Genomic DNA, 72,089 nt, shown 5'->3' with positions numbered 1-72,089 from the left:
GGGCACTCTAGGGCATGTTTTATTAGTTCATTAAATCTTGCCTCAGGTGTGTTCTACCACTCGAGGCAAGTATTAATGGACCAATAAAAAAGACCCTGGGGTGTTTTAATGCTATAATACTATGGCTGTCTACATTTAAATTAATTTTTTAAATAGCTTTTAAAAATAATTTTCCTTGGTATTTAATATATCCTTCCACTATTTAAAAGTTTGTATAGAAAGATGAAATGGCTAGAAAACAAAGACAGAAAAGTCTATTGTTTAATAAAAATAGAAGTACTTTCTGAATGGTAAAAATATTAACCTCTTCCACCTCAAACACCTCCCTCACTCTTCAGACTTGCACTTCCCCTTGTTCTCTCATTCACTCCTGTGTCATAAAAACCATATGAAAGACAGCTATGTAGACCTGATATTTTTGTGTTACTTGTATCCATCAGAACCAAGCTGTTCTTCAGAGCCGCTTGATTTCAACAAACTTAAAACTTCGGCTTACTTCCCTAGACTCCTGGCTAAGTGAAACTTGAATCCTGTCAGTTTTACAAGAGAAGGACAAGTTGATAGTCTGTAGTAAAAACTGCAAGAGAAGTTTCAGCCAGCAACAGATACAAAACAGGAAAGTACAGATGTTGGAGATAGACTGTTTTGGGGAGGAAGAAAAGAAGGATCAATACCCAGCTTAAATTACAAATACCCTGTTTCACAGCTTCTGCAAGAGAGAGCATCTCCCCACCCTCCAGATCAACAAAACAATTGAAATCTCAAGAAATTTCTTTCAGGTGCACTGGGGCTTTTGTCAACACACTGGTATCAGTCAGTAGGCACAGACATGCCACAGAAGACAAGCTGAGTAGGAATGGCTAACATAAGGATAATAGACTAAAAATATAAGGCATGAAGACAAGCATCAGTTTTGACATCTATAAGCCTGTCTGACTAGAGCAAAGGAACATCATTGAGAAGTCTCTTGTGACACTTCTTTCCCCTAAACAGCATTTTGTATAAACCAATGAGACTCCAGTTCACTACTTTTTTTTTTTTTTTTTTCAGTAATCATTATAATTTCCAGTGCTGTAAATGAGTTTGCAGAGCTGACAGTACAGACTGTTTACAGAAGACTAGTGGTGAAGTCTTTGTTGAGAACAAGAAAAAAATTCCATGGATTCATCTGAACCTGGAGTAAAACTTCCTGGGATGCCAGTCGCATACTGTCTGACAAATTCTGCTCACACTGGAAGTTTCATACGTCTTTCCTTAAACTGACTATAAAGGCCTGAAAGCTGTTGAAGGGACATGCATATGCCCTACTCAAGAGCACTACCCTGTATCCTGAGACATCACTTATGTGTACAATGATTGCTGATGGGGTACGCTGTTCCCAAAATCAGCCTGACAGCATTTAAGAAACACTTAATGTGCATATATCCAGCTATAAAAAAATGCTAGTCACTGCTTCAGTTATCTCCTTAATTAAACAACACCAAGTGCATATTCTTTCATGTACTAGACAACAAGAATTTTACCATGATTTTGGGAGCAGAACATGTCCCCATCTCACATGTTGAATACAACCCTCCTAGAACTTCCATTGAAACTCATGGCACCGTGCATGCTAATCAATATGAACAGGCCTCAAGGACGTCCCTTAAACTGCAATGAGACTGGGTCCTACAGGAAACCCTTATTTAACCCCCCAAATCAGGTACTGGTCCTGCTATGTAGGTTATTTAAGTGGATTAGCCAAGAGAAGACCTGATGACACGCTATGAACCTTCATTCTAATGACAACAGCTTTAGTATGTAATGACTCTTTCTCTCCTTGTATGCAAACTGCGTTCTAACAGTACAGACAAACATAAACAACAGAACCCAAAGTATCCCAGGATTCCCCCGAGTCAGACACCAAGCAATGGTTGTCTCCAGCCTGGCTCCAAAGCAGATATACTGGTTTTCTCGCAATGAGAAAAAAGTCCTTCTAAATTATCAGTAGGCACAGTTCCAGGACTGGATGCAGCTCCAAGTTTATTCCAACATCCAGAGGCATAAATATTTTCCAAATAATGATGAAGATGCTTTTTTTTCAATCCATATGTAAATACCCAGGCATTACAGATACACAGGTATTACTACACTCTGTAAGACACCAGCATTGCTTATAGTACATGAAGTGTTTTTGAAAGGAAATGCAGTACAACTGCCTTTTTCTTTAATTCTGCTAGCTAAATCCACCAAGAGATCCCACCTAGAGCTGTATTTCTAGTGCAACCACTTGAATTCACATTAGATTTATCTCACCCTATAAAAGCACAATTCATTAAACAGACTGATAAAACTGGTCTGTTTAAACTAAGGCAATTTTATCACAGTCATTTCAATTATTTAACACTGCTTTCTTGAATCAGTACTTAAAGCTTTCCTTTGACAAGTATTCTTTTAAATAAATGAGCTGTAATTTAAACAATGAGAAAATAATGACCCAGAACAATATATACAATTAGGGAGATATTTTCCAAATATAAATGCTCAGTATTTTTTAAAAGTGATACACAATGTCTCAGGCAATGAACACTTACACACTGAAGTAGCTTTCACAGTTGCTAGTGGGATCATCCAAAGAACTTCTAACCCAAAGGGTAACACCTAAACTGAAATTTTCACAAGGTTTTACCACAGGGATGCTGTTGGACAATTTAAGACTGTCCAACCCAATCCGTCCAATTCTCAGCAGAGTACAAAAATTATGGCAACATTGCACTGTTGCAGAGAAGCCAATTATGTATTTTAACAGAGCTCTGCATTGAGCTGTAGTGGACTATATAAATTAGAACCAGGGTAACAGTCATAAACCAAGTTTGAAAGAAGGCAAGAAAACCTGATATGAGCTCTTCAAACACTCTTGTTTACTTCCGGTAAATTTTTTGTTTGTTTGTTTGTTTTCTTCCAGTTAGAAAAGATTCTTAAAAAAAGACCTGCCCAAGCACTGCATCATTCTGTTTTTTGTATTGTGCAGCTTTACTGAAATCACTTAAAGAACATAATTGTTATTCTTTTCAATTCAATCTCCATCCTAAATAAGCTTACAGACTTGTAAAATGAAATAAGTAAAGTTTCCTATCAGATATCTCCTTTGAGTTAGTCACGTACAGCTAAGCATTCAGCATACTATAACAATTCAAGTTTGATTTTTTCTTGTTCAAAAACAGAGTAATTAGCCTTCAGGTTATTTCAAAGGGAACAGCCGCCCTTCAACCAGCCCTGAAGAAGGGAGATGGTTCTGCAATGCTGCCTCTGTGGACCAAGTATTGAAATTTTCCTACCTTGTCATCCTTATCAGCAGCACTCCTGTACCTGGGAAACACTGCAAACCCTGAAAAATAATATACATTATATGTACACAGGTACCACACTAATCACTTTCACCCTACCACACTCATTCACAGATTCCCATACTTGGGTTCAAGTTGATCATAATGCTGCAACTTTGTGTATTCTAACATTACGCCTAATTCTGAAAGATAGCGAGCAATATTCAGCCCCCAGGACATAATGTAGATAATACTCAAACTTCATAACACATAAACATCTGGATGCATCAAGTTCAGATTTTAAACCCGAGTCAAAATTGCATCTTAACACAAAAACAGAAGCCTGCTTTCATGGCAGCAAATTACCAAAATAATCTCCATGCTTGGTCGTGTCATAGTATTATATAGACACCCACTGCAACCACTACTAAATCATACCAACATTTTACTACCCCAGGAGCCTGACTGAAGTTATTGAAGCTGCTCCTGCAGTAATATACTGCTCAGCCTCAGCAAGGCTTGCAGAATCTGATCCTCACTGACATTTGGATTCTCACTGTCATTGTCAGTGTTGGATATCAAAGTGGACCATTTGTACCATTGATTGCCTTCGTAAGCTTATGAGAAGTAAGAACCATTTGGTATAAATGCGTTCCAAGATATTCAGACTTTTCAGCTCCAATAATTCTGAACACAAATTTGCAATTCCTTTTCAAACCACAAACTTTCTAATATTGATAAGAAATGGACAAATAGTGCTGAGATTAAAAAGAAAGAATACTAGTGTGTCTTAGCTTATACATACCATTCCTACACCATCAGTTGCTGACGTATAGCCTTTGAAAAATAAACAGATTTAAGCAGTTGCTACACGGACCTCCTGTGCAGTTTAAATACATATTCTGCTAAATACAAAAACAGTGTGCACGCACAAAAATATACATGCACTAAGGATTAGTTATAAAGGAGCTAACAGAAAGACAATGCCTCCTGGGTTTACTGAGCAAATGTAATTTCTATAATGAACCTTTTTTTTTAAATCCCCGATAGTTTTAGACCCAGGCAATAATGCAGAAGTTTTCGTAACAGAAAGTAGTACAGTGGCAATACCATGAAAGTGAGAATTGATCCCAAACAAATGAATATTAAAGAGTCAGACATCACAAGAAAGTGCACAATTGTTGCTTTAGAAAGGGGGGGGGAAAGCCACACCATTTTCAGTAGTCATCAATAGCCAAAACACAACACAAAACCATCATTAGTGTTTACTGATGATAACTAGATATGCTCCTGTTAGTATTCCAGAGCCAGCCCTGCCGTAGTAATGTTTATTATTACTCTTTGTAGCTGTAGGCAGATAGAGGCTCACTGTGTCTATCTCTTTCTCATCATTTTAAAAAGATTAATCTTTAGACAATGATCTGCTGATACCATTAATCTTAGTCTTCAACTTCTTTGTTGTTCTTGCCCAGTAATGAACCGTACCACAAAATATTCCTTGTCTTCAAAAGCAACAGGGACCTGATTTGTTGGGATTCTGCACTTTGAGAAATTTTTCAGTGCAGCACAACACAGATGTAAAATGGCCACCTAGGTGAGACAGCCGCCTTCTCTACATCACTGCCCCATTTTGATAGCAACCCAACTCCATTTATGTTAATACAGTTACAGATGCTGCCAGAGTAGAAAACTCCACTGTCAGGATTTCAACATGCACTCCATGACACAGATGGCTGTGCAGGTCAATAGCGTATCAAAAATATATTCATCATCTTTATATTGCAAAAGAGAGAGAATCTCTGACAAGGGGTAGTAAGTTTTTTTTATAATCACTACTCAAATGCTCAGCTGCTCATATATTTCCCCTTCAACAGAAACTCCAGAACTCACCTCTCTGTGAAATGTCTGTCACTCCTACCCTTTCATTTCCCTTGTTTCAAAACAATCTTTGCTAAAAATAAGAAATTAAAAAAAAAATCCTCACTCCACAAAACACTGACAATTAATTTTTGTCTGTATCTTCCAGGGGGTGGGAAAAAAAAATGGCAGAGATTGAAATTACCAAAAATGGAAAAGTTTAATTTTCAAGCATTTTTTTTTATTCATATAGAGCATTTCTCACTAAAATAAAAATTCAGTGGAAAATACAGTTCTCCAGACAGCAATACTGCTCTGCCCTGGTTTGCCCAGGTCCTGCAGGGGACTATTCACTCAGATAAAAACTATATTGTTTCCAAATCCAAGCTTTTTCCATGAGCTGGTATAGTGCTCTTCCTCAGAACCGCTGGTGATGCAGTGTTAATACATTGAAGCTGGGCATGGCAGTACTATTAACTGTGGTTTTCTTCTATTCAGTCTATCTCAGCTCCTCAAGAGTTCCAAGCAATGGAGGACTTAATATAATAACCTGTATGTCAGATAGGCACAGATCATCTTCAGTGCATCCAATACAACACAGATTAAAAAAAAAAAGTTACAAAGGTAATGAAACTTCAATGGCAGCAAACAAAACTATGAAAACTTATGGTCGAGAGAACTACTACCATTTTCACTGTTCAATTTCAGAACACCCTTCACAACCCCTCTCCCCAAACAGTGTGAAATTCCCTCTATAACTTCCTCGTTGGATCCACTCCTTCACAGGTAAGTGCTCACACTGTGCCATCCACGCAGATATTACATGCTTTTTCCTATGAATAAAAACAATCCAATTCAAACATACATATGCAGATGATTAATACTTTTTTTTCTCTCTCTCTTGCCTAGCAATCTCATACCTGCTGGGGAAAAGTGAAAAGGAAACATCAATATGTTCAGGATAGAACATTTAGAGGAGTCAAACTTGACTTTTCCTAAATATTTTAAATTAAGACTCCTCCTTCCAGTTTAGAAAGACTGCATAAAATCTTGGACCAAAGTCTTCTCTTTATCACTCTTATTGCCCGTTTAATCAGTAGAACATTGAAGAGTTGCCCAGTTACCCAAAAGCAGAATGTACACCAAATTTGCTCCACATCTCCACCCTGTAGAAAGTTAATTCTGTACTGTATGTGTAGCTCCAAGACAAGCCAGCAATCTACCATATGTCCAGTTGTCTGCTCTAATGAACACACAAAACATTCTCCCGTGCTAGCCAGTTCACCTGTCTTTTGGGGTAGAAGTTTTCATGCTAAGCCTTTACCGAAACCTGAAATATTTTACCATTTGACCAAATTCCCTTTGGGTATTTTTTATTTGTGGGAAAGTGAGATAAAAAGCTTTCCAAACTGGTGAGAGAAAAATCTAACCATATTTTTAACCACAGCTAAAATGACTGAAGCTGAGAATGTTTAAGTTAACTGCATGAAGGTAGAATTTAGATGTGCATAGGTATTTCCACCTCAATTACAACAATTTGAAAGGAACACAAAGATTCCAAGCCATAAGGAAGAGTGCAAAAGAAAAACAAACAAAACAAACCTGCTCTAGTTCCTTACTTAAATAATTACACACAATTTTTGCATAGACACAAAGGACAATAACAGGATCTTATTCTACTCTCATTAAATTTTATGGCAAAATTCACATTCACTTTAACATGGAATAGCATTAAGGAAGAAAAAGAAGATGGACCCACGAAAACAGAATTGAATAAATGCAGATTCCACTGCTGGCTCTGCAACAAATTTTCTGTCCAATCTCTGAGTAAAACATTCCCAGTCTGATTCAGCCTGCTGCTGTACAGTCTGGAGTGGAGGTTTGTAAGGCATTCCCTCTTTACTTACGTACAAGAGGCAGGAGGAAGAAGCTAAATAGTGGAAGAAACAGACACCCATATCTCTCTGCAAAGTGCAAAAGTGGTTTCTCCCGTGTTCCCCCCATCTCCATTCATTTGGAGATTGGCTGGGCATGCTTCGCTACAAAGTACTTCCCAGTGCTCTCTGGGTTATCTGAAAGAAGTCAAGGTAATTCTTGTGGCAGAATGGGCATGGGACCACGCAGCTAAGTTCCCTGTCCTTGTTTCCCTGAATTACCTTTCGATTGTACTGCAATGGAGAATTCACAAAATTCAACTTAAATACAGAAAAATAAAGCAATGTTCAAATTTTGAAAACTTCACATTGAAAACATAATAGGCTCCAGAAGCAACAATAATTCAGCTGTTTTCCTCTTGCCCCAGCACGCTTGTTTCTCCTCTGTAAAATACAAAGCTACCTTATCATGTGTTACAATGGCATAATACATGATACTTAGTTCTTTCCTTTTTTTTCCCACCCTTTCTTGACATAGTCATTTTAACAAAGTATTTATGTTGCATTTAATAAATACATTACATATTGTATGAAAATAAAATCTCTTGAGAAGGTATTTTCAAGGTTTTTAATCTACAGAATTCAAACTTGAGAAACCTCAAGCAAATATATTTAAGTTCCTATCAGTGGAGTTTCTTGAATGAATATAATCAGGCTTGCATGTGATTCTTTACAGTTTAGTGGTCTAGAAGAACTGAGATAAAAAACAGGAAGAAAGAAAAAGTTAGAGCATTAAAAAAGTGCAACTAAAGTAGAAGAAACAACAGAGATGACAACTGAGGGAACATCAGAAAAAACAACCCACTCCACTGCAGCAAAGGAGCTATCCAGCAAAATCTGACCAAAGACCTTGTTTCCAAGTTTTGTTTTTATTTTTAGACCCTGTTAAAACATTTCTAAAACATGCAAGCAATGACTTTGAAAAGCAGTAATTGTGATAATAAATTTTATTGAAATTTCCTGGGCACTGATTTGTGTACAGGGTCTTATACCAAGTTCCCACGAAGCCGTAAAAACGTTTAAAATACTGTCTGTGCAAATGCAAAATTTATGAATTCACACATCTCTGGTTGATTTATGTGAAATAATAATGCACTATTTAATGCTTAAACATGGCTAGGAGCAATGCTAGGCTATCAAGATGTACAATGAAATAATAGATTTATAAGACGGATAACCTTCCTGCCTAGAGAAGCTTGTTTAAAGGTGTTGTACAGATATATTAAACTATATGTAATTTTATACTAACTTAATGCTGTAGGCCTATACTGCAAGCAGTAAAAGATTACTGCCACAGTATTTGCAATAATAAAATGATCTGGCTATTCAACATAAGGTATCAGAGGAGCGAAAAAGAATTCTTTACGATTTCAAACTTTTTACTCCTCTTTTGATTCAATTTAAACATTTAACTGCTATCTTTGCATTTCACAGCTCACTGTCATCAACTCTCATCTGATTTATCAAAATTGCTTTTGTTTTACCCTCCAAGGGCAAGATTCTGTCTTTCTCTCTTACTAAACAACAACATAGTCAATGATTTTCACCTCGAAATAAAAGAGGCTTAACATGGGGCACGGTGCCTCTCGCAGAAACAGACTTCTGCTGAGGTAGAAGCCACCACTATGACCTCGTGGTGAGTGGTAGCTTCCATTACCTACATATTCCTGGCAAGGCATACAACCGGAGCAGGATCTAGCCCTTAAGCAGATGAGCAGCATGCAATGTTGCATAAGGACTCTCAATATTGACTGACGTTAGCTGGACTACTCGTAAAATACAATGGGGAAAACAGACAATTTGTATCACAACTTAGTAATCATGTGTTTAAGACCTTGTATTATTAATTCCATGACAGCTAGCCTCTCACATACATGCTGGAGCAGCACCCACAAGCCCTACACAGAATATCCTCCCATGTTCACATTTCTTTTTCTCAGAAGAGTTCCTAGTTTGTCTGTTTGGTTTTTAATTGAACACTAAACAAAAGGCTTTTAAATAGAAGGCTCTTTTAGGTAACTTTCACAGTATAAGGATATTTTCACAGAAATTTTGCATAGGACTCTATCCTTGGAAAAAAACCTCATATTAGACTCCAACAACAAACAATTCTTCCTATGGCGGTGGTTTTTTTCCTTTTTTCTGCTGTTTTTAGTTATTCAACTGAGTGGTTGTGCTTAAGTCAATCAATGAAAGAAAGATTAAATGGAGCGCAAGCACACCTGATGGGCAATTTTCTTTAGTAGACATAAAAACGGCCACATTTTTCTTAGTGCACATCTTGCCAAGATTACCACAGACTGAATCCTGTTCCTGTTGGTAATCTCAGGCCATGAGAGAGCTCAGAGCCCACCCTGAAAATGCACAAGTGACTCTAGGTTTTGATATGCAACTACTGGCCTATAAACATGAAGGAAAAGCAAACTGCTCCAAATCCAGTACAAGATGTAAGCAGCTAGCACAAAACACAGACAGAACAAAGGCACTCCACTATAAAATTAAGTTGAAATACCTTCCCACTCAATCAGTTAATTAGCTACACCCAGTAAAGGCACCCTGTTTGGCTCTGAAGCATCCCAGACAACTGCGGTTCCCCTTCTGCAGATAGACAAGTCAGTCTGAGCAAGGAAACATCCATGTTCTACCTGAGCCCAGCTGAGATGCACAAATCAGGCAGTTCTCCAGTTACCAGCTTCAGGGGATTTCCAGAAAGTGAGGATAGGATCCATCTTTTTTTAATTTTAAACATTCACAGTGCAGATGTCTGCTCATGAGCCAGCCAATGGCAGTTCTAGGCTCAATCTATCTCATATTAAGATGAGGGCCAAGATTAACCATATCCTAGAGATGCCCATTTCTTTATATTGACTAAGACCAGAAACTACACGGCCAGGGCCAGAATTCTACACTGTAGGCTAAAGGCAAGATGAATTCCACCCTGAGCCCTTAAGACAAAGGGTTTAGACTTTGGTCAATGCTTTCTCTCATTGAACCTTAATGTGAATTAATAAAGAATACAGAAGCTATATGATGAGTTTGTTGTACAGAATAATTGGAGTTAGTGGTGTCTCCAAGGTCTCCGTTTCTCCAAGGAAGGAGGGGAGGAAACCAGAACTCATTGCATGGATTTCCCTTAACTCAGTGGCTATACTGGGCGTTTGAATTGAGAAACATTATTACACGCTCCCACTCTCCTCTGAGCTTGCAAAACTGCCACCTCCTACATGAAAGAGGAAGAAGAGCCTCTCTATTCTCTGGTGCCAGCAAGCAGGACACAATTGATTCTGGTTTATATTAAATTGTTCTTTGATGATGTTCTACATTTTCAAAGTATCCTAGAGACTTCCAACTAAACCTTTTAACACCCTAATGAGACAGGGGAATTGCTGTTCTGCCTCCTTGTAAATGAAGGAACTGAAAGACAGATATCACAGTCTATGCATTTAAAACCATTTGCTAAATTTGAGTAATTCAGTATCTGGATTCTCATTTTGGGACTCCCAAAGCATAACTTTGAAAGGTAATCAGTACCCACTGCTCTGAGCTCAACAGGAGCTGAGATCATTCACCTCCTGTGAAAAATTACACTGAAGACCTTTCAATGCAAGCATGCAAAAAGCAGAGCACACAAAATAGTGGGGCCTTTCAAATGCGTTCTCCTGAATTACTGGCTTATTAAAAAAAAATTCTGCTAGCCACTCTATCATTAATTAACAGCATAGAAAGAGAAGCAAATGCTGTTTGAGTATGTAAATCATATATTTACATGTTGCATAGCTACTTATGCATGTTAGTTTCTGATTCCATTATTAATCACCGTTCCTTATTTTAAACAGAAAAACAAGTCACACAACCATAAATACTCTAGTTCACTTGCTCTTTTTTTCTTCTGTATTTATTCCATTCTCAGCAGTGGTTAGTGTGTAACAAACATTCTGTGAGGAAAGAAGTTTGTTTTGTGCTAATGACACCTTCAATATCCATTTAAACCCAGATGAAGCAGAGCGTAGACAGTTTTATATACATCTAGGTATTGAGCCTTCTTTCTAACCAGCAAAACTGCTTTAGCAAAGTTTAGAAAGAAATTAAGTCCAAACTATATAGTATTTACTTCCACAAATTTAGTCACAGCTTAAGTGTGTGAATTTCCTGAATTTTCAGAACATGAGCAAATATCATTGTAAGCCAGTATGGTACTCAGTATTTATGGCTATACGTGCTGCAAAGATACAAAAGAGATGGTGAAGGGAAGTGATGGTTACAGAGACTTCATGAATCACGGTGTCGCATCAGGTCAAAATTTACTCTACAGCACTCCATTTGAGAGGAAAAAAGGAAAAAAAACCTTGAAAAATAGAGGCAAAATAACCCCCACCGTGAACATAGCTACTCTCTCCATCCTTAACGTCTGTGCAAATCCAGTCACTTTTAACTTCTCCATTACATACTGACAACCTTGATTCTATACCCTCCATTACCTACATTTGCAAAAACATCAGATCACAGAGTTGCAACTAGAGTTCTACAACCAGCACAGAGAAATACAAAATTAACTATATATTAACATATGTGTATTTAACAACTACAATTACAGGCATTTAAAGCAAAATTCTCTCTTCCATTAACTAGAGATTTGCCACCAAGATTTGATGCAGGATACACAATGAAACTTGCCTTAGGTAACCACAGGAGGACCAAAAATATCCACCAGCTTCATCCAAGGTCATTTTTAACTAAGTTGTAGTAAAATTACTGTGAAAACTTACAAAGTAGATAATAAAAATTATTCCATATGGGCAAACTCTCCAAGGAGGAGAAGAATTATATGATAGCAAATAATAAACTCCAATATAATACACCAAGAACAGAGGGACTTCTACATCATATCATGCTACTTTCATAATATCCTACTAATAAAAGACTAGTTCACCATTAAAAGTACACAACTTGTCCACAAGTCTACTGTGGATGCTTTTCAATAAATAAACCAAACCCACTGTAGAATACTATAAATGTTATAGAAGAGTAAAAATGTGAATTATATATAGCATTAAAGATTAGAAACATTTCAATTTAGATGCTGAAAATATCCTGCACGTGCAAACACCTAAACTCAAAAAACTAATTCTGATCTCTACTAGTCTCATGTAAATCTAAAGTTTTCATTGTCACCTTGAGCCATTTGTAGTTGTCCCCCAAACCTGTTTTTATTCCCATAAGTAGAACAAAAAAAATTAGCTGAACTTTCTAAGAAAATGCTCTGTTAGGCTATGACTCAGCATGTAAAATTTCAGAGCCCAGGAGGGAATTTTCTGCAAAATTACAAGCAATTGAATATTTCCACTACAATTAATCGTGTGCCCTAGGAAATGTACATCTCGGACAATTAAATTTTCTCCTGCTTATGCTCAGTACAGTATTTTCAACTCATCATAACCTTTTCCTTGACTCCATTTTCTTAAAGTGGATAGTCCTCCTAAGAGTGTTTCTCTTCATAATGTTATGTCTATCAGTATGTTTAACGTTTTTACAACTAGGTGCTTAAAGCTATACATCTACAGTCATGTTTAAGAACCTAAGAGTAATTTTATTCCTCTGAATGCCAGGCATTACAGCTTGAGATGACCCCAGTAAATGTACATGGGAGATACAGTCAGTACAACTGAAAAATTAAATGTCTTTTAAAATAAGTTTCATGATTTTGGTACTATGAATAATATATGACTTTGAATAACAAAAACTCAGTCCAAAGACTACTTATTCATGGAATCTGGGATGCTTTGATGCAATTAATGCAATGGCAGAATTTTATCAGCCAACAACCTGTGCTATCTGTTTTCAGTTCAGACACATCAACCCTACAAAATGGTAGATCACTCAAATTATGCATACCAGCAGTTTTAAAGATGAGGCAGACTAGTAAACAGAAGCCTGAAAACAAAATCACAAACAAAAGACACCTTGACATAGCACACTAATGCATTCCAGTGTCACCTAAAATGTAAAGCCTTGCTGTCCTGAGGGCACAACATACAAGGGCTTCTGCAACTCATCCCAGACCAAAGTGGCATCCTGACAAGTGAATAATCTCAGGAACACAATGAAACTCAACAAGTAAAGACCAGTTCAAAGCTGATGGGTTTTGTTTTTTTTCGAGTTACCTTGGTATTTAGGCACTAGGATTACTTAAACTGCAGATTAAAGCTAGAAAGTTTGCAAAATACTCCACCATGGCAGGTTCCACTTCCCAGGTGCCAGAACCACTTTGCAGAGAGTCTCGGGGTATTAGGAAAAATAATAAGGAAACAACACTGTATCCCTCTGCCTATCTGCACCCCACATCCTCCCCCAACACGGGAAAACCTGACTTATGAATTCGTTCTCCCTCCACCCATCCACTTGCACAGAAGGGGCTGCAACGATCTCAGGCAGCTGATGGAAGCCTGAGAACACCTGGTGGGGTTCTGCCTGCTAATCTTATAACAACTTCAGGAACAGGATGGAGGTTCCTTATGCCAAAACCCAAGCAAAATAAATGTGATTCCAGTATATTTTAAGAATAATGTCCGCGTGCTGGGGAAAAATACAATTCTTGTACCTTTCCAATCAATGAAACCCAGTATCTGCAATTATGTACAAGGAGGTTTCCATGCAGTGAAGAGCAATTGTTTCTGGCAGCAAGATTCCCATGCTTAAAGCCCCTAACTCTATCAGTCATTCCAGAGTACTTCCCTTTCTCTGCAATCTGGAAATCCTCTGGATGTATGGACTAGTTGTGTAACAGAAACTGCATTAATACACACCCTGGATGACTCAACCTATCCTATTCACTTTTTTTTTTTTCTCCATTCACTGCACTTCTCAAAGATACTACTACTGAAAATGATACTATTTTATCAGTACATAAACAATGTAGATGTAAGCCCTTAACATGCAAAGCAATCAAGTTAACAAGCCAATATTAAGTGACTTTGGGTTTTTTTCTCCTGGTAGTAAATGCAGAACACAATAAGCTCAATGTGATTTACAAGGTGTTAATAAACCCTAAGGTAAATAAATGTGTTTATGATTCTGAAGGAGTCCTGAGATGGCTAGACAGTCTTAGATTCATAACTAGTTGCAATGCAGGAAAATAACAAAAGCAAAAAAGTTTTGAAGTGCAGCACAGAAGCGGCTGATACAGTGAGATGGTTCCCTCTTCTGGCCAAAGCTGGAGGAGACTAAACTCTGATTTTACTTTCTTAATTGAAATAATCTGTAGAATTAAAAATAATTTAAAAAAAAAGTCTAATTTGACTTTACAACAAACACATCTAAACATTTTTACAATATATTTTCAGAAATTATTCCAGAGATGAAGTAATTTTCAGAAAACTCTTTAGTGAAGGTCATATATCTGGTCTGTGGAACTTCATGTTTAGGTTCCTTACTGATAAGCAAGTAGTAGTATAGGTCTCAGAAACATGTCCCACTCAGTGTTCTCATAATGAATATGCATCCTTCAAAAGAAAGAAACAGTAAAAAACAAAAGTTAAAGTGACACTGAAAGATTATTTAATAGCATAACTGAAAAAAGTCATTCCCTTGTCGACACAGACTAACCTTGTAATTTCCAACAATGCTCCAATCACACCTACTGCAAGCTCAATAATAAAAAAGAAAAGAAGAAAAAAAAAGAAGACGAAGAGAGAAGACAAGGAGAGAAGAAAAATAAGGTGGAAAAAAGGTGAAGAAAAAAGGCCCCAAACCAAAATATCTCCTTTCTACATACTGCACCTGAGAACCTAACGACACTAACAGTGCCAGTGTTCATTCAAGACCATATATTATCTTTTTACCACAAGGTAAATACAGAAATTATTTAATATATGAATTTGTACTGAGAAGTCAGTTGGAAATACCAAGCTGAACTGAAAGATCAGCTCCTAGGGAAATCAGTAAAAAATATTTAATAATAAAATTTTAGAGTTGAACATATAATTGTCTGGTTTTATACGGTCAGAGGCTATTTTGGACCTTATCCAAGGAAATAAGATCATCAAAATAAACAATGCAGAAACCAGAGACTCTGCAGGAACTATTAATACTGATTTGTTAGATAAAACACCAAAGAAAGAAACTCATCTTAAGAATCACCACAATATCTTACAACAGCATTTAAGTTGCTTGAGAGATGATTTAGAGCACAACCGTTAACAGTTATCCACAGGGACACCTACACACATCTAAAAAAAGAGTGGACAAAGAAACAACAAAGAAAGAGCCGAAAAGCTGCAACGGAACACTTCCATTTTTTCTTCATTTGATGGGAGTTAACTTCGAAATGACAGGACTTCCACAGGATCCACATTTTTTTTTTTTTTTTCTGATTCTAAAGCTCTAACAGATAATGAAGTATTTGGGGATGATGCCAACTCATGTTCTTCTATTGAAATGCACGCAGAAGTAACGATAGACATAAACCGCTATTTGATGCTTCAGGTTAGTTTGTTATAAGCAGACTAGGCCCAGCCATTTGCCTAGTTTGAAGACCATCTACTTGTCTCTGGGAACCATTTCTCCCACATTCATCCCTCTTTTTGAATTGCACCATGGAGAAATTCCCCCCAAATCTAAATTTTTTTTTTTTTTTTGGTCCAATCCCAATGACTGTAATACATTCCTGACAAAAGCCAACATTAAGTCTTGGAGTTGAAACAACATGCTTTCCAAACGAATACTTTCCTGGGACATTATATTGCCTCTCCTAGGAGGCTTGCAGCTGCCGCTTCAATGAAAATTGTATCAGCCCTAACTGCTACAATAAAAAACAGAGAATAATTTCACTGTGCAGCACACTTCACTCAAGCCAAAAAACTACCTGGTTAATGATGACAACTTGGGGAAAGACATGATAAAATATTTATTCTGTTATTTTGTGCTTTAGGACTTTGTTAGATTTTGGTATGAACTCACAGCACCAAAGTTCTTCATAAAAGGATCCTTTCTCCTTCCTCCAAGTTGATGTGGCCAAATAACTCTGAATTCCTTTAATATCTCTCCTTATTCCTTCACTTGCCTTGCTTCATTTATTATTCAGGCACAGAGTCTACTACTACTGGTTCATATTCTGGAGTTTTTTTGTTCAGGGAAAATCGTAGCAAGTCAATCAAAACTTAGTGTTAAAACAATAACAAAACCAGCAGTTGAAAGCAAACAGAGCATACCATTTTGGCTCTGCAGCAGCCCATAGAGAACTGGGAGGCAAGAACATGGATGGAGAAAAGTGAAGATTTTGCACAAAGTGAAATCTTGTGTGCACGCAGCAAGAAAAAAAATAAGTTGTCACTGAAATAGTTCCATAAAAGATTGTGGTAAAAAAGAGCAAGTCTTGCTTAGAATGAAGAGCTACATCTACAGTAGCAAACAGAGCACAGCCAAAGCACAGGATTGAGTACTAACCTACAATCATCTATAATATAATATCTAGCTGCTCCGTGTTGCCCACCATGGCTTCATGCCACAACAAGCAGCACTCTCCCAGATGATGCCCAGACTTGGTCTGAGGGCCAGCACAGGACAGGGTTCTCAGTACACAGTGTGGATAAGGGCAGCCTGTTCTGGGAGAAGGCGAGCAAGGGAGGGATGAGAACAAGTTTAGCTTTAAGGACACAAAGCTATTAAATTGCTTTTGTAACTCTCCCTTCTCTGATTCACTTTGCTTGGGCACCTTTTACATGCAACTCAGAAGTGTAAAATTCTATTTATTGGCTAACATACGCAAAAGACAACTAGGACAGATGAGCCACTACAATTTAATTAAGCATTAAATTGTCACCATCCTTAATAACATACCTCAATGAGTATTTTCCAGTTAGGCAAGCATCAGCCAGGTAGAGAAAGGTTGGTCCCTGTTGCTCCTTGGAATGGCTGTTCCTTGATGCTGAGTTACCATCTGCCAACTCCATTTTTCTTTCTGGTTTTCCATGTTAGTGGTTTTCCTCTTGAATCCCTGAGAACTTTGAACTAAACGCAGTCCAGCTATCCTACCCCTACCTGCAATTTTACTTTTCCTGTCTTGTGCAGCTCAAGTTTAGGCACATTCTCACAACTCAAATTTTCTCTAGACTCTGAGCCAAAGTTCTACTGCCTTCCTTATCAATGCAGTTACACCTCCAGAACACGAGAATGGGCCTTTTTCCATTTTACTGGCAAATACAAACACAGCCAATGAGTCCTGAGTACTGTTACTGGAAATATGGGACCAGTACACCTTGGTATGGAGTAGAGGCAACAGGCACTGTCTCTTGTCCTTCTACGATGATTTTTTTATTTGTGTAAGAACAAACTTCCTTGCCTTGCATCTCACCCCTCTAGTTCAGGCTGTCTGTCTACACAACAAATAAAATAAAATTTGAAGTAAATAACGTTTTTTAAAAACCAAAATGTCTCCTACTACAGCAGGATGTTGCCACTATCTTGTTTTTCAAAATAAATTTTCAGGAAAATAAACAAATTCATGAAACTGACTGATCTTAAAAAAGCTGAATTTCCTGACAGAAGCGTTCCATTGCAGTTTTGCTAACCAGTTCTGTCACAGCACTCACAGGGGTGCTGTGAATGCTAATTTATTAACATTTGTATCAGCAAATTATTTAAAAGAACCTTAGTTAGAACTGTTTCTGGAATATTAAATTACTGTCACTCTCAATATGAACAGTAGGTTATACATCACTTGTTTTTTTCAGGGGGTGGTGGGGGAGCAGGAATCAAGTCAGGAGGGGAAAAAAAGAAACAACACACGCAACAAACTACACACCACCTGACTTCCATAACAATTTTGTCCTGGAAGTTCAAGGCAATCATTAATTTGATAAAAACAAAATCATTTTTCATTGAAAAAGTTATGAAATATTCAGAAACATTAAAAAGAAAATATATTTTGTAGGTGAAATGTATGTTACAGGCCAAAATGGGACTTAAATGATACTTAGTTTTATGTTTCTCTTGCACTGAATTACAGTGAATTTAATGTTAGAATTTTCCTTAAACATATGCTATTTATACATCACCAAGATTTTCTTACAATGGTAATTTTTCAAAATACGACTTTTTGGAATAAACCTATAAACAAAATGCTACTTTACTTTTTCTGTAAGCTTGACTTCATCACTTGTTATTGTTACATAAAGGAATTAAAAGTTTTTACAAAGCACAAAGATTCAAAATGTTTTAAATATTAAAACAAGCTTTTGTAAATTTCCTTTGTCTCCGATGATTTGCTTACTGAATCTTAACTTCCCCAACATGGCTCATATTTATAATGTTAATATTACTAGATGACATACAATCTTTCCCCACACACAGTCCAGCTGAATAAAGAGGAATTAGGGGAAAATTTCTGCCAACTTCAACAATAATAAACAGTACCTCACAGTGGGGCATTTACTTGACAAAAATAAAGGCAAAAAGGTGATAGTTAGCAACAATTAATATGGGCAAACTGAACCCTGAATTTCTAAATTTCTACATGTATGAGGAACATTATTATCAGGTGGTTTATGCCCTTCTGTACCTAGTTTCTAGGATTTTCTTGGTGCAGGAAAAATAGTCAATCAGAACGTATTAAATGCTGATATTGTCATTTCCCCAAATAAACACAGAATTTTATTACCATAACTGAAACAAGAACAACAAATCAAAAAGATAAAATCTCACACTTGAACAATCTGAAACTTTCACATGCTACTTGCAAACAATATTTCCAATTTCTTAAAATTTTATTTTTAAACAAGTAACACTTCTTCATATATGAGGATTTTTACATTTTTTGAGGCAGATCTCGAGTAGAATGCTCAAAACTTGAGTCACATGAGTAGCCAACTTCTGGAAAAGATAAAAGTTTTTTATTTAGATCCACCTCTATAACCTAAAAAAGCAAGAAGAAAAGGCTCTATTAATTAATATTTAATCTGAAATATGTTACTAATAATTCTGTTAAACAGCCATGACACTGATTGTCCTTTATATGTTCCATGCATCAGTTTCTCAGTTTTCAAGAAAAAACAATAAACTATACCTTAAAAAAATAAATTATAAACCAACAAACAAAAAACCTTAAAAACTAATTCCAGATCTACAGATAACATTAACAGGTTTGCCCCTGACTTTTAAATGACAGACATTCACTATTCTGCCAAGTTCATGGATGTTATAGTTTGGTATAATTCAATTTCTAATTCCTGATGATATCAAATGTAAACTATAATTTGATTCCACTAGTTTAATCTCTGTAGACACACACGTAAATTAAATGTTTCACATATTATCATATTGCCTTTCAGTTTTCTAAACTTAAGGTAATATAAAGGGGTTTTAATTAGTAGCAACCATAGAGTAATATAACAAAAAAACCCAAAACCAACTCAGAGCTGGGAAAGATACAGAGATCAACTACCACACAGCAGGATTTTTTTCTTTTCTCAAAGGGGATCTAATGTAACCATTTAGCATCCAGTTACAAGGTTGTATCTCAAACAACGACCAGAAAAAAGCAGTTCAGATGTATACATCAAAACTTACTAAAATTATGAGATAAACCTAAGCAAGGTGAAGATCTGTTGAGATGCCATCTATAGGCTTATAGATGATTTATTACAATTCACCCAGCTTTAACGCTATGCTTTTAGAAGGTGGCTTAATAAAAGCCAACAGCAAATAACAGGCTCACCTTGAGTGTCATTCCATTTTGCTGTCAACTGGCATTCATGCCAGATGCACCATTACATGGAAGGAAGGTGCAATGTTTAAGCTGTGACAGTGTTGCATGGTGTTCCCTCAGACGCAATACTCTGCAGTGACTGGCAGATGTATTTCTACAGACAGCTTCTCAGACAGGCCTGCATTTACAAGGGATGATGCCAAGCACTTTTCTTTTGTATTTCTGAGGGTCATTATGCTGAGAGGTAACTCTTGACATTTTGGCATATTGATGTGAAAAGCGCCGATATATCTTCCTGCAGTTTTGCGTAAGGCATATGGGAACCAGAACACACCTGTCACAAGTTGCCAACCATAATACGTAGCTTGTAAGAATACATAACCTCTGGGAATATCCAAATGATATTAATATAGTATGGCTAAACAGACAGAGGCCATAGTCAGGTCTGGCATATAAGTGCACAACTGCCATTGACTTTGGATGGTGTAACACTTCCTTACACCATAGCTGTACATGGTCCCAAATGATTATCAATTGAAAAAAAAATATACATTTGAGTTAATCACAGGCATAACATTAAAGGTGTTTTTATATATACACACACACACACATATATAACCTTCATTTCTTTCAGGGTTATGAAAACATTTTGAGTGAAGCAGAAATCATCTTTAAGCCACTGAATGGCTTTTTCGTTAATGTCTTCACTCAGAATATATACCTACTTCAGTGCCTAAATGATGGGTTCAATTACCCACAACAGCTCTTACTTTGCTATAATTTCTCTAAAAGTAAATAAAAATAAAAATGTCATATATAGACACATATCTAGAAATAGAAATAGTAAATTTTCTGCAAAAATAGTTGGTTAGAACATGATTCTTCAGCTACAAGTTGAATAATAGATAGAAAACGCTGAAAATACTAGAAGACACCCAAACATCTGAAGTTATAGTAGATAATATTTTTAATCTGAGTAGAAAAGACAATGAAAAAAAGTTCTGCATAAAAGTGGAGAAATATTTCCAGAAATACAATCATCTATGAAATTTAAATAATTGGTTTCCTCCCAGAAATCATCATGAGACAGTAGTGACAGTACTTCCTCATGTTTTCCCACAGGTACTTGGTTACACTTGCATAGTTATTCAAGTTATGAGCATCTGTAACACAGAGACAACTCAACTAAATAACTATCATAACATACATGATAAAAAAGGCTTATGTTCCACTCAGACCATCTCTCTGTTCACGGTAACAACTTGCCTGCAATGTACTAACCATGTTGAAAGAACTTACTTCTTAGTCATTCTAATAGCTACAATTCTGACCCAACAGCAAACGAAACACAAAAAGATGCTAGAAGCATAAGTAGTCCCTTATCTACACTAACAGCTTAAAAATTACCAAATTTAAAACCTCTATAAATTCTTTGACAATCTAGACTATCAATAGGCAAATGGAAGACAATCTGCAGCTGCATAATTCTCACACCTACCTCTGCAACACTCCTCTGTTCGCACTCCTCTCCTCTAGTCAAATCCTAGCACATTCCTAACAGCCAACTCGCATAACTTCTCGCACAAGCAACACTTGCTGTAGTTTGTTTCCAGTCGTTTTGTTTATCATTTGCACTGAAACAGCAGTCGGGCAGTGGATTTTAATTCCTGTACAAACTCACAGTCAAAACCAAGTTCGTACTCCTGAAAAGCTTGCAAACCCCAGTCTCACAATATTTAACATACTTACACATATGTGTTATCAGACCTGATCTAGCATTCCAAATAGTGCTTCAATGAACCCAAATTCCCACTACACTGAGCAGAAGCAGCAACATGGCTCGTAACACCCAAAGTCTATCATATCCAATCAGTACAGTGAAGTGATACACAATTTATGACTTAAGAAGCACAGTTACTAAGTGATGTGCATCTTGCAATGCTGTGTGCTGCAACCATTTTTATATCAAACCTGTGTAATCACTAGACAGCCCTGGGGAACGCTATTGACTAAAGAAACAACTGATAACTTTATTAAGTTATTCAAAATGAGAGGTCTCACTAGATACGCTAAGACCATGCTGGTATTTTTGTTATCACTAGAATCTCTGTCAATGAAGTCCCTGTTCCGGAGAACACAGAAAAAACAATTAAAAAAAAAAAAAAACACACAAAAAATTGTATATTTATAACATTATACAAATATAAAAAGCCAGATCGTGCTGCAAAGCAGCTTAATTCTGTGATCTTCATACAATTGTTGACTTCAGATCACTCAAACAAACATGGTTTTAAAAAAAAAAAAAAAGTCATATTAAGTAGTTTGCATTTTAAACCCGTGCCCGATCTTAAGATACTTAACATCAGGAATTATGGAACAGAATATGCACTCCTAAAAATTGATATCAAATTCACAATAGATAATATTTCATTAAAGACAAAAAAGTGCAATCAACAAACAGGTTTAGACTTCCTTGGGATATTGTGCTATAGACAGAAAAGAGTGGCACTGGTTTTCTTTAGTCTTAAAAGGCTGGCTTTCTGTAGGTTTTGAATCTTTTTCAATTTTTGTACAAAGAAAAATAACAGAAAATTCATCCTCTTCCTCCATTTTTGTCTGTTTTGTTTGTGTGTGATGATCTATGGTACTGCCTAGATGATTATACTTCACCATCTGGTTAACCTTATCAGCAAGACACTAGAAAACAAATCCTGTGCAGTACAATTTTATCTATACTTCAGTCATTCTGATCACAAGCAGTTACCCAAAACTATGAAAAATTGTTATGGAGACTTGAAATGTGCTGCATAAACCACTTGTGACTGAACTCAACTAAAGGCTCCTGCACTTTTCAAGGAAAAAATAATTATCCCCCAAAACTCCACTCATGATCATGGTTTTCATGAGTGAGAAAATGCTACGTTAAATACTAGACAAATAGGTAATACTGGTTGGTACCAAGGTATTGGGAGAGCAGAGCACCCAGAAGCAGATTAAAGTTTTTTTGTAATCAAAAAAGCCCAAATATTCCAGTCTTCGTAACCTACTTGGGATCTAGGAAAAATAAGTAGCAATGAAATTTTGCATTTGAATCTTCAGGCCAAAATAGACATGTTTACCCTACAGAAAACCAGGTCCTTTGAAAGTCTCACATAGTTATCCATATACATATTGAGAGGGAAAAACCTTGCATTTACAGAATAGAAAATAAGCAAAACTAAATATCTAATACACTATATGACAGTCATGCTGATAACCGTAACTCAGCTCTTAATAAGGAAGCTACTTTATTAGAGGGATGAATTTCTGTGTTAATTCTACACAAATTGATCCTTCTCAGTTTTTGAGACACTACAGTCTCCTTAACAGGCCACTAAAACTTTAAAACAAATTTGAGCCATGCTAGAAAGTGAAGTGCAGGTCATCAGCCACACTGACCGGTTTTTCCAATTCCTTAGGGAAGAAGATTTGCCATAGCAGCTTTCTTTCTTGTCGGCATTCTCAAAGAAAAGACAAAGATTTGTTTTTCCGACACAGCAGCCAGGAAATCCTCTTATCTAACTATTGCTCCATTGCCTCCTTTATGAAGTAAGGGCAAAAATTCAAACTGGAGTTAGTAAAAGAATACCTCTTTAAGAGTGATCCAAAAAACTTGCTCAACTTTTCTCTTGAAACTTTCTCTGGCAGAAACACCAGTCTTACTGTCTATTGTAAAGCTGCTTCTAGCTCTTATCATCAGGAAGAAATGAAGAAAGTAAGAGACAGCATAAAGAGGTAAATTTTGACTACCTCACAAGGACCAATATTCAGCAGGTAATATTCCAAGTAGATTGACCAACTAACTTTTTGATGTAGCAGTTCTTTAAAACATAATTAAAATTTATCACTGTTTTAGTCCTGTTTAGTCCCGTATACCATACAAGGTCATAAACAACAGATATGCTCCGTAAATGAATGCAAACTGTTCTGCTCGTACATGACATCTCAGTAGTTATGCAGAGCTGCTTCGGGTTTCTGCCACGGCCTTTAACCACCGCTAAAGTGATAAACAAGACAAAGGAGTAAATCACAAGGAGGTAGTGAGAAATTACCACGGGTAGGCAGCACAGAGTCAACAAAAACTGCCTTGTGCTCCATGCCAGGCCACAGTACAGAGCATGGTTACAGTGTGTGGAAACCTTGGATCTCAGTGCTATAGAAAATACACGGTATACTGCATCCCATTGGCTAAAGAAAGACTGCTATAAATTATAGCAGTTCCCAGAAATTCTCTAATTTTGGCAGAAGCTTTCATAATCCCTCTCTTAACAGAGCCTTCCATACGTCACCTCTCAGGAGAGTTGCATCAGATTATCTGCCCCATTGGGTTACATACATTATAGGGATACACATCTTTTACAGCAGGACTTCAATATAGTGGGCAGCGACACTGTTATTTTTGGAAAGAACAAAGCCAGTATCTTCCGATAAACACCTTACTTGAAAAAAAATTGAAACACTGTCTACGAAACAAAACAGTCAGACATCCCTGTATTTATTGTTACCCAAATGACAGCACAACATAGGCTTACCCTTCATATAGAGGTTTTGGAGAACAACTATAAACCTGTTACAGTTTATACTTCACCAATCTCAAAAATGACCTCAGAGGACCACCACATCCTGCTAAAACTGAACCTGGTGTTCTGCATTCTGACGGAATTCCATCTCTCTTAACCACCGTTACAATCTCTCTCTTCCTCATACCTACAGAACACCAAAGAGCTCTGAAATGCATTACTATGCAAATATCTTGGGTGCCTTTACTACACATTTATATTGCAGAGTAATCAATAAATTATTATTTCAATATTTATTGGAATCTCAGAATAAGAAAGAAGACAGATTACACAAATCCATCTTAGTTGATTAATGGGTACTCCAGTAAAAGGCATACACTGATGGAGTGGGTCAGTATGCAGACTATATTACTGAATATTTCAGCTTGGTTGTAAATATAGTATCTGTTTCTCTTAGGGACTGTCACACTGAGTGCAGTATAAAAGGCAATAAATTTCAACAGATTAATTAACTCTTTGGTTACTGGGGCTGTGTGTCACCTATCCTGGCACCTAATAAAAAATCCTTTAATGCCAAGACATAAAGAAGGGCCTCTTTGGAAATGAGTTATTAACAGCATTTCGTGAATAGATGGAGAAATTGTAGCCCAGCCATTTAAGTGTCATAAAGTGCAGCAAAGGCTGCTGGAGGCCTCTGAGGGACGCCAGGCAATACCATAACAATCAAATCTGAGATGGAAGAGGGATTGAGCTGTCCACTCAGAATTTTTATATTGTCAAAGAGCAGCGAGGAAATAATGTGATCAAGAAGTGAATTAACCTTGTGTGTGAAAGAAAGGGGATGATCTGATGGAAAAGGCAGTAAAGTAAAAATCACTCCATAATGCCTACATTGCAGGCTGGTCATGAGGGGCCCCTAATGTCTGCAGGCTGTCAGGGAACAGATCCAGCCCTCTAAGTACCGTAAACCCATTACCTGCATTAGTCTGTAATTGGAATACATTTATTCATACTTTTTAAGTTCTTAGGGTCCTGGTGCTGGCTAACCACACAGCATTAATTTCTATAAATGTTCTCTGTTTCCATCCTTGCGATAGAACACGGACAGTCTTCTGGGGCAATTAATAGTCAAAAAGGGATGGAAGACTTATATACCGCGTTACTTCTGTGCCTATGTCTGCATCGCACCATACTGTTTAATCTGGTTTCCTTGGTGTCAATTCCCTATGAAGCTATGCTGGCATTTCTAGCAAATAACAAGCTGCAAAAATTTGCACTGCTGGAACTGACACAACCGTATGGGAGGACTACACCGAGGAGGAAATAACCCATACCAAGTCTAACAAGGTTGCTTTGACCTAAATGTCTTTATTAACATGCTAGTCAAGCAAGAGGCAGTGAAAGTCATACAGTATAATACTGTCACATAGGAACATGCAGTATTTATTTTTTTCTCCTTGCACAAGTCAAAACTTCCTTGGACCACTCTCTATGGAAGTGATGGGCACAGACTAGGAGTAGATGATGTCTGCTGGGCACAAATCTCTTACGTATACATAATTCACCAATCAGATGTGACATCAGCAAGTCCTAGTATAAAAAAAAATCATGCATGGACATGCACACTTAAAAGTGACCCATAAAGACATAAGTTACACGCACAGTGGGCTCACACTTGATGTTTTGTATGTTTAGAACTCTTTTCTATTATTAATTAATGCTACCTTCCTCATTAAAAAATTGTTCACTATTACCTCAAAGCAGAACATAACAGTGCAATGAGAACTAAAGACAGTCTAGGCAATTGGTTGCAGCTTCACTATAAAAACTGAGCACAATAAAAGCAGCCTTTAGAGAAGCTCTAAGAAATCCTTATGCTGACTATTAGAAACAACTAGAATTACAAAACCTACATGCAAGTTTAACACAGATTTTTAAATGTACTATGGCTGTCCGAGATTTCTTACTTCAGTGAGGAAAATTTAGTTATCATCCATTCCAGCATACTTTAATCCATATAGCAATCAAAATCTGTTGAGAAATGCAAGGACACAAGGTCCCTTTGTTGTTGCCAACAGAATTTGCCAAAAAGAGTATGTTTTTCCTTGCCAGCCATCACGCTGATAGGAAGGGCACAGGACTTCTGGTAGAAGTCATCTCTCTTAATAGTCATATTCAGCCACCACCCCGGGGATACCACTGGCTCTTGGCTTGCAAATATTCCCAATCCATTCCCGAGCACTTCTGACACTCAGAATCTGAACACAGTTTTAGTTTAACTGAAAAGGTTTATTAAGAACTACTGTTGTATCCAATTTTCAGAGGGTCTAGAGTAAGTACTATTGCAGCTCTCACATTCCACCCTTTCCTCTAACAGACACTAAGAAAAAAAAAATTGCAACTGACATTTCAGTAAATACACTTCTGAGATAAGCTTTTGTGAAACCACGTTTAAATTTACGCAGAGGATTTACCAGCAGTAGGAAAGGATATAAAATTAAACAATTTCATAAAGAGAAAGTATTTACTACTCCTGGTGAATGTATTCTCTTCCTCAAATTCTATTCAGCAGGTCAACAATAGCAGCAGTTGCGAGCTTGGAAGGCTTGCGACATACTTACATAACAAGGAGATTACATTAGGAATATAACCATTGAGTTACTCTTCTCTGCTCCTTCAAGATTGTCCACACTTTCTTGTATGTTCATGACAAACATACAGCAATATACCCTGTGTCTGTCAGTATTATATCCACTTTTAGTTGCCACCAGAAAAATATACAAAAGCTGCCTCTAGGAGCATCTCTCCAGGGCACAGAAATCTTTCTGTCCTTTTTGTTCAACCAGCCAAATGTCCAAAGCACCTAAGCGAACAAGCAATACTGGGGAATACATTCAAAGCTGAAATCGGGTTAAGTCACTTTCTGATACTGAAGAACAACAAATAATATACCCAAATCTATTACCCAAGCAAACATGGAATCAAATTGCATAGCACGGAGCAGATTGAAAAGCACTTTCACCTAAAAAAAAAATAAATAAAATAAAACCAGTATTTGCAACAGAACAGCTGAATGAAAAAGTCTTTCTCCAGGTCTGCAGAGCAGCTCTGAGTGCCAAGCAAGGCTCAAGTACAGCAAAATTAAATCTAGCAGAAGTCCAGGCAGAGACTGCCAAGCATTGTGTGCAGCAGGGATACAGAAACCATTCGTCCTCCTCCCAGACTTCCAGTTCAGTATCAAGTGAAAACACCTCATCATTTTTAGTAACCTCATGCCGATAATCCAGTTGCTTGAAATGAAAAATAGTTTTGCCAAAGAATATTAAATTCAGGCAACATTTGCTGAGCCTAATGGCATTTGAGCACATGGCCAAAGAAAGAGCAAGACCAAAGATCAGTTTTTCAGATTCTTTCAGTTTGGTGGGAAACAAACACCTTGCTCCTCAGCAAGCATTACAAAAATTGACATCCATATGAAAAGCTTGTTTAGTAGTTTGGTTCCTTAAAACGAGTGACTTAATCCACAGGCTTCATCTTCCATTTTTGAAAGAGGTACTTCAATCCACAAACTACTAGGAGGGAAATTTACTTAACCCATAGTACTGTTCACATTTACATTTGTGATCAGAGAAGCTTTCCTAATCCTGATTAACTCTTTAATTTCATCCAGCTAAAATCTGGTTGGATGAAACTTTTTCCATTACTATCCTACGTGCCTAAAGAGTTCTAAAAAATATATATTTAATTTCACAGAACAGAAGCATAAATATAGGAGTAAAAAAAGTGGAAAATGCACTGAGACAAGCAAAATTCTGAAAACAAAGACAAATCTGCCTGTCCTCAACAACAACACCACAACAACAAAAAAAACCACACAAAAAAACAAAACAAAAAAAGGAATCAGTCTACGTTTTAGATTGTGAAACAAAGTCAAACTCTCCTCAAAGCTGAAGCATTCTGGGACAATGATCACTGGGCTGGGAAAGGAATTAATGAGCCCTAACAGTATAAGTACTACTGCCCACTGCGTTATAAATGCTTCACTCACTTCTTCAGTTTTCTCACCTATGAACAGGAGCTAGAATAAAAACAGCATGGTGTTGAAAGACTATTTGTGAGAGCTTACGTCATCCGCAGAAATTATCAAACACCATATTAGTTCAAAGTAGTACAGATAAATGACTGGACTAAAAAAACCCACATTCCTATGCAGATGACTTTTCACTTCAGGAAACAAGCAAACAGAATGGTTTTCAGTCTTTCGTAATGGAAAATATTATAAATGGATGGTGTAAGTCACAAAACATCACTGTTCATTGCTTAAGGTCACACCTACCACCACACTTTATCCCTTTAAACTGAAATTCAGTTCAGTTTTGTAGTCATGGAATTTAAATATCTACACGGACACTCCACCATGTAAAACACTAAACATCAAGAAACTGAAGAACCCCAAGGAAAGTTACGAAAACAAAATTTATTTCAATCTAAAAGAAAAAAATCAAAAATATCTGTTGGTATTGGAAGAGTTATTGAGATATGCCCAGATACCTCAGCCAAAAGCAATGACTCTGGTTAGTGAGGCCTGGAACAATTGTGCTGCTGAGTGAGTTCCCAACAGGGAGGTTCCAAACTGAGTTCTAGCTACTTCCCATAAGGAATGGCCTTTAAGATAGCTGAAGCATAATATCTTTACAAGCAAAGGACCATGAAATTATTATTTTCATATGAGCAGGTGCTCTTCCAATACAACCAGATTGTATTGGAATTGTACAATAATTTGTAAAAAGTCAGAATTGTCAGCTGCAACTGATGCTCACATAGAGTAATACTAACCATACTTACCAGTCCAGGCATTTGCCACAGCCAATACCATAAGAAGAACAGTTATTAATTTTAGTAAATCTACAAAATTTATTTCTTTTTTGTCTCCTGTAGTAAATATGAAAAAAAAAAGAATTGGTTAATCTTCAAAATTAAATGCATTGGATACACAGGAACTAAAGGACACTAGTTTCTATCTAAACAGAAATTGTTCAACACTACCTTTAATCCTTTACAGTGAACCCTGCTGGTTCTTGCTCACAGAGGGATTTTCTGTCACCAGCTTCTGTACCCTAAATAATTTTCATCTTTCTTACACACCATTAATAATGTCACTGCTCCAGGTATCACTAAACAATATAATTAATGGAGCCCAACTACACTGCAACCTAGCCATGTTACAATGTGATTTGGGTCTATAAAGAAAATGCTGAAGGCCTTGGCAGAATTGGTCAGGTTACCCCAAATAATAATACCATGCAGGTTCAGACAAAGAAACAAACTAGACACCAAAACCACCACAAAAATATACTACCTTCAACATAACCAAGCAATTGGAATACAACTGTAATAAACTGAGAATAACGACCATGGTATAATGCTACTTAACTTATTTGTGAGTATCAGTTTAAACTGCTTAGCAAAGGAAAACAGCTTGCAAGATGGACCATGGGGGAAAAAAAAAAACCAAAAGACTTTAGATTATTGGCCTAAGTTCAGCAGCAGAGTTAGCAATTTATGGACTTGATTATACCTTCAAAATGAACAATAACCCAGTAACTACTGCAGTAGAAAGGTACTAAATTTTTATGATGTGGGGTAATCAGGTTGGCTACCAAAGACATAGTAGACATGCTGCAAAGAAGAAACAATTCACATTAAAATAGCCAAGTAACAAATTCTATTCTTGAAAAGGATATTTTTCTTTATGTGATGTCTTCAGCAGACTGTAGGCCATTTCTTTAAATGAATGCATATGCCACACTTAATTTTCAGGCACACTTGGTTACAGAAACAGGCACTGCACTGTACATCATGTTTAGAAATAAATAGAGCTGTCATACCTGGATCCACATTGACATTTACATCAGACTCTTAATCTGTATAGATTTGACACATAGGAAAAAGTCAGCCACACCACATATAAATGACGCTTACATATTCATAATCAAAATATTCCTGGTTGTTTACTCAGTAAAGCGAAACTAGTTTCTTTATGTATCTCTACTATGGCAGTAAATAGTCTAACATTTCAGCATACTTGGAGACAGTACGCTATTTTATTGCAATTACTATTCCCAGCAAAAATTAAGGGGCAAAAATTGTGGTGATTTTTCAAAAAATAATGTATTCATTTTTGTAGAAGGTTGAAAAGAATTGTATTCTTTGCTTCATGGTGTAATGGGTACTCACAGACTGTGGAATTAGCAATTTCATGCAAAATCAGTAAACTTTTACCTTCTATTTTGTGCATGAGTTGTTAATAAAAATGAAATAAAAGATGAAGTACCTATGACGACTCAATAAGCACTCAAAGAAATGTAATGCTTTTTAAATTACTTAATGCCTACAGGAGTAACTCAGTTGCTGTCAAAATGATGCAAATGAAATTATAAAAGAGAACATTCAGAATTTAATATAAATAATACCCAAATGTTTTCATGGCTCTACTATGGGTTTTGCACTTTCTTGCTATCTTCTAGAACTTAAAACGGTTTTCATCCTGTCCTCTCCTAAATGTTTATGCAATGAGTTGAGCCCAAAGTTTGGCACTGTCCCTGTCTAGTTAGGTGCCGGAGATGCATCCATAAGAATTTTTAATTAAGGCAATGAAGTCAAATACAAAACAATATTTAGGACACTGAAGATAACTTTCTAGTTATCAATTTATCTTTGCCAGCTGCATTAATTATGCCACAAAATATTCTTCTGTTCAAGCATTTTAGATAGACTCTGGATACGTTGAATCTTACTGTATTTCAAGAAGACAATATACAATGCTTTAGAAGGAAAAAAGAAAGTTTACCGATATACTTAATCCTAATAAAAAGAAATCAACATAACGCCAATAGTGCTGATAAAGCTCAACCTTCAAAGAATCAACTGTGCTCTTTGCCTGAAGGTATACATACAAATTCTGTCCTTCCGGTTATTTACCAAAATGTGTGGAAAGGTTGATTCCTGTTTGGTTGGTACTTAAAATCACAGATTCACAAGCTAAGAGCTGTAATGTTTGTCAGCACACTAAAGGATCTAGCCATACTTCTTAACCGGGTGTTTCTTGAAGCAATAAAATTCCAAGTGTAATCCACAGTCCAGGGACTCAGATATCTGTGAGTCAAGGTCAAGTTTTAAGCAGCACACTGTGTAATGTTTATTCAGGTTTACTAAGTTGTGAAAGACTATGTAAACTAAAGCCATGCAGGAAAGGAAAAGGAGAAACAGAAACTGAAGTGAAACCACTTCCATACCTTTCCTAGAAAGCTCATCAGCCGTCTGCACTGGATGCGGTGAGATTAATGCTTCACTTCATGGCATGTTAGCCCTAGCTATCCACCACACGTTAGCAGTTGATAATTGCTGTGTACTCGAAAGTTATGTATCATATGCTTGCACTCTCTTTATGCCCAGTAGAACATACCCAAATAAAAAGTGACCCCGCCGAAATGGGCCATACATCATGGGAATTAGTATTTATTTCTCTTTTTCCCTAAGTTATTGCAAATTACAACCTTCCTTGGTCAGAGAGGTTTATTTAAGTTTACACAAACTCGAACACAACTTAAATCCTGTCTTGCATGAAGAATCTAGATGCTATAGTAGTAAGAATAAAGAAGATTGAAGCATAATTAGGAGCCTTTCTTACTAATGGGAAAAAGATACTTACTATGCAAATGTGCAGAAATTAAAAAAAAATACTGCTATAAAAGGACAATACTACAGAAATAAAATGCTTAGAGGTCTTTTCTGCATACCTTCTTCATACATTGAAATATCTACATAACAAACATTTTCTGCTTGTATCTGTGATACTGTTAAGCTTGCAAAATGTGGTGGGGGGCTCTTGGGGTTTGCAGTGGGTGGGGGTTGTTGTTTTTTTAAAAATCAAAACCTGTCTCTCCACTCACAACTTTAAGGTAGCAGTCTCCAGTAGTATTGCTGATTATTTATTTCCATGCACAGGGTTTCACCTAGTTGGAAAACACAGGCAGCCGTTTGCTGTAAGACGGGGAAAAAGATGGTTCTTCAGGAGTCTACACCAGCCAGTAGCTGCACAGTGATCATGTGGATGTCTGAAAGCATGCAGCACCCTGCTGCCTTACCCAAGTATCACCAACTGGTTTGACCAGACCATTAGCACAAGAAATCAGAGGTTCTCTTCACTGTTGTGGAAAGTGGAACAGGCAGTAAATGTGCACTGACAACGTAGCACTGAAAAGCATCAACTAACTCTGCCTGCTGTCTCTGTACATCATAGTAACATTGAAATCACACAAAACCAAAAGCCAATGCAGCATTTAGAAGATTAGGCATACCTTTCTTGAGGGAAACTACTTTTCTTGGGGGAGAAAGGGGGGCACATGGACACAAATGTCTGCTCTGCAGCTGCCCTACTCCTCTTCTGTACAGCTCCAAAACTTGAACAAATCATGTTTCTAAAGGTGTTTTAGTTGTTTTCATTGTCTTCATGCCATTTTAGCGTAACAGAGTAGGTAAGGTCTTGAAAACTAGGATCTCAAAGTAAGACAAATACTTGTAAGCAAAGCCACGCTCTTGCAGGTCCAGCACCACTGGTGCAGACATCTGGATGTTAGACAATAACCATCAGCCCACACAGATTTCTCCTGTGGCCTTTTAACATACGACAAACGATGGTGAGATTGTAGAGAAAGAAGGATATGCTCAACACATCACTTACCTCATTAGTTCTACACTGTGGGAAACCAGAGATAAGACCCATGTCCTCTAACAGAAAACAGTACTGATGACACCAAATGCTACAAACCAAACCAGAATGCAACTTTGTAGCACAAAAGATGTCAGGTGGTGAAGCTGGCAGTTAAATAAGTCTCTGACTTTGACAGCTTTGATCACCTGCCTGTTGCAGAAATGGAACCACAGGTCTCACCAACAGGACCAGAGGAAGCTGAACATGGCACATGTCAGTTCAAAAGTCTCCACCCAACAACATGTAGGGAACATTCATTGACAATGACTGTCCGGCTACTCTAGTACTACTCCAGTACAAAACATATTTTCATGCATTGAAGATATAACTTTATGTTGATTTGAGGCAAGGAGAAACAGGCAGGCTCAATCGTAAGCATTTTCAGCAGATACTTTTTGCTATAGTGTGTCATATGGATCCATTCTCAGATAACAGGGTAGAGATTAGGATGGCTTAATGGAACTTTTCATTAAAATGCTCTGGCACACTGATGACAAGTTCTCAATCCTTGTAAAACATGAGGAAGAGTTAACACAAGAGGGAGATGTGCATTCCCTTCTTTCCCTTCTTACCTCTGCCGCTGAAGTCCATATAAACCTGGACATATCATTGTCTCTTGTCGCATACCAGTTCTGATGCCCATAAAGCAGTGACAAAACTGCTTCACAGGAGTGCTGTTTTATCAATTCATGTTTGAAAGATACTCATAAGACACTATAAAATATCATAAAAACACCCATGAGTACAAAACAAGCGATGTGAGAATTCATTTCAAAACCTTCCCATGCGTAACATGTTAGTTTCTTCAGATTACATTATGTTACAGAGTTTTTCCACAGTCTTTCTTGCCTTCAGAAAATTTGAGAATACATATAAAATCCTTTATTTATTGTACCAAATCTTTAGTAATAAATACAGTATATTGCTTTTAACTGCAATTGTGGCTAATTCCTAGCTGACTTTATTTTCCTGGCACATCAGCAAATTATACAGAGTTTTTTGACTCGAAATTATTAACTAATATCATTAACCAATTCAGCCGAAGAAACCACAGAAGTGTAAAAATTACTTCAACCGCCTTTTTAACAGGAATTAAGATGTAATGATGAACAAACTTCAGAAACTCAGGAATTTTTATTCAAATATATTTCAACACAATATAACGTATTTTGATGCTTAACTAAAAGTATCATTCTCCAGCCAAGTCTGTCCAAACCTACTCTCCAAAGCCACCAATCAGAAGCATAAAATGGACTTCGTATTTGCCTTTCCTTCTTTTGAGAGATATCAATCCTTCCTTTCCAGTACCCAGTTGACACCGAAAATGCCGTTTGTTTTGTCTTCCAGGAACATACCTTGCTTATCAAACACCTACCTTCCAAGTTCACGTACCTCAAAATTCTGTATAATGTCTCCACTTACCCATTTCATGACTGCTACAGTCCTCTTCAGTCTCAGATATATCCACACTGAGAATGTGTTAAAGCTCCCTTCGGCAGCTCCTTAACATCAGAGAGGCCAAGAACTTAAATGCCTTCAAAGCAAGATAGACAAAGTGATGGAGGAGACGTCTACTAGTGGCCATTAAACAATCTAGGCACAAGCTCCACACAAGTTACTAGCACAAGCCAGGGGGCTACGCTAGGAGAACTGCTTAATGTGTCCTCAGCTCCACAGACTCCATCAGAAAGAGTGACTAAACACACCTTTGATCTGATCCAGCATTTGTTCTTAGGTTGGTTCTCAAGCCCAGATATCCCTCAACATTTCAAAGCAGACATCATGTATCTCCAGGACGTATAAAAAAACCACATGCTTACTCAGCAAACCATCCCAATCTTGCACTTCAAGAAAGAACATCTATCACCTCTTCACTTCTCAGAAGCAGGGCCTGAATTCAGACTTTTCACAGCCATGACACACCCTATTATTTACAGTCTAGAAGGCCCTAAACTATTACAAAAATCATGTGATAGGACAGTGAGAAATTTTTATATGGAAAACATTCTATCAATCAACCTGCCTCACTAGTACTTACTCTGCCATTGTCTCCAGTGTAACAAAAGACCTGCAGGCACAAGTGAGACAGCTTTACTCACATGCTCTGGAGTGTCATCAATGTAATGCTGTCAATTTCAGGTCATACACCTGCTCAGAACTGATTACAAATAAAAAGAAGTTATTCTAAAGAAGCCTGCTTGTGACTTAAACTGACTGGTAAAGTTACTTTAACCTCCTCAGCTCACAAAGTACAAAAGAATTTGAATACATCCTCACTTAAGCACAATTTTTTCTGATTATCAACCAGTTACGACTGCAAAATTCTCTATGATTTTATTCCAAACAAGTGGTAGAACATATATCTGCACATCCAGTCTCTCTGAAAAAATTACCTACTGTTTGCATTTCCAAGTACTAGCTTGTATATGCACCAGTGACAACACAGAAATAATGAAGTTGTATCCAGACAGTTAGCAACACTTGATAGATTATCTGTCTGGTCATATGTTCCATGCTTTAAGTGCAATTTAAAAATTTAAAAATCACTATTACAGTACTTTGTAATGTCAGAGGCAGAACCTTGATTTAACTTTATAATTCCAGATACAATAGCTTTCCCCTGAATATGAAGTGATGTATCACACATTTCAAACTGGGTATTCCATAATCACAGAGCTTTTTGTTACTGTTAAAACTGCAATTTAGTTTCTGAGGCAGCAAAATGCATTCGTACCAGGAATACGTTAGAAAAGGTTTTAAAAATTAGGCTAAGAAAAATCATTGCAGCTGGAATTTCAGTACAGAAAGTTACAGGAAAGGATTCAGAAAACATTTACTAGAGAAGCCTAAACAACATATACATTTTAAGGTAAAATACATGCTTTTTTAAATGTATTGATATTGCAATACTTACCTAGCCATCCCCAGTTTGGATGAGCACTTACTCCTAATTTAAAAAATATTCCCAGCAAAAAGCCGATCAAGTCTTTCTTCTACATGTGCCTTATTTATTTGGTTCTCATTCCGGAGCATCTCAGAATAACAGCAATAAAAACCTGTATAAAGCCAGCATGAAAATCTTACGGTGAAACATACAGTATTAAATTATCAGTAACACCATTGTACTTGTCAACAGGAGAAGGGAACTATTGCTCTTCCACCCTCTTCCCCATGCTACAGAGGTAAATGGCCTCGCTTTTGTCAGTCAAGTTTCTAGGTTCACCTAACTCCCCTAAACTCAGCAGATAAGTTACAACAGCCAAAATGTGCTTTCATCTAACCAAAATACTGACTTTTGCGTAACACTTAGTCATCTTGAATGCAAACCCTAAAGCACAATTCATAGAAAAATAGGAGGCTTTGCATGTAATTCCCCATCGTTTTTGGTAAAGACAATAAACCAGTAAACTACATTGGGTTTAGCTGTATCAAGACTCATAAACTGCATCCTCATTTGTACACATCATGTTTAAGTCAGCATAGCAGATTGTAAAATTATTTATACAAAGCTAAAAACCACAAAGCTCTGAGAGGTGGATTCAAGCTTTTGAAAGTGGTATTAATTCGCCTTTCATGCTGAAATATAACAAAAAAGTCATCTTTTTCCTTCATTAACTTCATTTTATTTATCAGCCAGATGAAAATGTTTGTGGATACTTCTGTCACTAATGGTATACCTATGTACATGTTTCATGGTGAAACATAACTGTATTGGGTAAGTTTTACACACATGAGAATTTGAAGGAGTAAAAAATATTTCCTAATAAGAACATGTTATCACAAAGATATCACTTCCCATAATCCACTAGCATAAAGCAAGATGTGCCCTGTTAAAAACATTCCATATTTGTGTTCCCTTCCACAAACAAGAAAAACAGAACAAAGGTGTTACGCATAATTCCCAACCTACTATATAGGGCGTGGATACAGGTACACCATTCTACAGTTGAAAAAGTAGAAAGGCTCATATTCAAAGAACTGGAAAACGATCTAGGCTAGACAACAAAACCTAATAAGAAGTTGGCATTTCTAAGCTAGACCGTAGTGAACAAAAGTTCTTGTCAATAAAACTACAGTCAACAGCATTATTGTGTATCTTCAGTTATGTATTCCAGAACAAAGACATAGGATTAAGTTTGTGCACAGAGTAAGCTTACCTGTTAGTACCTTGAGTTGGTCAAGAAGAAGTACAGACAGGCAGCATGAGAGCTTTGAGATCTTTAATACTTTCCACTGCCTCTGCTTGTGATGTACAATATCCATTTCCTGGATAAACAGAGAAGTTCTGTCCCCAGAGTCTGAATTCACTACCTTTCATAAGCCCTAACTTCATTTTCAAAAACGATAAAAGAAAATGCAATTTGCTTTCCAGCTTTACCAGTAATCCATACGTGTTCATATTGCAGACTGCAAGAACAGCGGAGAGATCAATAATAAACATCCTGCTCATTGTTCATTCTTCTTTATTTAAACAGAACATTCCACAGCATACACCCCCCTCTACACTTCCCCCAGTTTGAATGATGTCATATGGATAACAGAAATAGAAAAATGCATTGCATGTGGAAAAATGCATGTTCTTTACCAGTAGGCAAGAGACCTTCCAAGATGAAATTACACTGTCTAATTTCTACATTTCTGAATAAAAACACGTGACAATAAGAAAGCAACAAGACTGCAAAGTCTCAGACGTTAGGGAATATCAGTATCACATTTGGCAGTGTCTCTCCTCAGTGCTCTTCCTAGTCTAGAGCCCCACACTCCCAGGTTCCTCATTCCAGTTAAGGTTGCTTGTCAATCCCATTTAGTGGTGCAGTTTGATTCTTCCTATCTGCCTGCTTCCACCGAGTTATTCAGACACACTCCACTCCACATCTTGCTTCCTATAGATTGTAACATGCCTCCAAACTTCACAAAGTTGGGAGCTTTGCACTCTTGATACCTATTTCCCACCTAGCACTAGCTGGAAAAAAATATTGTGGACAAGTTATCTCTCCACTCACACCCGTAATAGTAAAGTTCATTACAGATGACATATCTAGAGAATTTACTTACAGGAACCTAGACAATCCCAGCTGACTACAGGCAAGATACAATTTGTTTACCTGAGTTATTGGGGTAGTTGCTTCTCTCATGGAGACAGTGAAAAGCACCGTCCCAATATTGCTGCAAAAAAAGCACAATTCTTTGCTAAATGTGCAAATACTCAGCCCAGACAGAAGAAACCCAAACCAAGAAGCGCCAGAACCTCTCAAGAGGATGGCTTCCATATTTTCAACAATCACTAACCCCTTTTTCAGGAACAGCTATTTTGCTAGAAGGGTTTGCAGGAATTCAGATTTCTTTTTTTCTTTTTTAAAGTCAACCTCAAGCACATGCCTTCTTTTTGGTGTTTGTCACTTAATAAATATCATTTAAAATATTTTAAATGCTTCTGCATTTGTTGCTACTATCCATAATACATAGTGATTTACTATGCTAGCATTGGAAAAGGTAAACTTTTAAAACACTGCAAACATAAAAACCTCAAGTTCCCCAAACACTACAGGGCAATACATATATGTTTATGTATAATGTTAAGTACTTCTGCACATTGTTACCAGAAACGCAGTACTTTCATTTTATAGCCTGATATGATTAGTAACTAGATCTTACGTATTTTCAAGTTACATCTAATTCATATATTATCCCCAAAACGCCTTTAGCTACCTCTCTTGTATGTTTTTTACCTGATTCTTTTGGCCATTACGTTCTTTATGCGTTTTGCTGTTATTGCTCTCGTTTACGTTTCCACTTGCCATTATTAAATATTTTCCTCCTGCAGCCTCACATGGAAAGATGGCAAGAAGGCCTCCCTGTGGATTAAAACGCGTTTTTGCGACTTTTATGAAGGCAGCAACTTCTGGTGGGCGATTTGCTACTCACATTGGAACAGCAGAGCATTAACCAAACCTTGGAACAAAACTTCTTGTCAAGGATTCCAAACTATTTCGATTTCACCGCGGTGCGAAACACAACTCGCGTTCTCCCGGGGCTTTTCCAAGCATTCAGGCGGCCCCGGAGCGGCGCCTCAGCGGACGGCGGCCGCCCCCCGCACCTGGCCCTGAGGCGCCGCGCCCACCCCCGCGGGGGGGGGGGGAGGCTGGCAGGTGCGGCCCCCCGAGCGGAGGGACCTTGGCTCCCCACGCCAGGACACCCGTTCCCCGGCTGCGTTCCGGCGGGGCTGAGCGGAGTCACCCGGCCCGAGGGACCCGCTCGGGAGAGCCCCCAGCGGCCGCAGGTGGGGAGCGGGCAGCCCGGCCACCCCACGCCCCCCGGCCCGCCGCGGTGGGCGGTTCCTGGGGAACCCGCAGCGGGGGTGAGGCCGGAGTAGGGCGGGCGGCTCCGCTCGCCCCAGGCCGAGTAGCGGAAGGCCGAGCGAGCGGCTCTCCCTCGATGCGCTCGGAGCTCGCGCGGACCCCTGGCACCCCCGCCGCCACTTCCGGCGGCGCGTGAGGCTGGAGGGAGCGAGCGGGACGGGCGCCGCGGCGGCCGGCGGAGGGGAAGGGTTGGCCGCGGCCGCCGTGCCCCTCCCCCGCCGAACAGGTACGGGGGCGGGGCTGCTCCTCCCCCACGCACCGGGGTCGCTTCCTGGGGAGCGTCACCTGGTAGCGGGGGGCCATGGCCACGACGGTGAGGATCGCGGGGGCCGGGGCCCGGAGCAGGAGGAGGCTGGCGCGGCCTGGCGGGGGGCTCGGCTGGCCCGAGGGGATGGGGGCCCTGGGGGCCCGTGTGCGGTGAGACGTGCCCTGCCCCGGGGGAGAGGCGAGGAATGGCGGCCTGCCGCGGTTCCGGGGTACGCTGCCCGGGGCAGGTGCTGGAGCAGAGCCACGTCTGGCCTGGCCTGGGGGTGCGGCGTGGGGCAGCGCCGGGCGGCTGGGCTGGCGGAGAGCTGGGCGCGGGCGGGTGGGCACGGAGGAGGCTTCAAGGGTCGTGCTGGTCCCTGTCCCTTTTCCCTCTTTTTTTTTTGCCTCCGGGGCAGGAGCCAGGGACCACCAAGTAAAGGATCCGCTCGAGTTTCTCACCGGTGTATGTTTGTGTCCCTGTAACCGGGAGCATCCCTGTCAGGTGCCAGCAGCTGTCCTGCCACCAGGCGTTTGTGGAAGTGGTTCCAAAGGAAATGGCTCTTGGCCAGGGCCAGCGTGGAACTTGCCTTGCATGGCTTATGCGAGCAAATTTTCTGAGAGTACAGAGATGCTAGTTTCTGCCAAACTGATATTTTTAATGGATGTTCTTCAGGGTTAAATAAAAACACCAGCTCCTTTGTAATGATTTTGCCATGTTTGGTACACGTCATTAACTTTTTGGAGGACAAAGAAATTTTGCTTTTCTAGTTACGTGTTTCTTTGCTTCTTTTTATTACTGTAAAATTACTTTATATACAATCACTGTATTATTTTACTTGTGTGTTAAGTTAAAGTCTTGCTCTGCATAGTTGGTTGTTTTTTTTTCAAAGGGGAAGGAACAAAAAGTCTCTGATTAAAGAATGTGGCGTATACATTTTTACCCAGGAGTAAAAAAAAGGAGAGGAATATGCTATTTCACATCAGGACAGCTCTTAAGCCACTTGACTCTTCATAAATCAGATTTTTGCTGCGTGTTTGTTCAGAAGGTTAATCAGTTGCTTGAGTTATTTTGGTGAGAGGAGGGTGAATAGCATTTTTGATACTTAGAAAAATAATTCTGAGAAGTCATGGTGGACTTCAGAAGAGTTCTGTCACTGTTGGTAATGAAATTACTTGGTGGATAGTGTTTCAAATGGATACATACATTTAAAGTTTCTTCAGCTATTAAATAATGTTCCTTGAAGGATTTCTTGAACACAGTAATATTTTTTTTCCTTTAGAACACAATAGAGAAAAAACAATTACTATACATCATCTTCTTATGGATGGCCTTGGGTGTAACTAGAGCTATCAGTGTTGTTTCTTCTTACTTTAGCAGTAGACTCAGTAATCTGCAAGAAGTTAAATGTACAGATTGTAAAAACCGATGTTGTTCCTGAGGAAATAATTTGAATGTAAATGCCTGAAAGTCAGAAAAAAATGTGTTAATTGTGGTGTGGGTTAACACTTGCAGGCAGTTTAGCACTATGCAGCTGTTTGCTCACTCCCCCCCCCCCCCCCCCCTCCCCATGCTCATATGGATGGAGGAAGAGGAAAAGCAGTAAACCCAAGAAAACTTACGGGTTAAGATAAAAATTGTTTAAGCAGTGGGGGAAAAGTGGAAGAAGACAAACAGAAAACAAAACCGGTGGTATGAAGTCAATCGCTTCTCCCACAGGTAGACTGATGCCCAGCCAGTTCTTGAGCAAAAGATGACTAACCTCCCTAAACCCCCTCCTCTTGCTTTTTATTGCTGAGCATGACGCTTTATAGCATGAAATATCTCTGGTTTGTTCGGGTCATCTGTCTGGTTGTGCCCCCTCTTACCATCTTGCACACAGCCTATTCTGTTCACTGGGGCAGGCGGAGAAACAAAAAAGGCCTTGATGCTGTGCAGGCTCTGCTCAGCAATAGCTAAAATGTTACTGTGTTATCGGCATTGTTTTGGTCACGGATCTAAAACACAACGCCATACAAGCTGCTATGAAGAAAATTAACTTAATCCCAGCCAGGCTCAGTAGATAAATATACTTGCTACAGTTTCTTCTTCCCTCTACTTCTCCCAATCCTAACATGGCTGTCACACAAATAATATCAAAATTAGTGGACAAAGTGGAAAATGTATGTACAAAACCATGCGTTACACAATTCGCTCCATTTTGAAGTCCATGACAGTACATGGCTGTGTCTTGTGCTGGGCATATGTCATGTTACAGTTTAGGTGAAAAATAAGTCTCAGCTCTTGTTCCTGCTGAAAAGTGTGACATTAACAAATGCTCTGTGCCTGTCAAGAGGAAGCGTACACTGGTCAGGAAACATTTGAGCAGGTACCCATGAAATTACACATTCAGCTAAGATGTCAGCAATGGGTAGATTTCTAAATACAGTGTCTTTCCTGTATGGTGATTTACTCCTTGGACTTGTACTTGGGAGTCCTAACTTTGCATGCAGTTCATCTGGGGAGAGTAGTCCTGGCATAGTGACCAAGTAAGGATCACTGAGTATCTCGACAGGCACCTTTACTCTGCTTTCCCTAGTGGTACAATGCTATAAACACAGGATTAAAGGGGACTGCTCAGTCATCACACCCAGTATTAAAAGCTCTACATAACTGCTTTCATAAACTTAATGTTAAAACTAGTTCAGTTATTCCTTCTTTCATTTTTAGGCTGCTCTAGAATACAGGTAGTCTACGGATGAAAAGGTAGCGTCTAGTAAAGTTTGTTCGTGGTCACTTCGTGCCCATTTGCTCTTATTCTGCTGTCCTTAAAATTAGAATTATTTTTCCTTCTTAGTGGTAATACCTGTGATACTTTTATTGTAAGCAAGTCTATTTTCTTTTCAACGGGGTTTTGCCAGGCTAGACAAGTTACAGTTTCATCTTATTTCAGTTCATAACATGGGCAATCTGTTCCTCCATCCTCTTAGCCTTTTTTGCAGTTCTTTGAATCTTTCTTTGAGAGTGATCAGAACTCTGTATGGTACTGTATGTGAAGGCTCACTAGTGCTTCATTGCATGACACTGGCACTTCTCTGTTTTTACTGAAAAGAGTCTACTTAAACTTTCTCTTTTTCCTTTTTTTTTTTTTTTATGGTTACCTCATTTTGGGATTAGCTAACAGTCCACAAGGGTAAACTCACTACCTCTCACTTTTGTTTTTTCAACTGAAGAGCTCTGAATTTAAACACAAATAATAATTATAGTCCGTAAACTCCTATAATAGTCCCCAAGCTATTATTTCAGGACTGACTTCAATAGGAACCTTGTTCGAACCTGATAGTATGTTTTATCAAAAAAGGAAACGTAACCACATTGCAAGTTTTATATGAATCCTTCATTTTTCAGCTAAACTTGCCATTTTTTTATTGTATAATAAATTACCAATGTCCATGCAGATTACATTTGCTACGTTTATTACGTGATCAAACTTTTGTGTACTGGCACTTCTTCCATTTAAAAACAGTGGGAAAAGCACTTTTTGTACATGTGTGATGAAAAGTATTTTTGAGCTGGGGAGAACAAACCAGGAAATAGTTGAGACAAACAATGTAATTACTGACTGCTTGCTGAACTAGATGCTGACCTACACTTAAAAATCGTGGGACAACTGACCAGTGTGTTTTATCTTGAGGCTGGGGGGGTGGGGGCGTGGGGGAAGACTGAAACATCATACTCTGCTGAGCTGGAGAAAAGAATTATTTGCCTCTCAATCTTTTAAGCTGCTAAATTCCTTCTCCAGGCTTCAGTGATCTAATTTTGTTTTCTATTACATGTGGAAATGGCTGTATGTGGTTAATATTAAAGGGATTGCCATACCATAGACCTCATCAGATAACTAATCTAATTTCTGAGACTGGCTACTTAATCTTCTTGTTTCCATCTTCTGTTCTTTTCCTCAGAAGTGTTTGAGAAATAGTAAATAAATGTGAGAATGAGGGGATAACTTCTTCCAGTTTGGTGTTTGTAACCAATCATAGGCTTGAATTCATAGTTTTTAGGAAGGCTTCCCATGCAGGGGACTAGTCTGGTATATTTCACTGTGGAAATGAAGTAGAGTAGACAGAACCACAGTGCTTCAGTACTGGATCTTTCATTGTGATTTGATCATAGAGATCACTTCTCACCCAAGCAGTCATTCCTGTGAGTACTGGCATAAAAGGGCTAGTTTGAGCTGTTGTGAAGCTCAAGCTGGTTTCATACAGCCGGTGTATTGGGCTTGGTTGGTTGGTTTGTTTTGTGGAGGGTAGGAGGAATACTACCTCCTGCCATGAAGCAAAAGTGCTTTCATAAAGTGCTGTTGGCCTCTTACGTTAACTGATCTTAACTTTGAACATCAGAAAAGATAAATAAAATTTGTGAATAAAAACACTCCAACAAAACTTTTAAATCTTTATATTTTCCATATATATAAAGAAATGCCACATTTCTTTACTGTTACTGTTGGAAGGCTGTGTGTTATGTCTTATCTAACTAGCATTTCTTTCAGCTTTCAGGCAGAGGACCCACGGAAATAGAAGAGCAAAAAGAAGATAACAATAGCACCGAAGGCAGCGAGCTAGGAATCATGGATCTGAAATTCACTTCATCAAGAAAATACGTTTCCATCAGTGTACCTTCCAAATCTCAAACTATGTCTCCTCATATCAAATCAGTAGATGATGTTGTAGTTCTTGGCATGAATCTCAGCAAATTTAACAAACCTACTCAGTTTTTCATCTGTGTTTCTGGAGTTTTTATGTTTTATCTGATCTATGGATATTTACAGGTAAAGCCTATGAATTTGTGTCTTAGCCCAGTTTTCTTTTTCAATAGCGTAATATAGTATGTATTTTAATATGTATAGTCATTTAAAATAGATACTGATTGCAAAGGCAAGCTTTCAGAATTCAAGAACAGTAATTGCATAATGTAAAATTCCATTTATGTGCCTGCAAGGTTTCCTTCAGTTGGACCTCATCTTTTACTTCTGTGTGTAAGACATACCTTTCAATATTATTTTGAATATGTATTTTTTAAATGTGATTTCATAGTCTATTGAAAACAACCAAATTGTAGAACAATACAGACTGACATGTGAGTCTTCATTGGTGTTGAAACCTTTAGATCTCCTTGAGTCCATGAGTGCCGTACAGTCTATTGTGCTCTCTGCTCTCCCTTCAGGACAAAGCTGAAATGTGAATGATGTTGGTTGTTAAGCAGAAGCATAATTCTTATGCTGTTTTCGTTAAGACTTTTCTCTTCCTGCTAACTTTTTCCCTTTTATCTTGAGCAGCTACATTTCTGTTCCTTTTCTAAATATTTTTTAAGTTCAGTGAGTCTTCTCAATAAAGCAGTGACTTTAAAAAGCTGATAATTAAAAGTCACCATGTTTTCAAATGCAGTTCTCAAAAACAGCTGAGAAGTTTTTTATAATAAAGTTCCAAAGAGTTAGACAGTTACCAGTAATTGAAAGCCGAGTCTCAAAAAGGAAAGTATTAGGTAGCCTTTTGTTTCCATAACTGACGCATCTACATAATTCTTTATACAGTGCATGTATTTTTTCATAACAAATTGCTCTGATTTTAAATGTTCCTACAGACTGCAAATTTATAAGCTCACAAGTGCTATTTAATGTAGGCGCTCAAAACATTAGGTATGCCTTCCTATGAGATGAAAACTACCAGTAAATATGTCTGTAAGAGAAACTTTGTATTTGATTTATTGTGAGCTATTTATACATTCTGGATAAAAACAGTCTACTGAAGTAAATGAACTGAAAAGCAGACAGGAGGACATCTAATTTGAGATAAATAATGGATCAAATGTATTCCCCAGATCAATCAATCCATTAATTTCAGTGGATTTACACCAGCAGTAAATTTTCTCTTTGCATTTTGGAGAACCTAAATTGTCTTTTAAAATACTTTGCAAGTTATGTATGGCAGGTAAATTCTCATTAATAACCATCAGCTGCGAAGGCTAGATTTGCATGTACGTGAAGGAAAAAAAAATTGTTAGTTTTGTTTTGATGTAATATTTTGGTGTATGTATGTGATCTTCGTGGGTTTTTGTTTTTATAGGAATTGATATTTTCAGTGGAAGGTTTTAAACCTTTTGGTTGGTACCTCACTTTAGTGCAGTTTGGATTTTATTCCATTTTTGGACTAATAGAATTGCAGTTGATTCAGGACAAAAGGAGAAGGTATGTGTTTTTCCAAGCATTTTACCCACTGTCCATCAAATTAGAAGCATTTGATATTTGTGGTAAATTTAACTTCTGTTGTTTGAATGTGAATACTGTGAGGCATTAGTAGCAGTTCCATAGTTAAAATGATGTGACTTTACTGGACAATGATAGAAAATGTTTTGTAAGCACCTGCTTAGATTTCAGACCTGTAAGTAGTCTTGTTGACTCTACTGTCACTTTGTTCCACTTACAGAGCATATTCTGTCCTTGAGGTAGCTGATACAGACTGACTCATATGTGTTGCTTGTGATTATCACTTTCAGAATAGGGCCAACTGCACTTCACATCACTTGAAGCCATCTGTCACTGAACACCTTTTCCTCAAACCCCACGGCACCTCCTCACCAAGAGGTTCCTCTAGCATGCTGTGCATCGTGGAGAGTGTCAAGAGGTCTGCTCTCTGTTTGCCATATGGCTGTGTAGATTTGCTTCAAAGGATGTGCTTAGTTTTTGCATTTTTCATTTAAGATAGCACTCGTAACACCCTGCCACAAAATTATTCTGGGTTTTCACTGCAGCTGACCCAGGAGATTCTTGCTGTCTTGAATTGTGTGGATATGGGATAGTTTGATCTGACACAGTGCAGCCTTTCTATGGCTTCCTGCCCAACTACAGCCTCTGAAAACTGTATATTGAGGCCCTCTGAAAGCTTGGATAGAGGCTGTCATGCTGTACATATATTTTAAAATTTCTTTAAAGTATTATAGCCTAGCTGAGCATAACTGGTTTTCCTTACCTGTAGTCAGCCTTAGCTGATTTTGCATATACTGATTTTAGGTAATAGAATTCTTCTATAGCCAAACAATATAATTTTAATTTAATTTTTTTTCTTTTAAACACTCACTATTTAGTATTTCAAGTTATCTGACTTTTTGAGATGCATCAGATGATATTGCTTAGTTACCTTTTGAGTGTTCCGTAACTGGTATTTAGGTTTTGAATACCAAGTAGTTACTAATGCTTACAGAGCATGACCCTGTAAGTAAGCTATGTTGGAAACGTAGATCTTAAACACATTTTACATTTTATTTGCTATAATTTAGGCATCTTCTTGTAGAAGATTAAAAAATCCTAATTTTTATGCTGAAATCTCTTTCTTAAATTGTAATTTTTTCTTGCATTCCTCACAGAATGCCTACATCATATAATGAGTTATGGATAAGACAGCGTTAGAGCAAGACATCTCCTTATGTTGCTTAATGTGACTCTGAGTATGCGTGAAAAAATAGCTGAACATATGCACAATAACTGTAAAAAAATCACAGAGTGAGCACAGTGATTGCTAAAAATTACTGTCGTATCATCTGTTGTCAGGTGATAATTTCATCAAATTGCAAACAGTACATCTGTAAATGTTCAATAAGCCTCTCCGTTCATGATATCTGAATCACTTCTTTCTTAGTTCTGTTGAGTTTTATAAAACGATGGTACTTTTTTTCAACTTTCCTTATTCTAAAAATGTCAATGTTCATGTGAAAGCTTCACCAAAAAAATTGACACAGTGACCATGACAGGACTAACATTCAGAATATCTTGGTATACCAACATTCTGTATTTCCTTTGATAAGTTACCTGAAACCTTGTCTCGATTTTCCTGTAAATAATATAACTTCTTAGAAGGAGGTTAAAGAATTACTGTTTGAATGCTTCATGAGTCATGAAGTTTTTATTGTCTTGTATTTGAATGCTGTTTATTAGCAGTAATTAAAATAAATGAAATTTGAAATCAGTGATTTATGTGCGTTTTTAAATTTTTGTTACAGAATGAAATTCAGTGAGAAAGATAGTCAAGTTGTATTAAAAACATATTGCTTTATCTAAATTTTCCATGCTAAATCTCCTCTGTATGAGTCTGTAATACCAAGATTCATGTGCTTATATTTTGCAGAATTCCTGGCAAAACCTACATGATAATAGCATTTTTAACAGTGGGAACTATGGGTTTGTCCAATACCTCTTTAGGATATCTGAATTACCCTACTCAAGTCATCTTCAAGTGCTGTAAACTGATTCCAGTTATGATAGGCGGGGTTTTTATACAAGGTAAGTGTTAAACTTGCTATTAGATGACTTTTTTTTGCTCTTTCTTTGGGAGGCTGGCATGTATGGAATCCTGTACTTTGTTAAATTTCACTGAGGCTCTTGGAATGGAGAGGGGCAGGTAGCATTTTCCTATGGAGGAAAAATGTGTATTTCTGAAGCATCTTCTCAGAAAATGTACAAATACAATTATACCAACAGAAAATGTGGGGAAAAAAGTTTCACAGGTCACTTGCAAAACTTAATTTTAGTGGATGCTTTCTTAATTTTTATGTAATATGATGTTTTCTAAACCTAATCACGTCACAAATAAAATATTTCCAGTATTGAAATAGAAAACTTGAAATGGGAAAGAAAATATCCAGCCATGATTTGTGAAGAAATCCCCTACTCGTCTTGTTCCTAAATTCCTAATTAAAATTTCTAAATTTTGCTAGAACATGTAATCAGAAGTACACCTGACTTTACATGTCTTTGGCTAGTCCAAAAGTCATAGTTCATATTCCAAGAACAGAAAAAGGGATCTGGAGTAGCACAGATAAAGTCTGTAGTTATGTGAATAAACGTATGTCAGTATTTCTGGATTTAGAAGACTCATGTATGTGATAAAAGTTTCTATGTGTTCAATACACAAGGATTGATTAAGTAAGTAAATCTCTGCATGAGCAAGCGTTACAGAACAGAATCTAGAATTGTATATTTCTGTGTAGTTAATTCTGGCCTAGTTGCAATAGGAAGCTGAACTTTCAGAGGAGGGTACAAGTTTACATATGCACATGCACACACACTGTTTACCTTGTATCAGAAGTCATTCTATATAGTTTTATTGTAGAGCAACTAGTATTCCCTTAAAGCTTCATGAAACTTTATATTGTGTTGTATTCTCAGAAGCTGTGATTTTATTCTCTTTTTATTATTGCTTTAAAAAATTTCAGTTAACATTTTCACTTCAGTTAAGTTACCATGGAAGCTTATATTGAAAGTATAGCATCTGGGAAAGGAACATGTTATTTCAAACCATATATACTAACTCCTGCCTTTCCATTTCCCAATTTTCTTTCTTTTTGCACCCCCTCCTTTACATCCTGTTTCTCCCAAACTAAAAGATGATGTAGCGTTCTGAAAGTACGCAAATCATCTGTTAGTGTTCAGGAATTACTTCCCTCTGATCAGTAAAGGCAGCCAAAATGTCTTGCCTGAGGGAAAAATCGTAAGAAAACATCTAAGCTGTCCTGAAGTTGCTGAGATGGTGCTTTGTCAGGGACAATGTGCTTTATGTCAGTAGGAGTAAAACTAAAATTGACCACAAGAATCAGATACTGTCTGTTAAGGTCCTCCTCCATTTAGCAGCTGCTGTTGTAGAAGAAACAAATTCCAGTCATGAAAGGCCAGGGCATTAAGTCTTCTGCTTAAGTAAAAGAATGACACTGGAACATTTTTCCCTTTTGCTTCTAGTGTGCTAAACAGGATAAATGTGAAATTCTGAGAGTGTTAACAGCCCATTCATGTTGTTTTTATTGCTTTTGTAGGAAAACGTTATAATATTGCAGATGTGTCCGCTGCCCTGTGTATGAGTCTTGGGTTGATATGGTTTACTTTAGCTGACAGCACAGTTGCGCCAAACTTCAACTTGACAGGTAAAGATATATTACATTTTAGAGTTCAACAAAATACTTGGTTTTCCCAAGAACAGTTCCATAGAAGTTCAGAGAGTTCTTGGTGGAGTGCCTTCAGGTATCATATAGAAAATGCATGTTTCATTGCAGCTTTGCAGCAGCAGAACTCTGTCTGTGGCAGAAGAGGCCTTTATTTTAAGTGTTACTTTGTAGGTTCTCAGAATTTCTGCATATTCCACCCTTTAGGTCGAAATCTCATGCTTGTTCTCAAGAAGTACTTTCTTCTCAGTAGATATGTTAAAATAAATACAACAAAATTCAGTTTGACCATTTTTAAACTTCCAAACATCAGTTGTCTTTTCCAGTTTGAGTCTTAAGCTTTAATTCTTTTTCCATTTCAGAACCATTTATTTTATATTAATTGGTGGTCTCACTCAGATTCACTGTAGTTCTTAGCTGGAGTGCCTACGTTCTAACTTTAACTGTGTGAAATCAGAGGCAAAGAAAATATTTTAACCTGCTTGGGTTTGAAAACTTCCTGGAATTATTTTCTCAAATGACAGGGGAGAAGAATTGGTTATCTATAAAATCCATATTACTTACTTGGCCAGTGTTTGGATTAATACTGAACCTTGAAAAACTTTCGAATATTCAACTTTTTGTGCATTCTTCTTATGAAATTCTGAGACGACTTGCAACGACCATTATGACAGACGTTCAGTGTGAAACCTTTGTTTCTTAATAGTGGAGGCACTGATTTGGATGTTTTGTTCCTAAAAATAATAATACGTTCTCAGTTTTAAGGAAAATACTTTTTGCCCTCACAATATAGTTAGTTCATCTAGTGTTAGTAATGATCAATTTGTGATGTTGTCTAAACTGTATCTTTTTTGCCTTGCTCATAAATTAATTCTCATGCCTTTTAATGTAATTTTAGTGCTACTGATAGTGGAAGAAATTTTAAAAGCATGTGAATTATATAACCTGCTGTGCATTTAAAGTGTTTGTGTGGTGTAATTGGGTGGCTACTTGAAAAAAAAATATAGAGTACAGTATGGTGCTGGTAAGCATGTAATTATATTTTAGTGTTTCTGATATATAGATATATGTTACCATTACAGCCCTTTTTGACTGTGTCCTCTAAATGCATTCACATCTTAATATATTCCTTTTGTAAAATTTGAATTGTTTTAAATGTGTGCTATGATTTAATTCTGAAAAGGTTTGGAAATTGTGATTCTTCAACTGAATGAGATAAGGTAAAGTGCAGCAAATGTCCCAAAGTCCTGATGCCCTCAAAGATGTGCAAAGCACAAGATAAAAAACTTTAACCGTCTTCAGAGAATAAACAGGGTTGTATTTAATTATTAATCTATTTTGAGCACTTCAAACAAGTTTGTATATATTGAAACTTAGAGCACTAACATTTGGAGGAACTTAGTTCTGTGGAAATAGAATATAGAGTTAGAATTGGAAAGTCTGGACCTCCCCTTAGGAACATGATTCAAAATTCTCACCTTCTGAGAAGGTTCTTTCTGTAGTTCTCTGTTCCCTCTCGAGCTGTTTTGGTTTATTCCTATGTCACTTAATTTAACCAGAAGAAACTTACGATAAGCAGAAAGGTTGAGGTTTTCCATTTCTTGGATGAATTATGGAAATAGATGCTCCTTTCCTTCAAGAAATATACTGGGTTTTGGTATTGCAGAAATTCAGAGCTGCCAAAGTTTAAAACTAATTACAAGAATTATTAAAAACTTTGTTCACTCTGCAAAATGACACAGTCTTTTGAATAATTACACTTTTCTTGAGGTAAATCATGGAATAAGAACTGAAAGCGGAGACGCAGAATTTAATTTTGTATCTTCACAGAGGATCTTCAAAGAAATAACAAAGTATTTAAGGTTATTAAAATTTTCAGAAACAAAACAGCAAAACAAATGTTAAATTTAAGGATGTTTTCTAAAGTTGCAATTTTATGTTACTGCCTACTTACTGCCCTGTAAATTCCTGACTTTGTGCCAGTGATTCATGCACATTTACGTAGAACTGTTTCCACGCAAACTAGTATGATTCTAGCATGATTTCATAGAACTTAGACTAATTCATTAAGAACAAAGGTTTTTTACATTTCATAGTACTAAGAGAGCAAAACCATGCTGTGAAGTTAAACAAAACATATAATCTCTTTGTTTTCTGATGCAAATACTAAAAATGGTGCATGAGCAGACATAAAATAATATCTGGATGAACAATTTCACAAGTTCTTTTCTCATCTCTCCCGTCTCTCTTCCCCTGTCCCTGGCTATTGAAATCTGACCTCCCAGTATTGCTGGGCCAAAACAGGAATCTGCACAGATTTTGTTTACACATGAAAGTCAGCCAAGAAATTGAAACTCTCTTCTGACAGAACAGGTATATATTTATAACTAAGGAAGAGGTATATTTTTCAAGATGGAGTTGATGCTAAGAGCTCAAAGCATCTCATAGCGTTATCAGATTGGAGAGGCAGTGGTAGATATCCTAAATAGCTGTGAATAATCCAAAAGAGAAACCAGAAGAGATGGGTGTGCAGAAGGAGACAGTATTGAAACATTGCTGCTGTGGGAACTTCTACTGTTCTGGCATTGCAGGTGTAAACGGAAATTAACTATTTTCAGGGAAGACACAGTAAAAATATCAATTGCATGCAAATTCTTCCACCCTAGGACTGTTTGTACACTTGAAGTTTAGTCTTCTGCAGACTGGGGTGTTTAGTCCTTAGCTTCACTGTTAAGTGATATTACTTGGTTAGCTGCCTCTACTGTGTCTTACAATCTTATGTGTAGCAGCCTTCAAAAACCTGGAGTAATGGGCAAGTAAACTCCAAACAACTCACTGGTCCTAACACATTGGTGTGGTGGGGATTGCAAGTGTGAGAATGTGTTATTGAGGAACGCTGGTAGATCCAGTATTTTAATGACTTCAAGTGTCACATTAATAGCGTAAAACACGATGTAATGTAGTGTTTCAATGAAGTCTGCTGGTGCAAGACCTCCAGGTTTAATTTTTTAGAACTAATTTAGAACCACTTCTTCCAATGAGTTTTATTTCATGCTTGGCATACTACATAGCATTACCGGTCCCGTTTGTGGTTTTGCTGCTGCTGCTCGGCAGGTGCAGTGCTATCACAATGAGTGGAGTAATTCTTCTCTTAATGCTCCAAACTGTGTATGTATGTAATACTGACATTTGTCTTGTCCCTGCATTTCTCCTTTCCATGTGCACTTGCACTTCAGATTCCAGGTAACCTTTTCATCTCAATCCAGTCCTGAACTCATGTGTTTGCCCAGGGATATGCCTGGGCCATTAAGCACTGATGGAACAAGCATGATAGAGAAGACAGATGGAGACATATTCCGTCTGTGTCACTTTACAGAAGTGATCTGCAGTAAGGCTGTTGCTAAGCTGGAGGTGTTATAATACCTTTGGACCAGAACTGAATCTATGTAGTTAATATATCTATGTCTTTTATCATTTCCATTGACTCGTACCTTTTCCAGTGCCTGATAACTTTAAATAATGAAGAGTCTTTTTCTGTTGCTTCAGTTGCGTAAGTCTAGCCTGGAAAAGGAAATGGTTCCCAAACTAAAAACACTGGTTTGGAAGTTCTCATATATCCAAAAATTTGCCAAGGAGATGCCACCTTAAACTTTATTGGTCTTAAAAATCTTTCAATTCTGAAAATCCTGGGAGCTGGGATTTTTTTCCTCTGTCAGGAGCTTATACTCCATTTGGTCCATCAGCATGCCTGTTTTGAGACCTCCGATAGTAAGAACATAATACCAAGAAAACATAACACTGCTTGTTTCTAGTCTTCCTCTCCTCATTCTTCCCTGACACTTAAAATGTTTTTAAGGAGCCAAGACTAGATCAGACAGTAAACATGATTGTGATGACTGTTACCGTCTGTGATGTTTTATACTTAAGAAAAGCGGTATTTTCAACCTGTGTGCTTCATTAAATACAACAGTTGCTGCAGTCATGAAAGAATCGTTGGAGGTTGGGAAATGAATTGTGACTGGCATGGATAAAGAGTTACTAATTTTTGTTGTTGGAAAGCTGGTTACATTATTGACTGTGCAGTGACTTTGTTGTGAACAAATATGGTAACCTAAACCCGTGGATTTGTACCTGAACAGTAGGTTTTTTAAAATTAGTGTTTCGGTAACGAAATATTTCCACTGTGAATCTTTTATGTTTGTTTTACCATTTCATCTAACATTTCTACTTGCCTTTGTTGGGAAAAAATAATCTAGAATTAACTACTCAAAAGAGTATGTTCTCTGGTTATTTACCTTCATTACAAATACCGAAATAAATGCAATTGCCAGTCTTTCATTCTTGTTACTACAAAAACTACAGCTGGCTTCTTTATACCAGTGTCCCGATGCTCCTATCAAGTTTAGAGATACACAGTGCTCAGGGGTTAACTGGTGGAGGGAGTGTGGGTGGACATCGCTTTATACTGGTATAATGCAATAATTTTGCTGACATTTAGAGTACGATACAGAGAGGGTTTTATTATTATTTTTCTATTCCTGAGATTTTTTTATTTTTTTCAGGGTAAGTACAGAGTGGTTTTCGACACTACTCTGCTGATAAATATTCTGAACAGGTTTTTGTTTGTTTGTTTCTTATATTAGGTGTGGTCCTAATATCCCTTGCCCTCTGCGCAGATGCAGTTATAGGAAATGTACAGGAAAAAGCTATGAAGTTGCACAATGGTTCTAATTCAGAAATGGTAAATACCAGATTTGCAATTTTAAAAGAACATGTTCCATCGTAGACAAGGCATACAATGACAAGACATGAAACTTCAATCTGCTTTTCTCTTGCATATGTAAAGAAGAGCTCTTGCTGTGCTGCTCTTGGGGTTTTCTGTTTGTTTGGGGACTTCTGCTGTTTCTTTGGTTGGTTGGCTTTTAACCTTTCAAGGGTGCTGTTTTCTGTGTGCAACTTCACATGTATATTGCAGCTATAGAAACACTCATTTCTAGCAATAGTTTGTCTACTCTGCAGGCCTGAAATCAATGGAGTGTTTTATGTATGATTATGCACTTAATGTCTGAAATATATATACTGTTCTGGTATAAATGAGAATGTGTTAGATGGAACACACTGGTTTTCTTATTTGCTAGACTTAGAACTCAAGTGTGCTAGTATTTTAGAAGCAGCCTTTGTTGAAGGTTTTGAAGTCCATAAAACTCTTTCACAACGGATGAATGTGTGCTCTTGACTCGATGACTTAATTTTGAAAAAGTCTTGGCTTTGTATTTTTTATATGTTATTTGGAATGTGGATTATCTGTTTCTATGGCCTGATAATTTTTTTCTTTTTAGACAAAACTTAAGTTTGAATTTGGCATCGTTTTCTCTAAATTCAAGTAAATAAAAGAAAATATTTTATTATAATAGTCATTAATTGAATATGCCACGTGTTAAAAAATATTGAAATTTATCATATTATGCATATTTTTTACATTTAACTACAAAATCTGCTTTCTCATGAGAATAGCTTCATAAATGGATAACAAATTCATTAGAATGAGGCTTCATTTAAGACTGAAAGTAACGTAGGTTGTCTCAAGAAGTTTGAGCTGCCAGTTTCTGGGAAGTAGAAAAATATGCCTGTAAAGTGTTGTTGTATGTTTTTATTTTTGTACTCCGTAATATTCACTGTTGAGTGCTGCTGGAGGCAGAGATTTTGGCTACATGGACCTCATCTGACCCAGTGCAGCCTTCTATACCTATAATCTCTGAAATCCAAAACAAAATACAATTTCTTAACTGTTTTCTTGCCCACTTTGCATCTTGGTAACAGTCATCTGGCAGCTGTTAACTGCCTTACCTACAAAGCTCCTGTTATCTCCAGAACTTTGCTTTTTATTCTGCGCTAGTCTGACAAATGTTGGTCTTCATATTGCATACTCATACTACTTGTAGAGAATCAGTGTGTGATTAAGGATATTAAGATTTTGTTTGTTTGAGGCCTAGAGATTACACTCCAGGATTTTATCTGTAGAATTTAGTGCAGAAGTACAAGCAGAATTTCAGAAATCATTCTTCTGAGACTGAAGACTGTGGGTAAAAACTTAAAGAGGTCCTCTGAAGCAGAGATGATGTTTAATGAACAATGACCTGGAAGTGAATAGTGAAGGAACCTGTCATCCACAGGATCTCTGTTTCATTGCCGAATTTGGAACTTGCCCTGGATTAAGCAGTTATGAAAAGAGAAAAGATGACTTGCAGCTGAAATAGTAACCTGCTCTGGAAGGTTATACCTAATTTTGCCTTGTGTGTGATTCTAAGGAGGTGACTTACATCACACTGCCTAACGGGGAAGTAGCAATGTGATGCTCAGTCCTGGTTGTGGAAAGTGAGGTCTTTGGGTAGTTTGGGAGAAAAGCAGGATGGCAAATGAAGAACTAGAGACTAACTTGTGTGTGTATAAACACTGCAAAATAAGAACTCTGAAGATCAGGTCATTGTTCTTTAAGAGTTTGAAAGCAGTTCTGCTGTTGAAACGTATAGTCATCCTCCTTTATTTTTATTTTATTTTATTTATTTTAATTTATATTTTTATAATATTTTATTAGTTTAAAAACCACTTTAGATAAGTGTTCTGTTGTCTCATGGCATTGTTAATTGTTATTACATAATTTTTTTGCAAATAATTGAGATTGTATAACAAGAAAACGATTAAATTTGTCACAAGAAGTAGGCCTGTAATTGACACTGAGTTTTGAAAGTAGATCAGCGTGTTCTAGCTAGTAATGTGTAAATACAGTAGCTCTGTTCACTGTCTCCCTTTTTCACAAGAAAAGGCCACTAAATGTCCCCCAAACACCCAAATGCCTCCCACTGCATGGGAGGGTGTACAGATGGGCAGTTCCAGCTCCGGTTGCTGCCCTTACATGGGAAAGGGTAGGGTGAAGACTCTTTCGTTGATGTATGAAGCTATGCATTAAATAAGGGTACAGACAAAATTAAGAGTTTACCTGATTGCTGAGTATAGTCTGAGTACTGAACTAGGCTAGAGCTGGTCATATTTGAAAATTTTGTATCCTATAACCGTAATGCAGGGGCGCCATGTGCGTCAACAGAAGTGACACATGTGACAGATGAAACTCATGTAACAATTCTGGCAGATTATGGTGATTATGTGCTACCCTTTGCACATTTAATGCAATATGGATCTTTACCATGCAGGATAAGTAGCAGAAAATGAAATATGTTGAACGTATTATTCAAACTATTAAATTACATAGTTGTGTGTAGTTTTATTTAGGCTGTGAAATCCTGAATTTGAAGGATTTACCACAGTCAGCATTGACCTCAGGATATTATTAACTGACTAGCTTAGAAAACTTGTTTTTATGTAGTCGTGAGGAGGAAGAATGTCTTAAGATGACTTACTCACTTTTCACTGTACATCAGCTGTTACAGAAGTACTAGTAAAAATACCTTCAAACACTGCAGATTCAGCTCTGAGAAGTTGAACGTTATTAATAGGACCAGGCATTTGAAAGCATTTAATTTTGTCCTTTTGTATAGTATCACCTGGTAATTATTTTCTCTTAAACTATTCTAGGTTTTGTATTCCTATTCAATAGGGTTTGTGTATATTTTATTTGGATTAACATGCACTAGTGGATTAAGCCCTGCAGTAACATTTTGCTCAAAGGTAGGTGTAAAGATTTCCTTTTTTCTATGAAGAACCTCATTGGAAAACTTTGCTCTGTATGGTTTAGAAAATCTCACTACTTCTCTAAAGTTATGTTTTCATCATGTAAACTGGTTAACTTGTATAATTCATACATTAAGCAAGTTGTTACAGTCCTTGATGTATAAGATACGGTTATGTTTTAAAAAACAACAAAATCACAGGACCAGTCTTATGAGCTTATAATTGCATTATTATTTTTCCATTATTTAACTAAAATTAAATAAGGATCTTTGCATGAATGCATTGTTGAACAGCTTATTATTGCTCAAGCAGTTGATTAAAGTCTGTAGTTTATGTCATTTTGCAATACCTCAGGGTTTGTTTTACATTTTCCTAACAGGCTTTTTTGTTGTTGTCGTTGCAGCATCCAGTTCAGACTTACGGTTATGCATTCCTTTTCTCCCTGACTGGGTATTTTGGCATATCCTTTGTTCTAGCTTTGATTAAAATCTTTGGTGCCCTTCTGGCTGTGACAGGTATGAACAAATGATATCTTTACTGCTTTTGGTTTAAAAACACAAAGTAGTCATATTCTATTATTTAAGACAGAGCTTTTGAGAATTGTTCTTACTCTGGCTTTTTTTCTGTTCTTTGTGCTGACTCATTATGGTTTGTGTAGCATGAATCTTCACTACTACTATGTGTCTGAGAGCTTCCTGGTTCTTTCTGTTCCACTGTTTCAACCTTGAAGAGCCTGTTAAGTAATCTTGTGCATATAGCCTGTGCTATATTTTAGTGCAGAAAGAACACCGTTCAAAACAGAGGAGTGCAATGGAAATGTATAGCAAGGTGTAATGAAAAGACAGCTATTATTTGAAGCATGGAAGAAAAAGTAAGGGGATTCCAGTAAGGCATAGTAGGCAGTGTCATAGTCTCTAAGCACAGAATTTCCAGAGATTTCCTACAATTGGTATTGCTAGAAAAACTATAAAGAACTCCCCCGAAGCTCCTGAATGTCCATACACTTTCAGTGGAATGCTGCTCTAGCCGTGTTAAACGTACACTCCAGACTCAGTTCAGAAGGAACTCAAGTGAAACAAATTCTGACACTGTGATAGTCTCATCAGTTCTTTTTACTAAACTGAAGGGAGTAAAGGGTGTGTATTAGTTTTGGAAGTCATGGTTTGAACTAAACAAGCTTCTGGTGAGCTGTGTAACAGCTGCTGTATTATCTCTAAATTGCAACTTGTGTATTCACAGGACAGACACAAGCCTATTGTTAAGAACAGAAGTAGACTGTCCAGGCTTTCAGATCTTCTTCTAGGCTTCTAATGTAATTGTCCCACAAAAAATGGAAGCATTTGTATTTTCTGTTAAATGCTTAGAGTACAGCATATGACAATCAGAAGAAACAAATGTAAAGAACACTGATCAGTAATAGGTTGAAAAGATTTGGGCCGCTCATTGGTGTGTCTGCTAGCCACATGTGACTGTGGAACAATGTAAGTCCCTAAAGTATGTCAGAAGTTACTGGAATCCTCTCCAGGCTAAGAAAGAGTCTGTTTCTGTGATAGTTCACGCACAAATGAATGTTTTGGTGATAAGGTGTTCTCCCCTAATAATACAATAATTACCTAGCGATAAATGCAAGTCAGACCTATCTGCACTGACATGTTCCAGGTGTGTATCCAGATGGATGAGGAAAAAGGAGGATGTGAAGCAAGAAGCAGTCACAACCATTATAGATTTTTTACCTCTATAGATATTCAGACTTGACTCTTATCACATATACAACTGGACATACCCTTTATGTTGAGTAATCAGCGGTCTGGGAAAATCACGTGGAGAGACTGAAATCCTAATAGCTGAGGTTGGCTCTCCATGAATGAGGAAGCCACTGAGCACAGTGAGTCTCAACACTGCACTGAGTAGTGGTGCTTGGTCTTTAGTAGTGCATTGGCCGATGTGTGCCTTAGAAACAAAGAAAAATACTAAAACAAAATATATTCTGTGTGGAAGGAGAACCGTATGGCTTCAGAGAAGGAAGTGTGTTCACAGCCTATACTTTACCTGCCTGAGATCCTTAACGGAAGAAGCGGTATAGAATCTGATTAAATCAAAGGTATCGATAGTAAGACAGATGCAACAGAAATTGCAACTCAGAAATTATTTGTACTGGTTTATTTTGGCTTGCCTCTGTATTTGTTAGACCGTGGCCTATTTTAGCATGCGGCGTTACCCGAGTGTGGCAAAGCTGGCTACAGCCAATTGACAAAACTGTGTTACAGCTGAATGCTTGTCACCTGTATTATTATGAGTTTGTAAAACAGTCAAGTAACTCAACTGTATACATATCACAATATCCTCAACTGCAGGAATAAGAGGAAATGACCCTGCCATTCATTTTAACAGCAGTTAATTTAATGTTTAACATTTTTTATGTATCTAACAACACTAAAGGAGAAGTCTGACACTTGGTCATTTTTCATCATCTTCCTGTACACCTGTTTTCAGGCTCTCCCTAAAATTATTATTGTTCACTATATGCAGCTGCTATAGAACATAAAATTGTTTGTAGAAAATTGCTGCTTCTAAACTTAAAATGTAACTTGAGTGTATTTTCAAGAATCAGTCATTGCCTGTTTAGCTGCTTCTATAATTTCTATAGTCTTTACAGTAGCCTATCAAGAACAGTTACAGCAGGCTCATTCCTTCCTGAGGTTACCTTTTTTAAACTACAAATATTAGTCACAAGGACCAGAGGGGGAAGGTGTAGCCAGATGCAACCTTCCTCTCTTCCCTCTACCCTTAAAAGCTGCTCACTTCATCCCCAGCAGTGGAGAGGAGGATATAGACGGTTGTTTTCCGACCTGAGGATTGGATTGCTTGCTCTGCTTTCCTATTAATTATTTCCTCTATAGTGCTTCTGTTTTATGTTTGTTTTTAACAAAATTCAGTATGCCCCCTGACTGGAAATTGGCCCAGACGAGAGGGTTGGTTCATGCATTAAAATAGCTCTTTAGAAAGAAAAAAGAAGTCTTACTGTGCTAAAAAATGTTTAAGAATGCTGTGGAATGGCAAACCCTTCCCAGATTTTCTTATGCCTGACCTTGACAGTCCTAACACTTGAGCCCTTTCTGTCTTGCCTGTAGCAATGTGAAAATGTTTATTGTGCTTTGGAAGAATGCTACATTCATTACTGTCCCTCCCACCCCCCATACACCCTCCCCCTTCTTGGGGGGGACTGGGGTGAAAGAGTTTAATGAAAATTGTATTTCTATTAGCAGAATGAGAAATTGTCAGACTTAATTGGGGAAAAAGAAGAAAAGGCACTTAATTTAGAAGGAAATGGTTACATAAATATTTTAATTAATAACTGATTTGAAAGAACAGAAATAATTGTAATTAGAAAAACTGAAGTAATTTAACCATTTTTTAAATTATTCATCTGTAAACTGTTTTCTAATTAAAACTCAATTTTCTTTTTCATTCTCATTCAATTTTTCATGTAATAGAAAATCATTTTATTCGATACACATAAATTTCTTAAAATGTAAAGAAAATTGTTACCAAAAAGTTGAGGATAGGGCAGGTAAAGCAATGGTGGAGGCTGTTTCTTCCGCTGAAAAACATGCTTTCAAGTAAAAATTTGTTTGGGGGGGAGGGTTGGGGAGAATGAAACTTGCTTTAGGAGCCGTAACAGCATGAAAATACATCAGTAGTCCTTGGTTCCTGTTGTCAGTATGTTACAGGAATACTCATGTGGATGTAGTTATACAAGTAAGGCTTTCCAGTATTGTATAGTAAAAAATACTTTGTGGTAAGCAAAATAATTTTTGTTGCTAAAAAATGTAGGGCTATTTAGGTACAGACAATTGTAGTGAGAAGCCTGCACTATTGTGTGGAATAACACCTTCTCAGACCCTTAACCTCCATAGCTAAACTTGTGTGCCTGGCTACGTTGTTATTTTTACTTTTATTTTTTAATTTTCTATAACTTTTACTCATTTATTGATTTTTGGTTTAGTGATAAACTTTATAGATTTCCCAATACACAATTTGCTAGCAACCCTGTGTTCTTGTTCATAGCAGATAGCATTGAAATTGTTCAAATAACTGTTGGAGCTACAGTTAATTTTAGAGTAACCCAAACAGATTGTTTACTTCCATTTTGGTAACAGGATTGTGTTCTCACCTCTTCTTACTACCTTGATTCCTCCTAGTGATACCACATACAGAAGAAGGTCTCTTAATGGTTTTGATGGAAACTTCCTAATGCAGTCATTGAAGTCAGATGTTCTTGGTCTCTTCGGTTTCTGACCAAAATTGTATTTCTCTGCACTGTTAGGTAAATTTTCAGTAACTTCAAAAGAATGACAAGGTGATGGTCCCATTCCACTTTAAAGCCCAAAACACCACTGAACTGTGTGTAACAACATGAGGTGGAAATGGCAAGAGATTTGGTGTATCCAAACAGTGATACCACTTTTTTCTGCTTTAACAGATTAGTTTATGCCATCAGCTACATGCAACAATTGTTTGTTGCTCTCAGATATTTTGAACTGATTAGCATGGAGTTATTAAATAGCAAGTCTTGTTCTGGAAGTTTCTCTGCTGCAGATATTTTGACTGGAGCTGATAGTACTGACACAGTGTACTTGTTTCAAGCAATGTATGTTTCTAGCACAATTTTGCACTGGACTGATAGTGCATCTGCAGGCTGTGTTTGCACCAAGGATGGTCATTGGTTTAGCCAGATAATTAATCATGGAATGAGGTTATCTACTAATATTGAAGCCTGTATTACAATCTTTTGCTGCAACTGAATTCTTAAAGTAGTAAATATTTGTTTTCCTCTGCAGTAACAACAGGAAGAAAAGCAATGACCATTGTGCTTTCTTTTTTGTTCTTTGCAAAGCCATTCACATTACAGTAAGTATTTATAGTTTTAAATTTTTTTATATCTTTTCTAAAAAAAAGGTCATATTCCTGATCATGGAAATATAGTAACAATAATTAATCATATTCAGGCTTTAATGCTTTTCATTTCATATCTTCTACAAATGTTGGCAATCTGTTGTAAATATTGCAGGCTTGTTGATGCTAATCATGCCAGAGAAAATAGTTTCCATTTTTCTAAAGGTCTGGAAGACAGGCTGTTCTGTGTGTTGGTGGGTTTTGGGGTGTTTTTAATGAAAATCTTACGTAATATCTAGTGTGTGTGATAATAAATTGTTTGGGTACTTTCTCTGTGGAAGATTTGGCTAACGGAAGGCATTTTCTCCACAACGGTATTGTTTCCCCTTTTATGAGCTCAAGTTTAAGTTTTTAGCTAGCCCTTTTAAATAACTGCAAGCTTCTGTTATCCTGATACATTCAACTGCAAGATTTTTTAGTTTTATTTTCTTCCCTTTTATTAATTTCAAGGAAGAGCTTACATTGATAAATGCAGCTGAGTAGCTACATAGATCCTAATTGCTGCTAGTTTGAAACAAAATAACGTTCAGTTAAATTGCTATGTATACATTTATCTGAGATTTAAGAATAAAACTTACAGGCAAATGCCCAAATGGATTTTATTCCAGCTAAAAATCTTGAGGCTTAAGTTAATGGAGAGCTGAAACGAAAAGGAGCTTACATTGGGAAGTGTGGATGTAAGGCACTGAGTGAGAACACATTTTGGAGCAGTAATTGAGAGTATAGCTCTCATAACCTTAGGAAGGAAAAACAGTAAAACCCCTCAGGACTGCTTTATTCATGTGAGAAAGAGCAGCTACTGTTCTGTTATTATTCAACTATAAATGCACCTTAATAAGCTCTCCAGCCAGGATGAGAAAAGGAATGGTGGAAGGCTAGTAAAGATAAAGATTCATGCAAATTCTTTCTGAGTCGCTAATTTATGTTGGGGAATTTTTTCTTAAAACTCTTCTTTCCTTAATGTAGGGGCTTTATTTTTTTTAATCCACAAATATCGGTATGTAATCACTACAGATAAAATGCTAATGATTTTTTTTTTTTTTCCCCCCCTCCTCTCCTTCCTCTTTAGGTACGTGTGGTCAGGCTTACTGGTTGTCCTTGGTATATTTCTTAATGTTTACAGTAAGAATATGGATAAAATCAAACTGCCTTCACTGCATGGTCTTTGGAAAAAAAGTGTGGAAGAAAGAAAAACAAGGACGTTGTCACAAACTGTATAGACAGTGGTTTATGCCTTGTCTGGACCATGACTTACTATTTTATTGGAACAGTCTTCAACTGATTCACTTTCCAAAGGAAACGTTATTAAAACCAAAGGAGCTGAAGGCATATTGTCTGCTTGCAGTTTGCTACAAATGCAAGTTTTTTTGAGCCCTCTCTTCAGAGCACTTGAATTCGTCGTGAAGGGTGTTGCAGGCCACTGTCAGATGGCCCTACCAGGCAATGAAGGACAGCAGCTCCTGGCAAACTGCTGAGAAGCTGCACTCCAAGTGGGACACAGTAGAAGACTAATTTGGGCATTTTAATAATATGGCCCATATGGCTGATCTGAGAATAGTGGTTCTTTGTTAATTGTTTAGGCGGGGTAATTTAAATGTAATACTGTATTAACATTTAATGGAACCTAATCAGCAACTGGTTGACCAAATTGTGCTTTTAAAGGTGGAGGGTTTAGAATATGGTATGTTGTCACTCTTTTTAAATAAAAGTGTTGGGGTTTTTTTTAATTTATTGATTAGATCATCACAGAACTTGGTATTTATTGTGATAATTGGTTTGTTTTTTTTTTTATGGAAATCTCACAGTGTTACTCTTTTTGACTTGTGCTTGCGAGTAACAAAAAAGTGATTGAGTTTGTGCAGTCAACACCCATTTTACAAAGGAGGAATGGGCTTTGAGGCCTGAACAGGGTGAGAACACAAAATGAAAAAGTCATGACTGAAACAGTGGTGTAATACACACTGTTATTTGCTTATTCTGTGGTGAAACACAGAATTTTTAGTGGCCTGTGGTCCTCCGTATCATAGTGGTGTAAAGAGACATGGAAGTCCTCTAAATTCATATCATAAAATCAAAGCTCTTCAATCTTTTCAATATTGGAGTAAAGAATGACAGCATCTGCTGATGTATTTGGTATATGTATTGTGTCAGTCTTTGTGTGGTCCTGTGATGAACTGAAGAGGATTAGAGTACAGATTACAATTTTCTTTATTTAACGACAGGAGGAGACAATGTACTAGCAGTCTGTCTTTTTCATCATGAATTTAGGAAGACTAAGTCCGTTTATCTCTTTTACTTTCATATTGAAGTTACTTTTGAATCACTTGCCATCTCTTTCGTTTTATGTAATTAACAATAGCACTTTAAGAACACTAAAAAAAATACTAATCACCTTACAGTTCATTCTCATGTGCTCATGATTTTTTTGTTGTTGTGTCCCTTAGGTGCATCTTGGTGTGTGTTCTTTCACCTTGGACAAAAGTAAATTGGATCATAAAATTACATAGTCGGGAAGAACATACAAAGAATGGAAGTACCTCACAGGATTGCCTTCTGCCAAAAATAGTACTTCATTAAAGTATTCAAAACGTGCAAAATGTTTTTTCAGACACTTAGGAAGAATTGCCGTTCCAGGGAGCTTGCAGTCAAACCCCAGACACAAAATGTGCCTTAGATTTTACTTACTGAGTTGGTAGCTAGCTTGTGCCATATTATGTTAGGAAATAGAACATGGAATAACGTAGCCATCTTAGCACAATGGGACAAGTGGCGTGGAGAACAGTGCCACGTAACGGCGCTGTTGCCAGCACTCAGTACTCTGGTGTGTCAGCAAAGCTTTTCAACCCATATACACCCAATGCTGTCAAGTTAGGAGAAATTACTGCGTGTAACAATTTTGCTTTTTAAATTCCCAGCTGCTGCATGATTGATTGTGCCCTGGATAAGGCAGAGAGGTGCGAGTTTGATGGACAGATACATCTTGATAGAGAAGGATGGCCTGCCCTGTCAATCGGTTTTCATGTTGCAGCCAGAGCTTTATGATAAGATACGAAAAAGGGTTACAATTGCAAATTTGATGCAAGAGGGCATTTGACCAAGTCAGGGGGATTGACACATTTCTTTCCCCATAATACTTATCAACTCTTATATTCCCATGAATTCTTTTCACTAGATGAGGTTGCTCTTTCCAGTGCGGTTACGTTACCTATAAAGCTTAAGAGAGGGACGTTTTTTTAACCATTGAAAAGAAAGTTAATTATGTTACATTTACTGCTCTGTTCACTATCTTGGTGGAACTTGGTAATTAGCATTTGAGCATAATTTTGAACAATTTTTCAGTCTCAGTTTTGCCATCTGTAAACACTATTGCTAAACTTTACTGAATTTCAGGAAACCAAATTATGTGAAAGCTCCATACATGCAGAAAGTCTTAGTAAATACAATTTGTTTGGCATCGTATATAAATAGATGAGGTCACTCCCAAAGCTTTTGAGTGGAAATCAAATGTAGTATGTAGATTGCCAAACTGTTTATTTAATGCAGTTTTGTCTCTGTGTTTTCTCTTTGGAGAGTGTAGTGTTCATGGTAATTTACCTTTTAATTTATTCTCTATTGTATACAAGACTGAGTTAATGAAGCACATTAGGGGAAGTTTTGATTTATTTTTTATTCATTTTCTTACCTATAGAAATTAATGTTTCGTTTTGCAGGTGTACTTTTAAAACTTATTTTTATACAGAAATGAATATTGTAGATTTAGTGTTAATAGCTTAAGAGTCAGATTTTTATTTTCATAGGTGTGAGTCTAGTACTTGCTGATCAACAATATGTGTGTTAAAGAAAATGCACACACGAGAGTAGTTCATAGTTTTCCACCTGTTGTGGCAGTTTCATACTTTCATGGAGACATTTAAGAAAACCTTCATTTCATTGAATTGCTGTTTGTGGGTTTCTTTGGCTTTTTAATAAGCTTTATAGTGCATGCAAGTAAGTGAACCTCACAATCCTCCAAGTGTTCTTATTACATAATTTTGGTTTAGGATCCTCTGTACTGTATATCTATGTTGATTTTGTGTTATCTGTGAAATATGAATAAGGGCTTGTCCACAAAGTAACTGTAGATTCTTTATTTTTTGTGTAAGAGCACTTACATTGGGGTGTTGGTTAACCCTCCCTCATGTTGCTGTGTGGGCTGATAGTAGTCACTTTGGCATTTCATACTCCTTGGCTCCAGGACTCTTTGCAGTAGGCATTATGAAGCTACAGGAAAAAAAACATTCATTCTGTCACCATAAAATCTATTATCTAAATATAATGTGAATTAGTTACTTATTGTGGTACACGGCTTTCTCCTCGCGGCAGAAACACTGTGATACAAGAATTGGTTATTGTGGGATTGATGTCCACACTGAAACATGAGGCTGCCCAAGGTCTCCACTGATGCTGGCGACCTCCCCCAGTGCCGTGCTCTGTGCCTGCCTCCTTGGGGGGACCCAGGGAGCTCTGCGTGACTACATCAGTATGTGCCTGCTGTTGCTTTCCCATTACATTTTTGCATTTATTTGGCACACTTGAATACCAGAGTAATTGACTGTGCAGTGGATTTCTTCAGTGTTTCGGCACGTCAGTATTGTCGAACTGCTGATTACTCAGATACCTGTGTGTGAATACAAGTGTGGAAGAATTAATGCTATGAGCCGCCACCCCGGCCCCTTCCCCCACACCTACAGTGGCTCCTGATACTGCATTAAACTGTTTTTCTTAATCTTGTTTTACCACTCGTGTGCTTCCCAAACATTTTAAGCTAAAACAGGCACACGTCATTCCTGCTTGTCTTCCTGACTTCCTTCCTTACCCGTCTTGCTTCTGGGTGCTGACTTCCTCTGTAACGTGTTCTGTTGGTGCGCTGTGGGTTGGTTCAGGTTTCTATTCCTGCATTTAAGGGCTCACATTATACTATTACAGATTGGTCACATTCCATATTTCCTGCTTCGTATCAGTTATGACTGAGTGGATGGATGATTCTTTTATATCCTTTTTTTTCCTCCACAAAAAAAAAAAAAAAAAATCTTTCCTTTTACGCTTTCCATTATTTTTGGAAGGGTCTTGATGAGTACATGTATGAGTTAGCTCCTTGACCTCATTCCATCTTCCAAGAAAATCTCTCTTCTCCTTTGCTTGCCTTTTGAGAACTGAAGGAAGAGGAAATAAATTCTCACAAGTGCTCTTTTTTTGTTTAAGTGCCTTCCTTACTAACCTGGTTTGCCTTAATTATTTCTTTTCTTTATGCCTCCAGTGCTCCCAGGCAAAAACAAGCCCTTCTCTCATGTTTGACCACTGCTTCTTCAGTCATGGAAATTGAGTTGTTTACTGTTCTGAAAAGAGGTATAGAAGTGCATGTATACTCTGGGGGGCAGGAAATAATAAGTAAACTTCACAAGTTAGGGAAGTAATTAAATGGATTCGTACTTTTTTTCTGGAGGGATTTTATATGTGCTTTAGGTAATAGCTCAGAATTTGTTAGTGGAAGGTGGGTTTTTTCTTTTACATTTTACCTGTTTAAAAATCTTTATATTAATTTTAATATTTAATATAAAACTCCTGACTATTCAGGCAGTTCATAGAGATTAATTTTAGTTTTGCCTATGAGGCAGAAAAACCCTATCTCCATTTCACTGATGAAGCCGAGATGGTACCTTGCCCAAAGTTGCCTTCGTAAGTCCGTGATGAGCGAGGAATGGATGTTAATACCCTCCGTTATTCCATGCCCCAAGTCCAACAGAGCCCTTCTGTATCTGAAATGAAACGGTACCAATGTAAGCTCAGTTTCCTTTTACCCTGGTGTTAGAGATTTTAAATTATTTCTGTCTGTGTTCTATACTAGTATAATTTAAGGTTGAAATTAAGGCAGCCATAAAATAGGTTTCCTGCATTGTTGTTTGAAGCTTCTTTGCGTTGTGTGCATTGTTACCGTCTTGTTGATTTGTTCCATTTTCTGTGAACACTGCTATAGAAACAAGCCAGAGAGCACAGCAGCCGTAGGAGAGGTGTGATATCATTCCCCTTCAGGTGGCTGGTCTGAATTTCGTTCTCCTTGCCACTGCTCAAAAGCTGCTGCCGCTGGAAGGCTGTGAGGAGTTGTAATAATGTGAGGAGCTGAGCATAGTGGTATGCTGGATCTATATCTTTTTGCCATTCACTTGTGGAGAAGCAAAGACAGTAATGCAATAAAGAACATCCCGGCGCAAATACTCAGCTTAGAATATGATGCTGACTTAATGCTTCTTTTCTGTACTTGGCTCAGTTTCTGATGTTTTTCACTTTTTTTTTTTTTTTTCCTTCCTTGAGTTGTGATAGTAATGTATTGCTTCTCTACGCTTTTGGATATTTAAATATTTTTTCTTTGTTAGATTTCTCAGTTTTATGTTTCCTCTTTTTTTTTTTTTTTTTATTTATTTCAGGTGTGAAGTTTTACCTTGTAATTTCTGTTAGACCTGTAGTACTGTGTCCAGTTCTGGGCTCCCAGGACAAGAGAGATACAGGGCTGCAGGAGAGAGTCCAGGAAATGGTCACGAAGATGATGGCAGGACTGGTGTGTTTCTCCTCTGAAGAAAGCCTGAGCGAGCCGGACTGTTCAGCCTGGAGAAGAGAAGGCTCAGGGGAATCTTGCGTGGTGTGTACAAATACCTGAAGGGAGGGTGCAGAGAGGATGGAGCCACGCTCTTCTCTGCGGTGCCAGTAGCAGGACCAGGGACATGGGAGGCTGCCTCTGAACCTCAGGACACATAACTGTACTGTGAGGGTGACTGAGGTTGCACAGGTTGCCCAGGGAGGTTGTGGAGTCTCCATCCTTGGAGATACTCAAAAGGTGTCTGCGCACAGCCCTGGGCAGCTGGCGTCTGAGCAGGGGAGGTTGGACCAGATGACCAGAGGTGCTCTGCAGGTGTCTGTTAGAAGTGTCGCTACACCATTTGCTGCCTTACACTCGGCATTCTGCATGAACGTGGGCAGTGGTGCTAGGTGCCGTTCTGCTTGCTCAAAACCCAGGTATAAATTCCACTTAAACACATTTCTGTATTATCAGGCATTTACGCAAGCATATATGCAAAAATCTATTGTATAGCAGCCCTAGTTCCACGTACAACTGAAGCCGAGTTGCTGTGTCAGGTTGAACATTTGAACCCCAGCAGCACTGGAACGCACACGCGGTAAACGCTGCTGTTAACCAGCACACAACCTGTCACAGGGTGATCTGCTGTTTGCCTGTAACTGCAGCAGTAAAGGGGAAACTGATCAAATCACTGTCCCCTGGGCTCCTGGCAGTGTGGCACGTCTGAGTGCGGAACAGGCTCAGTTCAGCTTCTGCTGCAAACTGTCCTGGGATAGATGGTGGCGTGGTCTGGGTCTGGGTGAAGTACCTGGTGTGGGGCGGGAGAGGGCTGCGAGGCAGCAGGTTGGGGCTGCGCACCACGTCTGGCTGGTGATGTGCACCACGTGTGGCTGGGGCTACGCACCACGTGTGGCTGGGGCTACGCACCACGTGTGGCTGGGGCTGCACACCGCAGCAGGCTGGGGCTGCGCACCACACCTGGCTGGGGCTGTGCCGCCAGCGTGCCCAGCCTGCGCTCTGTGCAGGCAGCAGGTCCCTCTCACCTCAGCTTGCTGCATTTTCTGGGTAGTGCTGGCAGTAAACTGGATTTACCAAGCCAAGCCTCACTCGCAGTTTAAGGAAAGCATCGGTGTTTACTTCCTCTGCAATCTGCACCTTGAGGGAACATGGGTCTCCCCGAACTCTCTGCCATTCCTATGGAAGGTGTTTTCCAGATGGAGATGGAAGTGGGTGCTCTCCCTGTCCGCCCTAGGAAGGACCAACGCGGTACTGTTATACAAGAGAGAGGCTGTAGCTCCAGTCGTAGCCTGGGAAGCAACTGGGGAGCGGTTCAGTAGGCCACTAACATCATCTTGGGGAATTCAGACACATTTATAGGATCCGTTTACTAGTGCCATATGTAGAAGAATGAATCTTTCTTGACAGGCTACAGTTCCTATCTTTTCGCTTTTGCCTCATTCTAGGTTCCTGAACTCCTTCGTTTCCCCAGCGCTACCGTAACTATTGGCACTCAGTGCTAACACAAACATGGATAGAACCAAACCTCTGAAAAGGCTTTTTCACGCTGTTGTCTGCAGCTGGGGAACAGGAATGGTGCATCCCAGTGCCAAAGCACTGCAGAAGCTCTGCAGCCCAGTCTCACGTATAATGGGATATTTTTGGCTGTGTACTACAGAGGTGTTTCCTTATTGCGTGCTTCTCCATGACTTCAAAACTTGCAGGCTCTTGTGGTAGTTCCATTACGTGGGTACTACTGCGGTGTTTTGCAGGACTACACATCACAGGTAGAGTCCTCAGCACAAAAAATTAAGGGCACTACAGGCTATGCTTAGGAAGTGGGTTATGTTATAGGCTATCTATAGAAAGTAGAAGCACTTAAATTTGCAGGTAGGTGAGTTATTCAAACCCACCTCAGCTTTAATTTGAATGAGCAAGTGCAGCTAAGTAATTGTCCTTCATGAGCAAAACAGCGACAGCAATAGCAATGCCCCATCTCACCTTTCAAAACAACCTGTAGTTTAAAAGTTAAAAGTACCCCTTCAGAAGAGAGGTGGATCAGAAGAGACATGGATCTGTTGGAGCAGGTCTGGAGGAGCGCCACAAAAATGGGCAGAGGGATGGAACACCTCTCCTGTGAAGACAGGCTGGGAGAGCTGGGGTTGTACAGCCTGGAGAAGAGACGGCTCCGGGGAGACCTTGTAGCTACCTGCCAGTACTTAAGGGGGCTTGTAGGGAAGATGGGGCCAGACTTTTTAGCAGGGCCTGTAGCAATAGGACAAGGGGTAATGGTTTTAAACTGAAAGAGGGTAGATTTAGACTAGCTACAAGGAAGAAATTTTTATGATGAGGGTGATGAAACAGGTGGAGATGTGGTAGATGCCCCATCCCTGGAAACACTGAAGGCCAGGTTGGACGGGGCTGATCTGGTTGAAGGTGTCCCTGCTCACTGCAGGGGGGTTGGACTAAATGACCTTTAAAGGTCCCTTCCAACCCAAACTATTCTATGGTTCTATGTCCAAAAAGAGGATTTGAGGCCCCTGAAAGGCTTTCATGCATAAAGCAGAGTTCATATAGGCTTCAGGCAGCGACTAAGCAGAATTTAAGCTCTTTAGGCTTTAACATGCCGTTAATCTTTTGTTGCTCTAGCCTAAAGTTAGGATTATTTGTTTTGTGTACTATCCAAATTTTGGTACTGGAAAATCATTTTAGTGAGAAATACACTAAAAATTGCACTTAATAAGCAGTTCAAGCTAACAGCTGGTAGTATTCTATCCCTAGTTTACCCCATCCTATGCAGTGCAGCTAATAGTAAAATCTGAATGTGAGTGCTTGGCCTCTTCCAATGAAGACTCTATTCCGGCTGTCAGGTAGTATCACCATCCTTGATTTTAACAAATGAAAACAAATTCTACGTAACTACATAGTAAGAACTGATTTTAAAGTAGCTAATCCTTACTGTGAGATACACCTGGTTTTCCTGGACTCCTTATCCTTAATAAATTACTTATGCCCAGCTGTACAACCCTGGTTTGCATACTCCATCTTTCCTGGGATTAAAGCAGCCTGAGATTAAGCAATCATGTTTGCATGCTTGCCAGGGATGAGACCAGTTACTGCCTAAAGCTTTTGGATCCCCAGGGCAG

General features: G+C 37.9%; 1 protein-coding gene and 1 long non-coding RNA gene across 16 annotated transcripts; one reads left to right on the top strand and one right to left on the bottom strand.

Moving 5' to 3' along the window:
• Positions 1–18,836: 18,836 nt before the first annotated feature.
• Positions 18,837–39,453, bottom strand: LOC130145636 (uncharacterized). Of its 13 annotated transcripts, XR_008820627.1 has the most exons (8): positions 39,081–39,441; positions 38,858–38,983; positions 38,184–38,294; positions 37,286–37,394; positions 36,043–36,184; positions 35,167–35,286; positions 34,551–34,662; positions 19,013–33,842 (listed from the first exon to the last, which is right to left on the bottom strand). It is a non-coding gene; the product is annotated as an uncharacterized LOC130145636 (long non-coding RNA). The 13 variants fall into 13 exon arrangements; XR_008820628.1 differs by adding an exon at positions 18,837–18,961 and having other exon boundaries at positions 29,201–35,286; positions 39,081–39,440; XR_008820633.1 differs by having other exon boundaries at positions 19,013–32,914; positions 33,701–35,286; positions 39,081–39,453.
• A 127-nt stretch (positions 39,454–39,580) lies between these two features.
• SLC35B3 (solute carrier family 35 member B3) lies at positions 39,581–66,451 on the top strand. 3 transcript variants are annotated; one of them, XM_056330726.1, is made up of 10 exons: positions 39,581–39,713; positions 44,260–44,538; positions 46,263–46,390; positions 47,888–48,042; positions 49,569–49,676; positions 54,338–54,435; positions 57,285–57,377; positions 57,784–57,895; positions 62,222–62,291; positions 63,406–66,451. In XM_056330726.1, exons 2-10 carry the CDS (start codon positions 44,338–44,340, stop codon positions 63,554–63,556), a joined length of 1,116 nt encoding a protein of 371 aa, XP_056186701.1. In that variant the 5' UTR covers positions 39,581–39,713; positions 44,260–44,337; the 3' UTR covers positions 63,557–66,451. The 3 variants fall into 3 exon arrangements, with proteins under 3 accessions (XP_056186701.1, XP_056186699.1, XP_056186700.1); XM_056330724.1 differs by having other exon boundaries at positions 39,693–39,800; XM_056330725.1 differs by lacking the exons at positions 39,581–39,713; positions 46,263–46,390 and adding exons at positions 39,779–39,800; positions 45,833–45,954.
• Positions 66,452–72,089: the final 5,638 nt, after the last annotated feature.

The sequence above is a fragment of the Falco biarmicus genome, chromosome 3 (genome assembly GCF_023638135.1).
Source record: "Falco biarmicus isolate bFalBia1 chromosome 3, bFalBia1.pri, whole genome shotgun sequence".
In the NCBI taxonomy this organism is placed as follows: Eukaryota; Metazoa; Chordata; class Aves; order Falconiformes; family Falconidae; genus Falco; species Falco biarmicus.
Note: the sequence above shows the minus strand (reverse complement) of the source record. Positions and strands in the feature narration are given on the sequence as shown.

What these genes read in the sequence shown, in the direction of transcription:
- SLC35B3 (XM_056330724.1), top strand. An exon ending in ATGGTTCTAATTCAGAAATG is followed by an intron (nt 54,436 to 57,284) that starts GTAAATACCAGA and finishes AAACTATTCTAG; the next exon opens with GTTTTGTATTCCTATTCAAT. An exon ending in TGCCCTTCTGGCTGTGACAG is followed by an intron (nt 57,896 to 62,221) that starts GTATGAACAAAT and finishes TTTCCTCTGCAG; the next exon opens with TAACAACAGGAAGAAAAGCA.